The 70,734-nt window shown below is 46.7% G+C and overlaps 2 protein-coding genes and 3 long non-coding RNA genes across 5 annotated transcripts in view; 2 read left to right on the top strand and 3 right to left on the bottom strand.

Annotated features, from left to right (window-relative positions):
• Nucleotides 1-1,840, bottom strand: part of LOC116453679 — a 12,677-nt gene extending 10,837 nt beyond the window's left edge. Inside the window, exon 1 of the long non-coding RNA XR_004243898.1 lies at nt 367-1,840. This is a non-coding gene — a long non-coding RNA (uncharacterized LOC116453679). The remainder of the gene's footprint in view (nt 1-366) is intronic.
• A 14,996-nt stretch (nt 1,841-16,836) lies between these two features.
• On the top strand, nt 16,837-35,298 carry LOC116453520. The gene is made up of 3 exons (XR_004243843.1): nt 16,837-17,376; nt 23,505-23,809; nt 34,451-35,298. It is a non-coding gene; the product is annotated as an uncharacterized LOC116453520 (long non-coding RNA).
• A 2,039-nt stretch (nt 35,299-37,337) lies between these two features.
• On the bottom strand, nt 37,338-42,990 carry LOC116453521. Its single transcript, XR_004243844.1, has 3 exons — nt 42,642-42,990; nt 41,512-41,669; nt 37,338-38,789 (listed from the first exon to the last, which is right to left on the bottom strand). It is a non-coding gene; the product is annotated as an uncharacterized LOC116453521 (long non-coding RNA).
• A 153-nt stretch (nt 42,991-43,143) lies between these two features.
• TOB1 (transducer of ERBB2, 1) lies at nt 43,144-47,577 on the top strand. Its single transcript, XM_032129057.1, has 2 exons — nt 43,144-43,397; nt 45,639-47,577. Exon 2 carries the CDS (start codon nt 45,775-45,777, stop codon nt 46,750-46,752), a length of 978 nt encoding a protein of 325 aa, XP_031984948.1. The 5' UTR covers nt 43,144-43,397; nt 45,639-45,774; the 3' UTR covers nt 46,753-47,577.
• A 19,025-nt stretch (nt 47,578-66,602) lies between these two features.
• Nucleotides 66,603-70,734, bottom strand: part of WFIKKN2 (WAP, follistatin/kazal, immunoglobulin, kunitz and netrin domain containing 2) — a 6,300-nt gene continuing 2,168 nt past the window's right edge. Inside the window, exon 2 of the mRNA XM_032128825.1 lies at nt 66,603-70,113. Coding sequence (XP_031984716.1) covers nt 68,602-70,113 — 1,512 coding nt within the window. The 3' untranslated portion in view covers nt 66,603-68,601. The remainder of the gene's footprint in view (nt 70,114-70,734) is intronic.

Raw genomic sequence — 70,734 nt, forward strand, 5'->3', positions numbered from 1 at the left:
AGTATCTTGATCTAGTGCCATTCAGAGAGCCTGAATACTCAAGTTATCACCTCTAACAAGGGGCAGATGGGACAGGGTCAGCTGCAGCAAATGCAAGAGCAGGGCTCGCACAAGGTGGGGTTTGAAAGCCCTTAATTAAGGTGAAGAAAATACCTTGGTGTCAAAGCTTGTTCCATTGGCTTTTCTCAGGTAGAAGCTCTACTTAATGTAGAAGTGATTAAAGAATAAGCTAAGTCGATACAGAAGCATCATCCAACGAAAACAAAGGCAGTTTAGATAAAATTGGTCTGAAGATGCTCATTAATTAGGCTAAGGTAAATTTGCATATATGTGGGCTTGCTAACATTCTTTCCCCCCTCTTCCTACCTAAATGGGAGTAATTATTTCTCTAATTATGAGGTAATTGTGTGGCCCTGGAATCACTGATTACAGATGCACTCCTCGTCTCGCTGTTTTGCCCGAATCCAAGCAGAAGAGAGGGATGCTCCTCTGGGATGTGCTGCTATTGCTTTTGGCTGCAGCCTTGACCTTAAAAAAGAGGAACAGAAAAAAGTGAGTAAGCTGAGCTATTTATAGCTGAACTAATTATTTTGATGTGCTATGACAGCAGTGGAATCTGTTTTCTCTTCACTCAATTATGGCAATGGAAGAAGCTTTCAATACCCTTTAACAGTGTTTGTTGGCTGCAGTACAAACCTTTGCTTAATGTCTTAAGATGCAGGATTTTGAAACACAAGAACGGGGAGCACAAGGTGTGTTGTGTTTCTGGCTGACACGAGTAGCACTGAGGAGCTGAAAAGGGGGTGCTGCTGTGAAAGAAAAAATCCAGAGTTGGGAGGGAAGGTGGCAGACAGCAAATCTGTGCAAACCGCTGTGTGAAATTCTACAGGTCAAAGCTCAGGTGGCTTCTCATAAGGTGCTTGGTGGACACCACAGAGTTTGAAATACAAAACTTTACTATTCCCAGGTGGGGAAACTGAGGTAGAGTGCTTAACTTGGCAAAGGTTGCAAAGCAAGTTAATGGCCAGGGAGTGACAATCTTGGCCCATGGTCTCTGATCCATTCAGAGAAAGTGGATTCACACTGTGTTTTTTCCTGTCCCTTTCCTGCCACAGTGCTGTTCCCATGCACAAATTCTGTGAGGAGTGACCTGCTGGGCTGTAAATAAACTGGGAAAGGTGGAGAGGACAGAGGGGGATGTCTTGGCTGAATTTTTTTCTTGCCCATTACTGACAATTTCTGCAACAAAAAACTCCCCCTGAGCACTGTGATGTGTTTTCTAGGTCTCTGAGGAAGCTGTTAATAAAAGCTATTCCTGCTCTCTGTTTTTGGAGCTGGACAAGATAGACTTTTTCTTATTTTAAGTTTTTGAATTAAAAAAAATACATGGAGTGGATCATTATATTTAACCAAGACAGAATTGGAAATCCTAAGTTTTTGTGAGTTATTTCTGGTAGAAAAGCACTGTTGAAGCTCAGGTCCTCCTCCAAGGTTTATAAAATAGCTTTTCTTCCTTGTTCCTCACCACACTTGGGGTGTTGCACAGCTTGTCCCTCTCCACGACCACAAAACTCCTGCCAGAGGATTTGCTGTGTATTCCAAGGCTTGCTTTACTGTGGCAAGAGAGGAGGAAAAATATCTGCCCTCTCCTCCTTTAACAGCTTTGATTGGGTCCCTGAAATCTGTGCACTTCTCAGATTGCTTTTGGTGACCTTTCAGGCTCTCAGAAAGCAGGTGCTGTTTGTGAAGCCTTTCTGTGACTGCCGCTTTGTTCCCCTTTGATTTATCCTTTTTAAAGCCCCGGGTCAGGCAGTTGCAGGTACAGTGCAATATTCATGAGAGGCTGATTTATGCAGGCACAAGGCTGTGCAGCAGGATTACAGGGTACTGAATGTTATATGCAGCTTTAATTTCTTTTTATGACCAAAGGATACAGTCAGAGTTTCTCAAATGTGGAATTTATGAGAGCCTCATTCATACAGGGTTTAAAGGGCCCCTGTCTCTGTGCCCTGCTCAGGTGGGGCGATGGGGTGAGCAGTCTGTGCAGTCTCTGCCAGTGAACAAAACTATATAAAAACACATCCAGGGCAGTCAGTTGGACACTGAAATGGCCTCTGCACACAGAGCTCAGGCACTGCTGAAGGATCTATGCAGTCCGAGCCCCTCTCTGAGTTACAGAAAAACAAATTCCGTGAAGTATTTGAGTCAAAAATCTTCCAAGCAGGCATCTTCTGTGCAGTGCAGTGCCAGAGGTTAACTTCAGGGCTTCTGAAAGCGATGACAGTGCAAACCAAGTAACAGAGAGTATTTGTGGTAAGTCCAGACATTTGTGGTTAGTCCTCCTAACCTCCTGTCCTGTGCACCCATAGGCACAGTTCGCTCCTCTTCTGGCTTAATTTTGCACTTTGTGTCTTACCTGCAAGTCCTTTCTCCTGAGAAGGAGCCTGTCTGCTCACAGGAGGAGCAGGGTTTGTATGTGTCCAGTAGCTCACCAGGCATTATTCACCTGGAATTTGCATTGGAGATTATCAAACAGCCTGGCATAAAATTCAAGATATTAAATGCAATAACATGGCTGGGAACAGAATGTGCATGTCTGATGCGGTGAATTACCCAGCCCTCCCTTGCTTGGAGTGTTACACATCACATTACATGTACTTGCATCCCACAGGGCTATTTTGGGGAGAGAGATGGTTCTTTGGAAAGTCACTAAAGTTTTTGTAGTGGAACTGGAACTGTTGGTATATTCAGAAACCTGGCAGCGGGTTCCTGATGGGAGATGCCTCTGGCAGCCTGTGACCGTCTCCAGCTCCAGAGTCCCTGGGGGAGGAGGAAGGGGACCTGTTCCAGCCTCCATAAGCACATTTCCAAGTCTGGTGTCTCACAACAAGGCACTTTCTGTTCGCGGTGCTCCAGGATGGTCAGTGCGTGGTGCTGGCAGGGAGCCCCCGGTCCTCATCTCATGGATGCTGCAACCACCTCTGAGCCCAGCCTGGACAACTGGAAAAAGCCTTACCCGTCTTCAGCTTCTATTTCTGCAGAAGGGGAGTTTTTCTTTCCATCTTCCCTGCCTGCCATGCCATCCAGGAAAACAAAAAGGCACTGCTAACATCTGCTCTTTTCTCCCCCTACGCACAGGCTCTTTCTCGGCTCCCTATTAAACCCCTTCCCACGCAGCGGCGTAGGCAGCTCCTGCGTGTACATCTTGGAGTACAATTTTTTACCCCCCCTCCCCATCCCCTGGGAGCAGTATTTGCAAGAAATGACTGGTGAGGGTTTATTTTTGTTCTTTGCTAAGACTTCTTGGTTAGCGGGCTCCTTGTTCTCCAAGCGCGGCTCCTCCTCCGGCGCTCAGCGTGTACTCGGTGCGCGGCGGGGCAAACACGGATGCTCCTGGAGACACCCCGTGGGGGTGGCAAGGGATGCAGCAATGGATGGAGAACATTCCCATTGCTAAGCTACGCTCAGGTGCATTTACTTCTACCAGGAGGGGTTACTAAGGAAACGAGGAGACAAATCTCTGGGAAAAACACAGACACTCCTAATGAGCAACAAGCGCTATACTTGTCCTTCAGCTTGGATGTTTGGGGTCTGTTCTTTGGTCCCCTGTAATTGGAAAGTGTCTGATTTTTGAATCTGCCTGCACTCTCTTGTCCCAGGCTTGTCCCTGGGGCAGTGGCAGGGTGCTGAGCCTCCACCATGAAACACACGAGCTCTGAGTCACTCCTGCTTCTGGCAAAGGGAACGGGAAAATCCATCTGGGCTCATTCCATCCTGAAAAACTTGCCATGTTTTGCAATTTGCGCTTGTTTTTGGTTTTTTTCTCCTCCAGTGGGAGCGGGCTGGCTTCTCCTGAACCCAGCATGGCTTTTTGTTGCAACAGGTAGAAAACCCCATCAAAACAAATTTTGCTGGGAAGTTTAATCTGGGAGGTTCAAAGCTGAACAAAGGTGCTGCTGTGCAGGGAGCTCTGCAGAAGATGCCCAGCTGTTTCCCACAGCCCCGCTCAAGGCCCGTTGCCAATTATCAGGTTGTGTGTACCTTGCATTGTTCCTGAGGCTTTTATGGAGGAAAAAGTTCTGTAGGAAATTGCCTGAAGGGTACAAACGAAAGGCAGAGGCACTGGAAGAGGTTGGACTCGCTGTTCTGGTCCCCTCCTGCACAGCTCAGGGGATGTGAGGCCGGTCTTGTGGTGCTGGGGCTTGGACTGTGCAGGCAGGACCAGAGAGCAGAGACCTGCAACACCCCCAAGATTTGCCAGTCAATGGAAACGAGTGATTTACTGTAGCAGAAATAGCAATTATCCTTGGAAATGCAACAAGGTGATTAATTGCACCACGAGCTGCAATCTCAAGAGCACATACTTCATAACATCAGAACAGAAAGGGTTTTAGATATAGTGTTACTCTAGAAGAGGAAAAATACAGTTTTCAAGTCAAGTAATCAGATCCAAACACTGAAAACAATTCAGAAAGTGCTGTAAAAGGAACATGAATAGGAGCGACATCATTAAAAAGGAACCTTTCAAAAGGATTTATAATCCCCAAATGAAGCTCTCCAGTACTGAGGCAAAGAAGAATTATTTGGTTTTTAATTTTAATTGTGTTTTCTGAATAGTGTGTTTAGTTTGGGAGGATGTGACACAATTGTGTATTTTCCCACCATTCAGAAAGTATAATTCAAGTTATCACAAGAAACACTTTCTCATTAACAAAAAATAATCTAAGCTGGCAAACCTGATGGGTTTTGCAGTGCGATTAACTTGGGGGCTTCCAGAGCATTTAACTCAGACAAAGGGAAAGTTCAAAGAGAATGGTTCCATATATCTCAGCATATAATTTTTTTTTCCTGTGAACACAGAAAATTACAAGTGATAGTTTATGTGGGTTTTGATAGATTTGCAATGCCATTAGATTGCACCAAGGCCATACTGAAGACATACTTCTTTTAGGCTTTGCTATAAAGAAATTTAAAATGCCAATTAATTGGAAATTAATTCCAGAAGAAAGGAAGGGAAAAGATTGGTGTTCTTATTCTTGCTTACCCTTGTGTGCAAATGGCAGTGGGCACGGGGAGAAAGTGGAGAGGCTTGTAGCAACGTACTTATTTTGCAGCAGGGATGGGCAGTGTGGAATTTTTTTTATCTGCATGGGAGGGTCTGTATTGTAACCAGTGGCAAATATCTCTTGTCCAGCTCTGATGGTTTCTAGTGATAGAAAAGGTGTGTATGAAGCAGATCAGGTTCTTCTAGAGGGATCAGTGCTTTTCCTATGGGAAATAACGTGTTTTCCCCAGGCACTGAAGTGCTGCTCCATCCAACCAGATCCACAGGGCTGATCCAGAGCTGAAACCCATGAAAAGTCCCCAGAGCAGCTGCAGCTTTGCTTACTCTTGAGAGGAATAAACTGCTTTACACAACTGTATTACCCAAGGGGTTGTGCTACCTTAGGTGTCTGTTTCAAACAGAATTCCCAACACAGGTACCTGGGGGATGTGATGATGTTACCCCTCCTGGGAAATGCAGAGGTGCCCATGGCACATTGACACCTGAGTTGGTCCTCACTGTGGTTTTGGGACAATGCTGATACCGAAGACAAAAGGGAAAACAAAGGAATTTTTTTGATGGGAAGTTTCATAGCTTGTTTCAGTATCCTATATACTGACTTTGGAAGCATTTTTAAATTACCTGAAATTCAGTTGCACACTATTCCCACTCTGACCTGGGTTATCACTATTTTGCACTTTTTAATAATGATGCAAAATCCCTAAAGTGAGGGTTACGCTGAATAGTGACTTGGATTCAATTCTTTTTTGTCTGTTTTTTGTAATATTGTGAATATTATGGTGCTGTTTTAAAACCAGAACTGTTGAGCCAGCAAGCATGGTCACAGCTTTGAATTTAGTAGATCTTTCATTATCTGCCTGGGAAGGGGGGAAAAAGGGACAATATTGTCCTAAACACCCCTGCCTGATACCCGATCTCTGGGCAGGTATCGTCAAGCTGAGCTTGATCTTCTTTGGCACCAGCACAAACCCCTCTGGACTACCAGATCTCATGGGTTCACAGGGTGGTCAGGAAGAGCCAATGATGGAAGTATTTTTGGGATGAGCTGGGATTCCCTCTGAGATCCCAAACAGCACAGGCAGTGTCATTATTTAAAACTAATTTGACATTGCAGAGCACAAACCCATTCGCCCCCCCCAGCTGTTCCTTATCCAGCTGCAGCTCAGCGCTATCAGGATCAAGGGTTTTGTCAATTATAAGGAAATTCAGGGCCCCACAAAGAGGAGTTTGAGTTTAAAATCACTCTGGAGTTTGCCCAGATCCATTTGGTGTTCCTTGCACAGCAAAACCACAGCACAGCTTCAGCCCTACTCTGATGGAGACAAATTGCAAAATTCCCGTTTTTGAAACCTACTTCTCCAAATAAATAGTGAGTAACCCAGGCTTCATCCAAATGCTCTGGTTTCTTAAACAGACCCAGCCCTAAAATTCTGGCTGTGAGCAAACAGCCCCTGAAAAGTTTGGTGTGCTTAGAGCATTCCATTAAAAATAAAAAATTGAATTAAAAACTGGCATAAAATAAAAAAAAATGTGCATGAGGGAAGAGAATTTCTGCCCTAACTTTTAAAATTTATTTATATATTTATTTAAATTTAAAAACATCCCTGGGCATTGCCAGTGCTGAAGGAAGCATTTTAAAACCAAAGCAAAGCTGTTAAGCCTTCAAGAGCTGCTGACAGGGAGAAAATACTGGCATCTGCTCTTCCGCCAGTCTTTAGTGTGAGAGTTTAACTTCAGTCCCCCTGAAGGATGTGTGGATACCCTCCTTGCCCAGCTGGCTTCACCCCTGCTCCTGGATCAGCCCCATGCCACACACCTGATCCTGGTGTGCCTGACAGTCTGGGTCTGGAGGTACAAGCCCAAAGCTCCATCAGCTTCTCAGGCCATTTTTTGGCTATTTCACTTCTCCAGGTACTCAGAAGGTTGTTACCCAGCAGATTTTTATTTTTTATTTGGATGCTGAAGGGCTGATGGCCAATGGGTTTACCAGAGACCTGACATTTAAGCCCATGCCCTGTAGGGAAAGGGTCACTGAAGCATGGGTCTGTTATCCCAAAATAAGCAGGGTTTCTTCATCCAGCACATTTCTCAAAAGGTTTTCCATGAGGCACCACTGAGACTTCAAAACGGGGTTTTCCTGCAGTGGGAAATGTGAAAATGCGCTTGAGAATTTGCTCTGCTGCTCATAGAGACAACCAGTCCCAGCAGGGAGGGATCACCATCCCAGAGTGTTTTGGGAAGGGGCAGCACAGGGCTCCCTCTCACGTGCCTTCTACAAAACCTTGTGCTGCTGGCAGTTTTAAGGCTGACGCTGGGAATGCTGGCATCAAGCAAATCCTAAAAATTTACATTTCCCCAAGCACCTGTGCAAAAAAACCCTACAGAAAACAGATTATGCCCCTTCAGCAACAGGGCAGCAGGGCACTGTGAGCTTCAGCAATATCAGTGGTGACTCTGATGTTTTATTTTTTTTAAGCCTTTTAAATATTTATACCAAAACACTCAGGAAGGAATTCTTTCACTGCTGATAAAATTTCAAAATGAAACTTGAGGAAAGCACCTGGTTTTAGACACTTTACGGCAAGGAAAAAGCCCAGATCAGCTGTGCAAACACCTGAGGTTTATTTGGGCCACTAGAGTTAATAGGAAATGCAACTCTCCTAAAGAAATGACATTTTATTTTTGAGCCGTTGAGGAATGCTGCATGAGCCATGAATGACAAGAAGGCTGTGTGTGTTCAGGAGGGTATTTGGTTGCAGGGCTGGGTTTTGGGATGCCCTGGGTGCATATTCAGGGTGAGTTTGGTTGGAAGCTCCATGGCCAAGTTAGTAGCTTTAGGTTGGGCCCAAGGCAGGAACAGCCACGTTTCCTCCTGTTTCAGGTCACTGAGTTTATGTACCCAAGCTCCAAAGCACCCAAGTTGACTTGAAATGCTGCCAATATGGCCTAAGATTTGCAAGTCTAAGTTTAACCAGGAAATCTCCTCTTGATGAAAGTCTGGGGAGGGAGAGAGGACAGGATCTCTGTGTTATATGAGCGCCAACAATTCTATGTGCAGTGAGTTTAGCGTTCCAAAGGCACATTTAAAAAAAGGTAAAGGTTTACAAAGCACAGCTCCATTTCATTTCTACCTAAATTTCTACCTACCATTCCATTTCTATCCAAACTTTGCTGGTTTGTATTAAGACATCTGAGAATGTGCAAACCCCTTTATCAAACTTTTTCCATGAAACCCCTCCTTTTTCCGTGAAAAATCTCCTGGCAAACCACCCCAAAGGCACTGACACCAAATCCAGTTGAGCTGTGGTCATCTGGGAACAACTCTGCCATGTTGTCATTTGGGGGGTGGAGGGGGCTGGTTCCCTATGAGGGGGGACATCACCATTCCCCCGAGCTGGGATGGGGGCCCAAAACCCCCAGGGACACCTGTCTGGGACAGAGGTGTGGCTGTGGTAAGTTTGGATTTGCACAGAACTGGTTTGGCAGGGCTGAGACACAAAGGTCAGGGAGAAAGGGAATGTGGGGTTATTTATACGTGGGGTGCTCGTGGCTGGGAGCAGCAAGGTTTGATTGGGGACCTCTGGGATGGAACCCTCGGCACCCAGGGACACACTCACAGCCTGGCCCACAGTGTGTGTGTTGCCAGCAGGTTTCCTCCCACCCTGCTCCCCAAAATAACTCCCTTAGGGGCTGAGCTGAAGGGCAGTTGTGTGAGGCTGAACCTGCCTGGCCTGGTAGCAGCATTGGTGGCATGAGCTGGGGGGAAAATCCAACACAATTCAGGTCCATGTAGCTGAAGCATCTCTCATCTATGTGCAAATGCTGAACTGGCACAAGGCGAAGTTTCTTTTTTTAAAGGCCAGTGCTGGTTTGTGCAGTTTAATGATTTCCTCAGGTATCTTTTTAGTTATTTATTTCCACTCTCTAAAGGCTACTGGCTCTTTAACATTTTTTTAATGGTATTTTCTGAGCGTGTTCTCAAAATTAAATGTTGCTAAAAGCTGCCTTGCTTAAGAGGATGGGGGTTTGCAGAGCACTCAGGCCTGATTCAGCAAAAGCGCTTGATTATTTTCAGTTTAATTTTACAAAGTAGTTAAGCACATGCCTACAGCAAGGTATGTCCTTAAGTCCACCTCTGCTCAGTGAAGCGTTTAAACACGTGCTTTGATTTAACCAGAGAAAACGGAGTTTGAGCATATGCTTAAATATTCCTCAAACATGGAACCTGAGCAGCTCTGGCAGATTATTACCCTCCTGCCTTTCCAGAACTGGTGGATCTGTCACCAGTCACACTGTTAAAAACATTTTAAGAGAAAAAACACCTTATAATATGCTATTTCTGGTAAAAGCAAGAGCAGCTCCTCCCCAGTTTGGGGCTGGAGGGACTTTTGCCAGGGCAGGGAAGGGAGTGATGCTCTGGAGTGAGTGAAGCTTTGTGGCTGTGCTGTCGTCTTGCTCTATATTTGGATGTTGTTGTCCAGGCACAGTGCCGGTCACTGCCCGAAGCCTGTGGGTGTTGCTGAAATACAGATAATGAATGCCTCGTGTGATTTGACAGAAGCCACTTTGCTGAGTACATCCAAGGCCTGTTGCCTTTCCTGGATGTGCTGACTGTGATGGGGGTTCTCCAACACCCTTTCTGCTCTAAGGCTTCAAGTGTGTTGGTGTACTTAAGACTGGACCTCGCTGAAGGGAAAACTCAGCCAGGAGATGTTCAGGGTAGGGCTTGGCACTTTGTCAAAATAGTCAGCAGAGATGGTCTGATGCTGGGTTCAGCAAAATCAGGCAGGTTGGGATCAGCAGGGCTTCCCCCAGGATCACCTGTTTGGTTCCTGTGCTGAGTTTCTCTGAAACCTGGGAGATTGACAGCCCTTGGATCTCAAATCAAATTATCCTGGAAAGCAGAAAGGTGCCAAGCCTTGGCTGAGCCAGAACACAGTATTTTCTGGGACTCAGCAACTGCCTTAAATCACAGCTTCCCTCATCCAAATTTGGAAAAAGTGCCACTCAGATTTTTGATCCAGAGCTGCAGTGCCGTGCCGTCATCCCGTAGCTGCCACAGACGCGGGACCAGTGGCCAGAAGGGGTGACCTCATCCTGTGTGTTGCTGCCTGCTCCATGTGAGCAGGCACCCATCAGCTGTGGGTAAACAAAGACCTTCCTTCTGTATTTAAAATATAAAAATCTCTTTAAGAACAGTGAGCCCAACACCAATGGTCCTAAGTATTCTCTCTGCTGCTCTCTCTGGTGCCAAAGCGTCACAGTGATGAGGATCCAGGTGAGCACTGGGTGTGATGTCCCCCATCCTGCACTCGGAAACCAAAGGGATGATGAAACACAATGGTTACAGCAGCACTTTGGGTTCATTTGATGGTGATTTGAGCAAAATTTTCATTTTCCAGCTTAAGGAACATCCTTGTTCCCACTAATAAAACCAGCTGCTGATCACAAAGTTCCAGCACCAGGGGAAGGAGAGCAAATGGATAAAAAAAATTGGTGTCAATTTTCAAATGGTGATGATCCAAGTACCACAGGAAAGATCAGATCTATTCCCAGCTGTCCAGCTGAAGCTCATCCTTTGCATGGGACAAAGCAAAAGTCTGGATCCAGAGAGCTCTTGAGGTTTTTTGGATTCAGGAATCCTCCCTGGTTGAAGATGTAGCTCCCTCCTCGCCTGTCTGGTCCCCTTCTGTTTGCCTTGCAAAGCTCTACCAGTATAGACTCCCTGCTTGTTTTCACCACGGCACAGGGGACATGTAACAAATCCCTTTACTTTTTCAGAATATATTCCTTCTCTGCAAAGCTCTTGACTATTCCTATCTTCTTAAAAAGTTGTAAAAAAAAAAAAAAAAAAAGTTGTTTGTGGTGCTAACAGTATGGAATGAGCTAAAGCTTTATGCCATTTTTAGCCCTCTTGGAACAGAGAGAATTGGAGGAACTGAAAATATATGCTTAATCGCCCCCAGGAAAGACTGCCATAATATTTTGGGTTGCATAAGCAAACTAAATTGGAAATCTGGAATCTATTCAAGACCTTTTGATCAGGGAGCTTTGCAAGTGCAGAAAAGTAAAAACACAGACAGATGGGGATTAGAGTTGAGCATCAGGAGAATAATTTCCTCTTTTAATTTCAGTTCCGCCAACATATAAAAAGCATTAACAATCCAGTTACGTAACGTGCGTCAGAGCCTGGCTGGACGGGGTAGGAATTCTCGCTGCAATTAAGCCATTACCCAGCCCACGTTTGCTGCACGGAGGTGGGAGTCTCTCTGCACCAGGGAGAGACTCCCCCTTCCTTCAAAGATCTGGGCAAATGTCCTGGCCAAAATTAGAAGCAGTTATCGAGGCTAATAGGAGCTGCAGGGGGTTCAGGGAAAATTGAAGCCTGCTCTGAGATACTGCTGGGCTCACAAAATCCAATTGACAAGCACTTGCAAACCCCAATCCACCCTATTTCTTTCTATCTTTGTCACTAAATCAGCTTCAGTGGGAGAAGGGAGATCAGACTGAGGAGCAAGAGGAGATATTTTTGCTGATTGTTTGATGCTGGGAACAATAGTACATAATATATTTTGTGTTGTTCTAATAGTGGGATCTTTGAGAGAAGGCACTACAACATCCAAAGGCTGGCAAGAGTCCCGCAAATTTGAGGCTGCAAAGGCTGGCAGATGGGATTGGGTTTCTGTTCTTGCCTGTTTCGCTCTGCTCTGGGCATATTTTTGTGCACAGTGTTTGATGCAGAGCGATGCAAAAAAGCACTAAAAGGATGGTCTAAATAGGACCACTTACATTTCAGGATCAACTCACTGGACACGGCTTCTGGACAGGTTTTGAAGAGTGTCTGATACCCCAGAACATCCATATAAAGAACTACTTGCCTACTGGGATCAGCTCCCTGGACTGCTGATGTCTGCAGCCTTTAGATAAAAGCTACTCCTTCCAGGTAGCTGATTTTGGGGTTTTTTTGGAGATGTTTTTGAGAATTTCTCCATGCAGATTTAACTGCAGTTACTTTTGTTCACCTTTCACTCTTGTTACATGAACATAGATGGGAGTAGGAGTGAGATTGCATGGACTGGGTCTGCTTTTCTTCATTTCAATTAATATGGCATATAGGAAGAGATCTGTATTTTTGACATTGCTTTATGATACTCTGCATGAGCTCAGAGGAGACTCCAGGCAGTCTCTGCAGTAGGAGTAGAACTGTCCTGGGAGCTTTCCTCCCACCCTGAGAAATCCCAAACTGGCCAAGACAAATCCCTGGAGCTCTCCTTCCAAGGTCCTCACCCCAGCCCCTTGGGGAGAGGTATGGTGTGGAAATCCTGGCCTCCTGGAAAATCTGAAACAGGGTCTGAGAGCAGCCCATAACCTCTGGGTTAGAGATGCTTGAAGAGAGCTGCTGTGAGAGCAGCTGTGAGGAGGACTTAGGGTGCTGGTGGATTAGAGGCTGGGCATGACCCTAAATGTGCACTGGCAGCCCCAAAAGCCAACCACGTCTTGGGTGCCTCAAAAGAAGCTTCACCAGCAGGTCGAGGAAGGTGATTCTGTTGAATCACCCACCCAAAACACTTTGTCCCTGGGGTCCCCACTATAAGGGGGATGTGGACCTGCTGGAGCAGATCCAGAGGAGGCCACAGAGATGACCAGGGCTAGAGCCCCTCTGTTCTGGAGCCAGGCTGGGAGAGCTGGGGTGTTCAGACTGGAAAAGAGAAGGCTCTGGAGAGACCTTAGAGCCTCTTCCATGCCAGAGAGCTGGAGAGGGACAATAGGCAAGGGCCTGGAGTGGCAGGACAAGGGGGAATGACTTCAAACTGACACAGGACAGGTTTAATTAAGATATCAGCAAGACATTTGTCCCTGTGAGGGTGCTGAGGCCCTGGCACACCTTGCCCAGAGAAGCTGTGGCTGCCCCATCCCTGGAAGTGTTCCAGCCCAGGTTGGATGTGGCTCTGAGCAACCTGGTCTAGTGAAAGGTGTCCCTACCCATGGCAGAGGGGTGGAACTGGAAGGTCTTCAAGGTCCCTTCCAGTCCAAACCCTTCTGTGATTCTAGGAAGGCTTGGGTGCTGCTCTGGGGTGTGCGGATACACCATCACTTTTTACACTGAATTGCTGAGCAAGTGTGAGTCCAACCATTAGTTGAGCCTGGGGACTGTGGTTATTTCTAGACCACAAGAAGACCACAACAAGAAGAGTTAGTCATGTGTGAGCAGTACTCTGCAGGCTGATGTGCCACAATAAATAAATAAAAATAAGAGAGAAGCATTAAAAAATTAGTTGTACACATGAGTGGCACATCATTTCCATTCAAATGGGTTATACCGTAGGTGCAGATGAGATCATAGGCTGCTATTTAAGGAGGAAACCTCTACTTACATAAATGTCTGATTATGCAACTGTCATGGAAACCAGAGATGACAAAGATGTATTAGATTAGCTTGTCCATTCCCTCGGAGTGCAGGATTGTTCCTTGTGGTTTATTTTTCACTCAAGATTTTGAGAACTGATTGGTGGCTGCTGGGTGCTGAGCTTGAGAAGAAATTATTTATAGTATGAGCTGAGCTGTCACTTTTCTAAAGGTGATTTTCTTTGGAAACTCAGGAATAGAAGTGCTTAAAGTCACTGATTGCATCCAGTGACCCTCACACCAGTGTCTAGTTCATCCCTGTACTTGGGTGCTTGGAGTACCGTGGCTTTCATTCCCTAAAATACAGGCCAGAGTCTTAGAGACTTTACCATTCTGCCTGATCTTTCTTTAGTTTTCATCCCCTGACTCTGTTGTCTTTCCAAATAATACTCCATTTTCTCTGGTTTTCACTCTGCCAGTGTGTCCCTCGTGGTTGTTGCTTAGCCAAGCTATACAAATTTAGCTGCTCTTAATCTTTTCTCATAGGTCAGTCTTTTGAGCCACGCTCATTTTTGCTGCTGCACAGGGAAATCAGCACAGATTAGTATTTTAATCTTCTTTCCCTGTTTAAAGAAACCCCAGGACACACATTGAATGGTTTTCCTGCGACTTGAAATTAAAATGTTTAAAAGTTAGTGTATTTATATCTCTTTTTCTCAACTTTCACCTCTAGTTCCTCTCAGTCATTGATGTGGCTGATCTTCTGCCTTAGAAATGGTGCTTTTTTCGAACAAATTGAACTTCAGTTTGGTTCCTTATCATGAACAGAGTGACGTTGTTATGTCATGAGCTATATGGTTTAGTCTCACCCATGTTCATTCTGCAGAATTGACCTGAACTGGTTTTAAATCAAACCCTCTGGGTTGTCCAGTCCCACCAGACATGAGATTCAGGAAGATGCATAGCAAGACAAAGACAAAAACATTAATGCTAAATACCAGTGATACTTAGCCTCTTTTTTGTCAGCTGGTCCCTCCTTGTGTTTTCTGCTCGTTCACAATGTATTTGGTTGCTGTTACTTTCCTTGAAGGTGGTCTCCTTGTTCTCTCTTAATCCCAATGGTCGCCGAACTCAACTTCTGCTCCCTCATGTCCAATTCAGATAATGATAAACAATTATAATAGGTATTTCTTGTTCTTAAAACCTATTGAGGGCCATGCTGAAAGAGTTTTAAGCAGTAAATGCTTTTTATGTGTAGCTGGACTTTAGCCAGGATTGCAGGGTAAATTAAGTTCAGGCTCTGTTAGACCCCAGGAAAGAAACAGGCTGGAGAGTTGGCCTTGTCCTCTGACAGGGGGTCCCAGAGCCAACCCATGCCTGACCATTAAGGATGGATGTCAACGATGAAGCTGCTGCTGCATAACACAGGGAGAAGCCAATACCTGGTGAACATGAATCCAAAATACAAAAGGGCTTCTCTCTGAACTGTTGCATCAGGCTTGCGAGCTAATTCTGGTCTTGCTGAAGTAATTTGAAAAGCTCTCTTAGTGTGGGCACAGTTGTCACTGCCAGCCCTGCCAAGCACCTCAGCAGTGACCTACAACACCTTCCCTATCTTGCTCCAGGGCTATTTTAGCCAGGGCTGTCAGTGGAGCTGAATTGTTCCATTATGTGGTGGCTTTGCAATGTGGAAAAGTGTTCAGGAGGGACCACTCTCTAAATGAGAGTGACTCAGTCTTCAGGGCCAATTCAGTCATTATTTATTTATTATTTTGTTTTATTTTTTCCTGAGGCAGCTGATACAGGGAGCAATTACAGTGGTAATTTTTCTGTGCTGTGGATCTCAATTGACTGTGCCATGGAGGGACCTGTGCTTATTTCACATCAAACCCCACTGCACAGCAGTGCTTTCCAGGCACTACTGAACCGAGACAGATTTGACCCTAGAGATGAAAATTTGAATTGTAATGTCTCACCCTGGATATCCTTCCATCAGAGACAAGACAATGAAGCACAGTGCTTGTGGGATGATTTAGAAGACAAAAGCACTCCAACTACTAATTTTAAATCACAGCAATTGGACTACATGCAGCCAAACTGACTGGTTTCGGAGCAGGTCAGATGAGTTCCAACCTCCTCTCCAAGTATTTAAGGGAAGCCCTTAACAACAAGAACCTGCTTTGTTGCACTTCTTAAAAGAACAAGTTACTCCAAGGAGAACTTGCTGGGTCCCCTCCCTATTTCTCTGCAGCAGATGCCCAAGTTGCTGCTGTCCCCAGTTCCACAAATAGACATATTTCCGCAGGAATGATCCCTGAATTTCATCTAAGAGCCTCTGAGAGCCTTCTAAATAATTTCAGCATGAGCTATCCTTAGGAAGTTAAAATCAAAGGCACAAGGACCAGCATATTTAATAAGATGGAAATGGCAAAATGAGAACCACATTGAAGGATTTGGGAGTTTTCTCCCTGTATGGATTCCGAAAGGGGTTATGGGTTTGCAGTGCTCTGGCAAGCACAGAGATGCTGGGCATTCAGCATAGGCAGTAATTACATCTCCTCTTTCTAAATTATGTTATCAGGAAACATCTATATTGTTTGCATGGGTCTAGATTATGCTCTGAGAATAGAATGTTCCCTGCATAAAGAGCACGGCTGGAGTAAATCAATGAGGATGCACTCAGAAACATCAATTAAAGGTAATACAAGTCTTTAGTGTGGTATCAGGGAGCGAGCAGAGTTTGAAATTCTGATCTGCCCAACCCATGCCTTCCTCCCTAGGAAAGCAACAAAGCAGAACTACTCAGAAATTCATAAGGTTTAAAAATAAAATACTTGTCTCCTCTCATCCTCATCTTTACTCAGGTTTTTACTCAGTGCTGGTTCCCAGCATAGTAGATGAGTGTAATGTTTTTCTGCAGATCTCAGAGTTCTGCTGGGTTAAGGAGCTGTCTTTCTGCAAGTAACACAAGCTGAGTACCTTGGGTTTGAGGTACATGCTTTGGGACACCTGAAATCTGATTGCCTGAGGTGCCAAGAGCCCACCAGTGATCCAGTGGAAGTCAAGAAAATCAGGTTCTGGGCTCCTTCAGAGCAGCACCTAGGAATTCAGATTTTCAAAGTTGATAGTGGTGTCTGAATAAAAAATAACAGCAAATCTATGATAGAGGTTGGAACAAAATTTAGACCCTTTTACCTGTCTAGTATGCAATATCTGGAGCTCATCTGCAGAGGGGTGAGTAATCTGGCCACCTTTGGACATCATTAGTAAGGGACGTGTAAGTAAACGTCATCACCACATTGTCCACTGGTCCCAGAGATTTCCTGTTATTGAGGCAAATGAGAAATTAATGTGAATCGTCCTTCAGCCTATTAATTCTGCATCCCCTTTGCAGACATTAATTCAAATGCAAAATCTGAGCCTGGGTTTGAGCCTCCTCTGTTCTCCACACAGTTCATGCACAGGATTCCTGCTCAGGCACATTTGTTACCTACGTGACACACATCCATCATCGTGACTGTAATTGTGAGAGGTGGAAAATTTTCTCCTCGCTACTCGGAAGGAAAAAGGACCTTGCGAAGAATTTATAAGCTTCTTCAGCTGAGCTAATTATTCAGGAAAGGGTATTTTTCACTGCAAGGAACACAGGGGAGCAGATTCCATTCATAGTTCAAATGCCAAACAGCTTTAACACCTTTGGTTTTAGTGGCTTATTTTATTAATATTAAGGTGTGGGGGGGGGTGGGGTTACTGTTTTGGGTCTTTTTTTTTTTCCTTAATGCTTTTTCCCTTTGGGCAGAAAGCTGCTCCCTTTTCGTCACAGCCTGGATAATGAATTGCAGTGTACAAAGCCGGTCATACAATACGCAGCAGCGGCAGCGCGGAGCGAGAATCTTTGGGAAGAGTTTCCATAGAAACATTGACGTCCTGCTGGCGAACAGGACACCGAGTTCCTTCAATGGGAGGTATGGGGTTTTAAAGGAGCAGCGAGGTGGCGGGAAGCCAAGCCAGCAGAGCTATGACTCTGCATCTCCCAGCAGAATAGGGGGTTGGAGCTGGTGGGAGGGGAAGAAAAAAAAAATAACCCAATTACCCTCGCATTATCAAAACGTCAGATTTGATGGTTGCTGCTTGAACGGCGCTGTACAGAGCCCGGTAAATAATTAAACTGCTGACCGTAACGTGTGCGAGAGCTGGCAGCCAAAAATCATAAATACTCAGAGCTGTGAACTAGCAGCTTCTAAAAAATCTTGTCAGATTTTGCCACAGATTTCATCCCCAGAAGCCTTAAATTCAGCACAAATCGGCGTGACGCAGGCACAAACCTCCCAGGGACGAGCAAGGTTGCACCCGGCGATGAGCACTCTCCCCTTCCCTGCTTGTCTTGGAATGAGACAAGTGTTTTGCCAGTGTTCCAGCTCTGTGTTTTAAATAGCCCCGTGTCTACCCAGCTAAATAGTGGCAGAGCAGCCCTGTCTGGAAGAAGGCTGTTTCTAGAAGGAAAACAGTCAGAGGAAATGTTTTTTGCCAAAACGTTGGAAATCATACAAAACAAAAAGGCAGCATGCAAAAGAATTCACTGCTGAGCGCTCCCCAGTGTTTTTGTTCGGGTTCACAAAATGCTTTGTTTCAGAGCAATTCCCACACAAGACTAATGAAGGTGACAGAGTCCCTTCTCCGAAAACATGTGACCCACCCCAAGGCCCATCTGACGACAGGGATGTCGAGCAGATCCTCCCCCTGGCTGTGGGGGCTCTGGCTCCTGAGCGAGCACATCTCAGCCTGAGAAAGTGAGCAGCCATCTGACCCAACAGGGTCAGCCTTCATGGCTTGCTCCAGCTCTGACTCTGAGCTGGATATCTCTAGCACAATTCAGATGGTTCTCTGGGGTACCTGAATGTATTTCAGCATCTTATGTGTGTCACTCTCCCAAAGAGACTCACAAAATGGCTTGGTCTGGGAGGGACCTTAAAACTCATCCAGCTCCAACCCCCTGCCATGGGTAGAGATGCCTTATACTAGACCAGGTTGCTCCAAGCCCCATCCAACCTGACTTGGAATACTTCCAGGGATGGGGCAGCCACAGCTCCTCTGGGCAATCCATGCCAGGGCCTCACCGCCCTCACCAGGAAGAATTTCCTCTTTGTACCTAATCTAAACCTGCCCTCTGTCAGCTTTAAAAATACCCAGTACCCAAACATTGTCTTGGGGTGAGTCACATGAGATGAGGAGCACCCATTGCAGCTCTTCCTCTATTTCTCTCCAGTGCTGATATCTCAGGGATGACTCGTTGTTTATCCAGCAAACCCCTGTGGTGTGGGGTTTCCTTTGAGGAGGTGAGCTGGTGGGAAGCTGTGCTCCACTGGGACAACATGGAACAAGGAGGGAACTTTGCTCCATGCAGGAGCAGGTGCCGTGGTCTTGAACCAGCCTCGTCCTCTGTGCAAGAGAGCTTCTGTTATTCAAAAGTATCTTGCAGGTTTCCACACATCTGTTTCTTGATCAAATCCCTCCAGAGTGATTATCAGGAAGCACAAGGCATCTGCAACCTCATCACAACTGAATGGGAGCCCCGGGTGCCCTGCACCTTCCACAGTCTGCTCCAGACGGTCTTCAAAGGCAAACCACTGCAGTGTGGCTGCTGACCTTAATCCCTGTCCTTTGCAATGCTCAGAGACTGTGGCTATTTATACTGCTCTTATTGCAATGCTGAAAACTCTTTGCTGAAAGCTAAATTATTTTAAATCTATATGGGTATGATGCCACAGAAGTTCTGGTTTATAACTTTATAGTAAAGACATCCATTTATTCAGTGGGCTCCAGGCAGGACGTTTGATACAGGATATGGCATTGATCTATTTGCAGAATGTTTGCAAGAAGATCATTTTGGTTCAACCTGTTCAGCAAGATTCACTGTAGACACAGGAAAACAGAAAAGTTGGTGAGTCAGAAGATCTCAAAGAAGTGCCTTGAATTCCAGGGACTTATGTAGATTGTTTCACAGGATGATGGCAGGAATCGCTTTGAAGGGAATAAGAAGAGAGGGTAAAACGGATGTCCATCTTCCTGAGGAGTACTTAGCTTTTTTCACCAATTTGTCTCAGTGTTTACTTTACCCTGTTTTGTGGATGTCAAAGACTTAGAAATAAGGACCCATTTAGAATGAGAGATGTTTTACTTGAGCACTTTGTCCTCACTTACAACTTAGGGGAATTTGAAGGCTCATTATTCTTTCTTGATTAACATCCCTTTATAAGGTGTTCAGCTAGCATGACAATGAACTTGATTTAAATATCCAGGTAGGCTGGATTTGCATGTGCCAGGAAAAGACTGAAGGCAAACCAGACCCCACACCCACCATGACAAAACAGCTGGGTCAAGGTGGGGCTGGGGACAACTCCTGGAGCTGATCCAGAGGGGCAGGGGCTGTGCCCAGCCTCTGGCTGACAAACACACAGCACATGGGACTCACGTGCTGGTGTGGATCTACTTGTGCCTACACAGAAAGAGAGTGCTCAGTTCTACTGAATTAGGAAGAAATCCAGGTAGAGCAGGGGGATGCTCTGGTCTGACTGCAGCTGGGCCCTCTGAGCACCTCGGCATGGTACTTCTGGAAGAGTGAGCAATAAGTGAAATTATCTACTTGACTGGTATTAAACCGGTGCACTGCAGCTGGCCTGAATTTCTCTGAATCAAATCTTATCACAGCACGTCCTTTGCCGGAGGTGCTCTCTCTTCTCTTCCAGATGATCCACAGAGCTCAGTGCTGTGCTGGGGGATGATTTTAGGTGAGGCATAGGCAGTGCCCCAACTGAGCTGCTCTCGCTCCAGCTGAACAAACCCTCTTCAGAGACACTTAATGAAGTTGCACTTAAAAAACCTGGTGGCCCCTGATCACCCCTTTGGTGCAGTGCTGAACTGGGGGCAAACTCCTCATTGAAAATGAAGTAATTCCCATTAAGGGCAGATTTATGTGCTGCTGGCAGCACCATGCACCGTGCCCGAGGGGCTGCAGCGATGCCTTGGTGATTCCGTACTGGCTCATGCTTGGTGGAGAATTCCTACAAATATCTCTGCATGCTGCTAAAAACTTGCGTTTGGCTTAAAAAAGGAGACAGGCAGTTCCCTTTTCATATCTTGTAGTGAAGAGCTGTCAAAGACATGTAGATGTCTATATTCAGGCCTTTCTGTTCAGAGGAAGCATTGGTGCCCTGCTCGCTGGCTGAATGGAGAAGGTCTTCTTCTGTACCTGAGCCTATGTGGTTATTCCTTTGGGTGGATCTTCTGGAAAACTGCAGCCACGAGGAACCACAGCCAGCAAACACTTTGCAAATCCACTATCCAGACCCACTGCTGCTCCTGGACTAGAGCCCGTGCAAATAGCAAGGAAATTGTATTCCCTGTGATACATCGTTTGAGCTTTCTTTCCAGCAGATCCTTCTTCTTTTTCACATCAGCTCCTCTGCTGAATCTAGGACATGGGAGATGCTCAATCCTGCCTCCTGGGCTCTCCTTCATCAGATTTACAATGTTTTTGTGCTCCAACAGCAATCACAAGCTGCTTGCATTAAATGCCACGTTACTGGAAAGTCTTTCCGAAAGGCTCTGAGTCCTTGATCATTCCTTGTAATAGTAAAAAAAAAGTATTTCTTTCAATAATGAAAAATTAATTCCCACTTTATCTTTCAAAATGGTGGTGGATTTCTGTGCCTTAGATGTGATACAAGCCTATTGCAGTGGCCATTTTGAACACCTAAATTTCCTATAAACAGCTGAAATTTCCAAGGTGACGATCCCATCGTTTCAAACATTGCCTTGGAGAGTGAGCACGGGTGCTGAAGAATAACATAAAGGAAGAGCAGGTTTTTTTAAAGATGGGAATTTGATACCAAAAATTAAGCACAGCCATAACAATTACAGCCATCTAGTGGGCAAAATTTTTTTAAAAAGAAAAATAATATTGACATTCAATTTCAGCAGTAAAGTACTTGTAAATGAAAGATGTCTAGCATATAAACTGGGGAGCAGCTTTCACTGTTTTGTTGGTTTGGTTTTTTTACCTATTCTTCAGGAATACATAAAATCTCAATTATTTTCCTTCTTGCACTGTAGTCTACAAATATTAGGAAAATTAGATCTCATCTGGTGCTACTGTTTTAACGAGGGACTTGCCGAGAGTATCCAATGAAGTGTGTTATTGCTCACACTGCAGCTGAAGGGACACGACTGAATTTTTTAAGAGAGATTTCCTTTCTCCAACTGGTTCATTAAATTTTAAAGTTAGATATATGACAACACAAGCTTTAAGTTAAGTAGTTGGCAACAAATCAACAGGCTTCACAGAGTGATTAAGGATCTCTTTCTGCAGACGCTTTGTACGTGTTCTTTTGGCTCTTGATGTCATCCATCATTTCAGGAGCCCCTCGGGCTTCACAAGGTATTTCATGTTGATAGGATCTCTAGTGAATTTCTACTGAAAAAGCAAATTGGAAAGGAAGCATTTCATCTGAATCTTTGCATATCAAAAGGAAGAAAAAGTACATCCTTTCCTTTATCTTACTTTTATATGGAGCATATGGGCTGAAACGCTGAACTTCAGATCTGAAGTCCAAAAACTCCGAAGCATTTTGATTTAGCCCATAATAAAATCTGCACTGGGATTTCATAACAATGCTTTTTTAATCCACCTCCAAGGAGGGATAAGATTCTCTGCGAGAGGGTTTGCTCTCTTAGAAGTTTTTGGGTTTTTTCTTCAAACTTAGTCATCTGTATTCAAGATTTTAAATACATATTTACAGAACAAACAAACCTCTCAGAATAACCTCTGCAGGCTTTTGATCATATGCCTCGGAGTGGAAGAACAGGCTATAGGATCTCTTACCTCTGTGACAAGAAATAACTGGCTGTGAATTTTGGAAATCCTCTCTGGCATGTGTTCAAGCCGGTATTAACGCAAACCACCCCATGCCAATCTCCTGACTCACCGCAAATGGCAGCTCCTGACACTCATCCCATCGCTGGCCTTCCCTAGGAAGAAAACAAAGCAGCTCCTCCCTTCCTTCCTGAAACCTCACGTGCCCCAACTGCTTCTGGATGCGGGCATCTTCTGTTTTTCCAAGTGTTTAACTTGGGGAGTGAGGCCGTGCCGGTGGATCTTGAAGGGGTGTTTGCAGCAGTAAAATTGGTCTCAGCTCCCCAGTCCCTGGGCACAGAGTGTCCTTCAGCCAGTCCTGGTGGTTTCACATTCATGGCATGAAAATCTCTCTGCAGCAAGTATGTAAAATTCTCTCTGGTGCAAATCTCTTTGAAGACAGATATATGTCAATTATAGCATTACGTTGCTTCTAAATTCTATATATATTTATAGGACTTGATGGTCTTTTCCAACTCAAGATACTCTATGATTCTATGGCATTTGTGTATTTATATATAATTTACATAGTGTATAAATATCCAAGTAACCATTATCTAGATACAGGCAACATTTGCAAAGGAAAAAGCTGTTAAAATACCACAGTCCTGCAGAATCTTGTGTGTTGGAGGAAATCTCGTCCCACACTTGTTTGTGCCAGTTCCAGGAGGTTTTTTATTCCTTGTCCTGCAGGTGAGATGTGAGGAGTGAAGGGCAGAGGTTATGCTGCTCCAACCATTAATTTCTTGACCTCTGACAGTTTTGGTTTTTTTTTAATCACAGCCTTTTCTAAGAACAGACTGTGCAGTATAACTTGCCATATAAAATCCTGGATAGATATGGAGCTGGATTTGTGATGTAGTTACTGGTATTTCATTAACCTTTATCTTGACAAGTGGAAATAACACGCAGTGATTCAGGGGAAATTTTTCACTTGCAGAGAAAAATGGTGCCAAAAGAAAGCAAGTGGGCTACAAATTAATAAATACAAATCTCAATAGCAGTAATCAACTTCCAGCTGGACTTGGCCGCTTGTCTGTGTTTTGGATGCATCAGGGTTGTTGTGATGATGCTCTGTGGGGCACAACAGAGCCATGGCTCAGGAGCCCATGGGTGACCTCAGCCAGCCTAGGGCCAGGGTGGCCCCCCTCCAGGCTCCCTTCTCTGTTTTTTCCCCCCCAGGTGAAGACGTGGCCCTCAAGGATTGTCCATCCCACCATGAGCTGTGGCCTCTCCATGCTGTGTCATTCTTCAGCCATGTGGTTCCACTGGGCTTAGCTGCTAAAAGGCTTTTGCTCTGCAAAAAAGGCTGCTTATAGTCCTGGTCCTGTTGATGTGGATATGCAACCACCAATCCTCCAAAACCTCAGGGAGAACCTTTTGTAGGAGGACCTGAGCAAAATACAGCCTCCCTGTATTTTGCTCAACTCCTCAACTGCAGCCTCAATGGTGGCCAGCAGAGTCCCCCGGAGGAGACAACAGAGCTGGTGAGTAATAAGGATAACTGATGTTTTTCCAAGTGAAAACCAGCCTGACTCACCACTATTTTGTTTCTTTTATTGTTATTTGTATTGCTCTGATGCCAGACAGCAGATCTCAGTTATTGAGCCCAGGGTTTTATCACCATATAACAGGAGAAAGTGCTGCTGAAATGCCTCCAGACTAAATCAGTAGGAGGCAAAAAAGAAAAGGCAAAGCCACTTGCTCACTGCTGCCCCGTAATTCAGGGCTGAAAACCCACAATGCCCTACTCCTCACTAAGCACCTTCACTCACCCACGGTGGCGTTTTTTCCTGCTGGCCTTGCCTTGCTCTAAGCTGAGGTTTATGAATAGTCAATATCTTTTGTTTTCCAAATAAAAGTTCTGCTGGGCGCACGCGTTCCGGGACCCCTTGTGCTCCGGGGGAGCACTTGCTGCCGGCAGGGGCTGCTCAGATCCAAAGCTTTTTATCGAGATACTGATCTGAGGCATCAGGAGAGCAAAACATGCCATCAGAAAATGAGCAGGAGCAGGTAGAACACCACAGGTATGGCAGTAGTCACCCCAGGCCATTTGCTCTGGCCATGCCATCCTCCAGTGAGCAGCATAGATTTGTACAATCAGCTCCTCTGTTAGATGAAGTCAAGATCTATTCCTGGGCAGGAATGCCATGGAAAACGTCTCCTGGAACTGGTATCTGCCAGGGATAATGTCTCTCAAGCCAATGTCTAGCAGAGGATAAGTTTCCTACTGCTTGAGATACACATCAGCTTCTCAAGGCCTTTGCAACACGCTGGGTGTTGCTGATGCAGGGAGCAGTCATACCCACCACTGCACCTGCCAAGCAGAAGAGATCCCACGGAGTTCAACAAAATATCAGGGCCTGGATCCATGCATCAACAGAACCAGAATAATTCCCAGATCCAGAGAGAAAAGCACAAACAAAGAGAACCTAGACGTCAAAGAGACAAAAGCTGGCTGGGAGATGAATGCAGAAAAGCTCTGCATAAGGTCTGGGGTTTAATGAGAGCTGAGTAGGATGGGACTTGGCATAGATAGAAGCTATTAGAAACAGCAGAGAAGAACAGAATATGCAGATAGCGAGGGAGAGAACAGCTGGAAGAGGAGGTTGGGAAGAAAGCAGGTAGAGGGGTGCATATTTTGGCTTTTGTGTACCAGTAATACAGCTACAACCCTGCAAGATGTGGCCTAGCATGGGAAAAGCTAGATGGTTCCAAAGGATCCCTGCAGGAAGCAAAGTTGCTCGGCTGCTCTACGGGGACAGAAGTGGTGGTGACGCTGAGAATGGCCACTCCAAGGCTTTGTCCTGGCTCAAGAGTTGGAGGCAGTTTCTCTGGCTTTGGTTTGGGGGTTTTGGTGGGGGTTTTGTCTGTTTGTTTTGATTTTTCTTTTTATTATTGTTGTTGTTTTGAGTAGGTTTTGGTGTTTTTTGTTGTTTCTTTTTGAGGCAGATTCCAGATGGGTTTTGCAGTGGCAGCTCTAACTCCTGTCCCAAGTTCCCCAGTCTCTCCAAGCACCCCAGCATTTGCTGAGAATGACCCTGTTGTGGTTTGACACTCGCCCAGCACCAGGCACCCACAAGAGCCACTCCCTCACCCTCTCCTGCCACAGCTGGGCAGAGGAGGGAGAAGGAAAAAAAGATTAACTAATGCTTCATGAGTGAGATAAGGACCCAGAGAAACGTTTCAAGGGCAAACCAGGCTTAACTTAAAGTTACAAAGTGAATTTATTACTAACAGAATCAGAGGAGGATAATGAGAAATAAAATAACCCCTCAAAAACACCTTTTCCCCCCAGCCCCTCCCTCCTTCCCCCCGACAGCGCAGGGGGACAGGGCACAGGGGTTTGCTCAGTCCATCACCGAGATTTCCTTCGCTGCTCCGGGAGAGGAATCTTCCCCTGTGAGGCCGTGGGCTCCCTCCCACGGGAGACAGCTCTCCTGAACTTCCCCGGCGTGGGTCCGCTCTCAGGAGCAGCAGCCCCACCGCCCCTGCTGCAGCGTGAGCCCCTCCCTCGGGCACACAGCCCCCCAAAACTGCTGCGCCGGGCTCTGTCTGCCACAGGGTGCAGCGCTCCAAGGCCAGGCTGCTCCAGCCTGGGAGCAGGGCCCTCTCTGCACCGGGACTGCCCCTGGATCCCAGCGTCCTGCAGGCACCCACCCGCTCCGGCACGGGCACCTCCCGCAGGGCTGCGGGTGGATCTCTGCATCCCCCGGGGATCCCCAGGGGCTGCGGGTGGATCTCTGCATCCCCCGGGGATCCCCAGGGCTGCGGGTGGATCTCTGCATCCCCCTATGGATCCCCAGGGGCTGCGGGTGGATCTCTGCATCCCCCTATGGATCCCCAGGGGCTGCGGGTGGATCTCTGCATCCCCCTATGGATCCCCAGGGGCTGCGGGTGGATCTCTGCATCCCCCGGGGATCCCCAGGGCTGCGGGTGGATCTCTGCATCCCCCTATGGATCCCCAGGGGCTGCGGGTGGATCTCTGCATCCCCCTATGGATCCCCAGGGGCTGCGGGTGGATCTCTGCATCCCCCATGGATCCCCAGGGCTGCGGGTGGATCTCTGCATCCCCCTATGGATCCCCAGGGGCTGCGGGTGGATCTCTGCATCCCCCTATGGATCCCCAGGGGCTGCGGGTGGATCTCTGCATCCCCCTAGGGATCCCCAGGGGCTGCGGGTGGATCTCTGCATCCCCCTATGGATCCCCAGGGCTGCGGGTGGATCTCTGCATCCCCCGGGGATCCCCAAAGGCTGCGGGTGGATCTCTGCATCCCCCTATGGATCCCCAGGGGCTGCGGGTGGATCTCTGCATCCCCCTATGGATCCCCAGGGCTGCGGGTGGATCTCTGCATCCCCCGGGGATCCCCAAAGGCTGCGGGTGGATCTCTGCATCCCCCTATGGATCCCCAGGGCTGCGGGTGGATCTCTGCATCCCCCTATGGATCCCCAGGGCTGCGGGTGGATCTCTGCATCCCCCGGGGATCCCCAGGGCTGCGGGTGGATCTCTGCATCCCCCGGGGATCCCCAGGGCTGCGGGTGGATCTCTGCATCCCCCTATGGATCCCCAGGGGCTGCGGGTGGATCTCTGCATCCCCCTATGGATCCCCAGGGCTGTGGGTGGATCTCTGCATCCCCCGGGGATCCCCAGGGGCTGCGGGTGGATCTCTGCATCCCCCTATGGATCCCCAGGGGCTGCGGGTGGATCTCTGCATCCCCCGGGGATCCCCAGGGGCTGCGGGTGGATCTCTGCATCCCCCTATGGATCCCCAGGGGCTGCGGGTGGATCTCTGCATCCCCCTATGGATCCCCAGGGGCTGCAGGGGCATCTCAGCTCTGGCGCCTGGAGCACCTCCTCCCCCTCCTTCTTCACTGACCTTGGTGTCACCATGGTGTTTCCCTCACATGTTCTCACCTCCTCCTCTTCTCTGACTAGAATCCAAAATCTTGTGACTTTGTTTTGATTTTCTTCTTAAATATGTCATCACAGAGGTGTTACCAACCTCTCTCACTGGCCCAGGTTTGGCCAGCATCATGTCCATCTTCAGAGCCATCAGCTGGCTCTGCCGGACATGGTGGAATCTTGCAGCAGCTTCCTCACAAGAGCCACCTCTGTGGCCCCCCTGCTACCTAAAACCAGGCCATGCCAGACCAATACAGACCCTAAAACTGAACTAAGCCTGTGCCAAGTGCCACCTCTGTGACAGTGGCTTGAGCTCACCATGGCAGAGGTGTTGGTGAAGCTCTGCTGGTCTGACCCACCATGGTTGGGGTATCCCAGGCTGGCATCACCACCCAGGACCAGCCTTCACCACCCAATAGCAGCACAGCAGATGGGCAGAGGGTTGAGGGGTTTGTTTGAACTGATTTCAGCTCACATCTTGGCTTGGGAAGACATGCCTGGCATTCTGGTCAGCAATGACTGACTCTTGAAGTAAATCATCAGCCATTTAGGAGGGCTGTGCCTGTGCATTAGGACAATTATTGCTTTCTTCCAGCCTCGGCTGTGCAAAAATGCATTGCTTCTCTTTATGAGAATTCTCATCTCCGTCTGTCAGTCATCTTGTCTCAGTGGGGAAAAAAATCCCCAAGCCCTGTCATATCAGAAAATGAGAAAATTATCAATATCTAGAGTGTATGTGAAAAATAGGAGCTCTTTCTCCATTTGGGAGAATGAATCTTGGTTGTAATGTCTTATAAATGTTAGCAGCTTCTCAGACATTCAAAAATGTTAATGATCCTGAGGTACCAAAATAGCTTGCCTTGGAGTTCTCCATATTAAAAATACTGTCTCGCCCTCTGCAGCCATCTCCAAGTGTCTCAGAGCTGAGTGGTCCTATACATCACTTTATGCATTCAGGAAGCAGAGGCAGGATTAGTACATTCATGCAAACACAACAGGCTCTGATGATTGCTTGCATATCAGGAGTCAGGATCCAGCTCTGGTGCCTGCGATCAGCTCAATAAATACTATCAGCTTCTGCCAAGCATAGGAATAGAAGAAATCTGTCAATAGCTGTAGCTCTGAATAGGAATCCTTGAGTAAAGGAAATCTCTCTTCTTCAGATTTCCACTGGCCTCTCTCGGGAAGAGAGAAGGGAGCACAGAGGTGACAGCCCCAAGTGCCACAGCTGGGTTCGAGGGGGTCCCATCAGTCCCAGGATGATACCCCACCCCTCCCCATCACAGGGGTGTCTGAGCCAGTCTGGGGTCCTTCTTCCCCTGAAGAGCAGCCACTGACTCCACCTGCTGCCCCTCCAGGGAAAGGTGAGTGTTCAGTTGACTGAGCTCAGCCTCCTGTCCTCCTCTCCTAGAGCCACACATGAATCCTTGTGCTGCCCAGGGTCTTGTCCTGTTGTTGCCTTCAAAAGAGTTGATTTTGGAGTCAGCTCCCCATGGGAAACCTGGGAGCCGCTCCTTATCCCTCAGGCTGACTCAGACTCCAGCAGAGCCCAGCTCCTGTGGCTGCACACAGCTCTGTCCCACTGCTTTGGGCTGTCACTCATGAACATGTTCCTTCAGATGCTTCAGGGCAGCCTGAAGCAGCCAAGGCTGCCACATGGCACCACATCCCCTGGCATGCGGAAGAGTGGTTTTCAGATCTAAGCCTTATTAAGGCTACCTGAAACCACAGGTTTGAGTCCTGGCTCCGCTGAAGCTGGCTGGGGGCTCGTGGAAGAGTGTGGCAGAACTCGCTACTTCTCCAGGCACTCCTGTGGTAGGACTCACATCTGAATCTGCTCTGCTATTTTCCTTTTCGAATATCTGTCCCTTTTGCTTTTATGAGTAATCAACTGTTTTATTTCCCTACCAGATTAGATTGTTCCTCTCACTGTAGTTTTGGGCTTTTGCAGCTGAATGGGACCCAGGAGACCCAAGCATAGAGCATCGGGACCGAAGACACAGTAGAACACAAAAGGGGCAGCTGGTGCCCAGCAGACACCACAAGTCACTTCAAAGGTCTTTTGTTTCTTAGCTATTGTTTGGTTCAATGTGATACCTGCAGCTTGAACAATAGGCAGAAGCAGGGTATTGCACTGATGGGCTGTTACGGAGTGCAAGGTGAGGCCTCAGTGTGGGAGGCCAGAGGCAGCACATTTGCCTAGAAAGCCCTGGTAATGCCCTTCCAGGCAGCCCATTTGCTGAGCTCCTGATGTTTATTGCATTTCTTTGAGCCCGCACTGGGGAAGTTTATTTAAACAATTTGGTGCAGGGAAAAGTGGATGTTGGCAGGGCTTTGGGTTCCAGCCACGAGTGGATGGAGCTGTGGGAGTGCTGCTCCTGGAGAGAGGTCCAGGCCACCCACACGGGCTCTTCCTCTTCCTGCACCAAGGTGGGCTGGGCCCTGAGGAGAGGCCTTCAAACCTTCTTTGAGCCAGGTAGGTTATTTCTGGGATGCTCAAGATGGATGCAAGTGTCTGCAGATGCCCAGCTCACAGATCAAAGTCCCCATAACCTACTGGGACCTGAGTTCCACCCCATCTGGGCATTGTGTTGTGCCCCCTCTGCTCTTCAGAGGGCAGAGGACAAGAAACAGGGCACTTTCAGACACTTCAGCAACTGCTTTCTCAAAGCTTGTGATGATGCTCTAAAGGGAGTTACTCTCTGCATGCACCAGTCCAGAGCTTTTTGGATGCACCAAGTGAATGAAATGTGAATTCTTTCTCTTTTTTCCTCCATTAAGTTCCTCTGTTCTGAAGCTGAATTGAGTTTTCTGATCTAATTGTCCTTCCCTTTCCAAAGAAATGGAATGACTTTTAAAAACTGCCTGTACTTTTATACACCCAACATCTGGTTTTGGTAAAAATTCTGTAACTTTTTAAACGCTACTTGCAGTCTAGAGGAAAAGGGGGTGGTATTTAGTAGATGATCTTTGCCCTCATTTTTAAAGAAAAAGCCCCCATCCATTACTTCTGCTGCTGGCAATTGAGAAAGCAGTTGGGCTGAACTTTTAAGTGAACAAACACTTACGGATCTATTTATACCTACCCTGAAGCAGACTACCACAGGTGGAAACACTGTAATTATTTCCTCTCCCTGGTTTCCACTGTCCTATAAAGATCTCCTGGAGCAGCTTGTTAACAAGTTACTGCTGCACATGGTGAAATTAGAATCAAGACCTTATTAACAACCAAACCAAATTTACTAAAAATTACTAAAACTAGCAGTAGCAAAGGTGAGAGGAGCTGCTCTGAGTCAGCTTTTGCTGCTTAGCCCCCTCTATCTAAGAAGGCTGAGAATTACAAACGACAAATGTGGTTGGCAAGTTGAGGGGGTACAGGGACCTGAGAGGGAGTGGCGGGGAGATGCAACATCAGTTTTTCCTGTGTTCCTTTTTCCATCACTGCATGTTTCCAAATTAATTCCTCTCCCTTAAGAGTCCCTCTCCTTTGTTATGATCCCACTCTTCTCCCACCCCCTTCTCCCTTAGTTCATTTCTCAGAGCAGATGATCTCCTCCGCTCACCATCCAGGTTAACTCTAGTTTCAATATCAAAGATCATTAAGGCTGAAAATAGCTTTTACTGGGCCCATGTTACAGCCCAGGAGTGCCTGGTCACCAGATAGGATCTCCAGCTGCCCCTCAGTCGGGGTTATCCATGGGCCAGTACTCCCAGTTCCATGGCCTCAAGCCATTGTGCTTCATCACAACTCAGGAGGGTTGTGGACTCTGTTGCAGCTGATTATGAACCAACTGGGAGGAGCTGAAGAAACAGGAAAAAAAAAAATCATTAATATTCGTCCAGACAGCCTGTTCTTTAGAGATTTTTAGTTTTCATGGAGTGGTTTTTGGGTTTTTTGAAATGATATTAAATTGTTATAGCTTTATGTTAATTAGGAAATGGCCAGTGGTGATATTTGCTGTTGTCTTCTGGGGTACAGAGTCCAAATGACTCAGCTATGAAAATCAGCCTTATACTGTTCAGATGTATGAAATGTGGCCCTTCAGCTCCAAGCATGAAGTAATGATGCCTCTGGAGCAAGAGGATGGATGTGCCACAAATACCAGTGCTGTGAACTTCTGCCTCCCCTGCAGGCCAAGGGAACAGCACCCTAAGCTGTGAATGGGTAGAGGGTCTGGAATAGCCTGGATGGAGTCAGGTGTGCTCTGTGTCTTAGTGACCCCCTGAGTGCCCAAGAGCATCTTTACTTTGGGAAGATCTTTTTAAAAGCATCTTTACTTTGTGCAACCTGCTCTGGGTAAGCCAGCATTAGCACGGGGCTGGATCAGACATCTACAGAGGTCCCTTCCAACCCCAACCATTCTGTGATCCTGTGATGGTATTAGGAAAAAATTCTTCACCGAAAGGGCTGCCAATAATTGGAACAGGCTGCCCAGGGCAGTGGTGGAATCACCATCCCTGGAGATACCTAAAAGACTTGCAGATGTGGCACTTGGGGACATGGTTTAGTGGTGGGCTTGGCAGTGCAGGGTTATAGCTGGACTCGATCTTAGAGAGGTTTACCATCCTAAAGGATCCTGGGATAAGATTCTGCATCCATGGCAGACTGGTGGGGGCAGGGAACAGAGAACTGGCTGTGGGGAGGGCTACAATAAGTCCCTAAGGTGAGAGTCATAGTAGAGATTTCAAAATCCTCACTACATTAAAGGAGTAAATAGTCTGTTTTGGTAGCAGGAGATGCAAAGCAGGTACCAATTCAGTGCTGCTGTACAGCAATATCCTTTGGAAGATTTGCCAGACGGCTGGCAGCAAGACTTTTAAACTGACTTTTTTTCCCAGCCAGCCATATCATCATCATCCATCAGACAGTCACTTTGGACTGACATTGCAGAGCGTGGCTGTCTCCTTTTTGCCTTGCTCCTGTTTATTTCTAGCAGATTTATTTATATCTGGAACTGATATAAGTGGCACTATTTCTTTGTTTCATTAAAAGATTCCTTGATCTAAACTTTAAAAGATTTGTCTTTAGAGAGATCAAAGTCAACCCAATGTATGTCTGGCACCCCTACATTTTTCTGATATCCCAGTCTTCAGGTAAACCTGGAAAAGACATTTTGTGGCAGAGTAGTAAACTGTGGTGACTAGGTTAAAGTGGAGCTGGCCATGAATTCTTGGGTACTAATACATGCCTTTCACCCAGGCTTCTTAATTATTATTTTCCAAGAGGTGAAACAATGTTGACAGAGCTTGCACTGTCAGATTCAAGTAAAGGTAAAACCCAGTGCCAACAGCAAGCATGGAAAATTACATCCCACTGCCCAGCAACTCACAGTCAAGCAAGTAAAATATGATTTGCACAGCTGAGCAGAGGCATTGTCAGGGTGCTAACCTAGGAGCCAAGCACTCCTAAATCCCATCTGTCACGACCTGTTGCTTACTCCTGGGAAAACTGCATGCAGACAGCTCCCTAAAAGAGGCTATTAATTCTGGGTACGTTATTTATTAATTTTGGGGTGTGAATCTTTATGTCCCATGATTTCTAAACAAACAGTGGCATGCTCTGACTAGGACAGAGCTGTCTCGTTCCTTCCTGTTGCTGTGGAAGGCATTTTTTCCCAGCTTAGCTCAATTATTCCAGGAATCAGCAGGTCCCAGTGCACACCCAAGCCTCTCTGCCTGTTACCTGCCAGTGCCATGGAAAGGATGGGGTGTTTGCGGGTGCTTTGAAGGAGAAAAGCTGAACAGAATTGCTGAGTGTTATTGTGGAGGGTTGGAATATGTCCTGGATATGAATCATCTTGCTCTTTCTGACCTACTGTCCTAATTGAGAGTCATTTATTCCTCAGATGCTCGTCACTGCCCAGGTTGTACCTTTTCACAATGAAGCAGCAGCCTGGAGCTGCAGGTGTTTGCCCCACTCCTTCATTACATGACACATTACAGGAGATTTAGTAAACAGACTGCTGAATCATGGATCCTCCCCAAATGTGACCCCAAATCCCTGCCCCTTCGTTTTGCTGTTTTCTGCAGCAGGGTCAGGCCAGGACATGGCTTTCCTGTTGGCTATATGAATTTTACTGCTGTGCATGTTCCAGTAAAATCAAGGGCCTTAGAAAAGGGATTCTGTGGAAGCTTTTTTTGTCAGGGCCTTTACACTCATTAGTTATAGATTAGAGCACAAGCCGCAGGGCAGGACCAGCAGAGTTGCTCCTGTTTGAGAAGGTGTTGCTGCTTCTTCACGAACCTCCAGCGCTTTGTGGCTCAGGGATGACCGATGTCCCAGCCTCATTTTTCCAACACATTTAAGAAGCATGCTCTTCCCTGACCATCTTGTATCTCTGTCTGTTAAAGGGAGGACTGATTGCCTGCTCCAAGGCACCCATAGTGACGGTCTGCCCGGCCTCATCCCTTTGAAGAATTTCCATTCGAGGGTTTATCTTTGCTGCAGAATGAGCTGGGACTTTCAGCCAAGGGTGCTCTGCTTCCTTGCTCTGCCCACACTCCTCCTGGCAGGATAACAGTAAATGGCAGCTGAGTAACCCACCAGTTGCTGTAGATGAAGAGGTTAAATGTTGGAGTGGCTGCAGACATCAAATCCATCGCTCCCCTCGGCAAATCCCCTGGTGCCTCCCTTGAGTCTTTCCAGTGATGTTCTTCCTTGTCATCTAGGCACATCCCTGATTCAGCTGAATCGGGGACATTAACAATTAATTGTCCCCATTTGGATGTCACTTGGGCAGGCTGCTGTCAAACATTTAGCAAGAACAATCTGGATATGAATAATGGGCTTTCAAAGCACTCTTCTGGCAATATAAGTGAGAGAGAGCTGTCAAATGCAGCCTGGGCTGGGAGTAACAACCAACACTACCTGTCTGAGGAAGCCATGGATGTTTTTATGTACTTCATTCCTATCTTTGAAGGGTTCAGACAGCATTTTTTTAAATCTCAGAATGTGCTGCTTTCTTCACTATTAGAGATTCCTCTTTTTTTTCCCATTACATCTTTTAAATGTGCCTTTATTTTGCAAAGGTACAGCCTTTGTGCTGATCAACCAAAAAAGACCAGATCCTTAATTCCAGCTGGATTCTGACCCAGCTTTAGATCAGTTCTGAATTTTAGATTTATTCCCCCTTACTATATTTATGGTGATTTTTTAAAGTCAGTTTTATTCTTAAGGGCTTGTCTCTGGAAACACATTTCAACTAAATTTCTTTTTATTCTACAGAGGGAAGCTCTTGGAGAAAATATGATCCAACTCAGAAGAAAACTTCCAGGGAGCAGATCTCCTGGTGTGAAGGAACAATTGCATTATTATCTCCCTGAAGCTGGAGATAAATGGGATTTATCCTCTTTGGGGCAAACAATTTACCAGACAACAAAAGTTAAAATTCCTGGTAAGGAACAAGGTTGGGCTGTGCAGCTGCAAGTGCTTCTGGAGAATCTAAGCCCGACGTGTGAATAAATACTCTTTATTTTCTGAAACGAAACCAGTCCCACATATAACGGACACAAATTTCAGCCTCTTCCTTACTCAGTTTTCAACAGCTGCTCATGCAATAGTTCAGCCAGCCAGAAAGGAGATGTTCATAGATAGCTGAAAACAAAATCAATTTCTGCCACTTTCATGACCGGTTTCACTCCCAGATCCTCCAGCTCAGGGCTGGCTTCTTTTGCAAATCCTTGTAGGTGGGATGGCTGGTTAATAATTGCTGTAATTCATTTAGGTCATAGCCTTTTTTCTGCTCTTTCTTTTCACTATTTGAGGGAGAGTTGAAACAGAGATCACCCAAGGCATGAGTACTAGTTTGACTTATTGCCACAGTCAGCTAAATCTGAGCTCTCTGCCCAGTATCCATGGCTCAGTTCACCTCAGGTCTCTGGCACTGCTTCTTACAATTGCCCTTCTTCTACTTAAATTTCAAAACCTGAGAATTGTTCTGGTTTTAAGGATAATCACACAGTTACACCTAATGGGTATGAGGCTATTTTCAAGATTAAAAATATTCCTTTTAAAATACTTGGGTCTGTATTTTCTTGCTCATGTATGCGGGTACTTTTATTAAAAGTCTGCTCCGAGCAGTGTCGTGTGTATGCAGCCTCGGATTAGACTAAAATGAAATTGTGGGAATTTATGGAAAAGCTTTTTGTGAGAAAACATCCTCAGCTATGTAGCCTTAGAAACTAGAGAGTTAGTGTTGGAGCTCGGAGAGTGACTATGAATATGGAGAGCCAGGAGTTGGAATAATCACAAGGGAGGCAACTGCACCAGCCAGGATGAAAGATGAGAATTTCAGCAGAAAATTGATCAAGATAACGAAGCAGGGGGAAGATGTCTTGTGACAGCAGCTGGATTTGTAGCATCTAGCCTCAAACAGGAGCATGAAACATAAGTTTGCTTGGAGGAGGAAAAAAATCAATCAGATTTTACATAGGATTGTGAGACTATAGAAAGCTCCAAGACACCTTGGAACGCTGCAGCATTTACCCTAATCGGGGGGTGAGTCAGCACTCAATTATGCTCAGGCAATTTTATATTCAGTTTTTTATGCGTTGGCAACAAAGCAATTTAGATAATATGGTCACACAGCAGAATCACCTTCTTTGCAAATCTGAGTTCCATTAGCTACAATAAAAAGTATGTCACTCCGAGTGCTCATTTGCCAGCGTGGAAGATAATCGTCATGTGGGATCAAAAAGAAATCTCTTCTTCCCATTGCCAAACTCAATGTAATTGTGTGACATGGCTGTTTTATCCCTGCTTCTGAAGATCTTAGTTACGGCTACTCTTGAGACTGCACAGATCCACTGCTGTGTGCAGGGGCCGCCTGAAGTCTTCGCATTAATAATAGCACATGAGATAATGGCTCCTACTGGGTCGTGTGTTCTAGAGAAAACATTCTGTTCTAATGAAGTGGGTCATATATATGCAGGTACATGAGGGTGGCTCAATCTGTCCATCACAGGGTAAAGAGCTGTGACCTGTGAAACAGAAGAATCTCTGTGAAATTGTATTATTGGCAAGTCCCAAAAGCACTGTCCTGGGGGATTTCAAGGTGCAGCTCTATGCAGCATTTTGACATCAGTTTGGGAAAGCTGTTATGCTAATATGACCTTTTGCTTAATCTTTTAAGGCACTTATTATATTATTTTGGCAATTATACCTTTAGGAATCAGAAGTTGGAGAGGAAATGAGTGATTTACTATTTAAACCGAGTGATCATTTCAATGCCAGTGACAGATTGAGTCTCCTATGAACTACTCCTTACATGGACAGGATGCACAAACTGTGTAAAATCCACTTGGTATGTCTCAGGAGCAAACACAGCTTGAATCTTCATTCCCTTCCATTATTCCTGTCTCCATGACTCGATGGACTTTAATAGGATCTGAGGAAGGACCAGATCTGTAGCAGAGCAAGCTCAAAGAGAAATTCCCATTGGCTTTTTTCCCCCCCATGGATAATACCCTTAAAGATTCAGGGTCAAACCTTCAGCTGTCCTATCCTGGCATCTTTCCACTCAACTAGCTCTTCGTGTCTGTACAAGTACTAGGTTCCTGTTCAGCTGAAAAGAAACACCCTTGTTGGTTTTTTTCGGTTTGTTTTTAAATGAAGATAGTTTTCATGATCTTCTCATAGGAGGATTTTCAGATTGTATTTATCAAGACACAGACATTTGAACTCATTTACTTTGAAGTCAGCGTCACTCACACTGTCACAGCATGACAGCACAGCAGGTTAACTCAGCACTTCTCAAATCAGATTGCCTTCAGCCCCAGTATCAACACATCTAACCTGTGCCTTTCCTAAAGGTGATATTCTGTCTGTTACCTGGTAGTCACTAATTAAACTCTCCAAGTCCTGGGCTCAGAATAAAACACTATTACTGATAGGAATAGCATGCAGAAAGGCATAAGAAACCCACAGCCACATGCTCCAGAGAAAAGAGATTGCCTGAAAGCTTAAAATATGGATGGCTTCTTACTGAGCTGCACTGTTCCTGGATGTTTTAAATTTTTAGGCAAGAACCAAGGGAGATCTTCTGGGGATGTTAAAATTATATTTTGTTCTGGACTTTATTGCAAAAAATTGAGGCACCTTCCAATCTCAATAATTAACTAACAGTGCAGGGAAACATCCTTCCTCCCCTTCTCATTCAAGGTGAGTCTACATCACTTTCTTGAAGAACTAGAAAACAGTAAAGGCTTCACTGATCCTTCCTAAGTAAACAAAAAGCATTTCTGGGAGAGCCAAAGGCTGCAGATTTGGCTTAGAGGACATTGCAACTAGCCAGAAAAGGTGGTATTGGCTGGATCTTTGCCTAAATAGAGTTTCCATTTATTTCAAAAAGACACCACTGGTAATTCTTAGATGATATTTTTTTTACCCCAGCTGATGATAATCAGAATGTCAAAAAAAAAAGCAGAATTTTTGTGTTTATTGGACCATTTTGGTAAACAGTCACCCCTCCATTGCTCCTTCTTCCAGTTTAAACCAACTGAATAAAAGCTATTTCTTTGTACTGAGTTTTTTTCCCCATTTTTATCTACTTTTTCACATTCAGTATCTCTCTTGAATAAGACTGAACAGTTTTCCTGGAATTCCCTTTTCAGGAAAAAAAAGATTTACTTGCTTCTTGGAAAATCCTAAGTACACAAAATTCTTAAGTAAATTCCTAGTGAGACGTTTCCAAGCTACTTTCATCTGTTCAGAAACTGAAAGGGCAAAAGACCAGCCCTTCACCTTCAGTGTTTATTTTTGATCCCCATGAAAGTACTGATAGTTTTAAAAGCAGCTTTCTGTCTCTTTAAAACTGTTTATGAATCATTGTTTGGAATGAGTGTAGTAAAGCACTTGAAGCTGATTAACTTAGAAGTTCCATGGCTATCAGCTAGGACAGTCCTCACCTCATAATTTTATCTATTAACAGATACTACACAACTAACTGACATTAAACTGGCAGGATCCCAATGCAAAGGTGAATTCGAGGAAAAAATTATATTGGATTTTAATAAAACTTTCTTCAAAGGTCAACCTCTCTAAGGTATGAAATCAATCTTCCTCCTTCTTCAGCCCACTTATTCACAGTTATAGGAAATTCTGATGCTCATAAAATATTTCCCATTCCCTCCCCCTCTTATTACAGTGCTTATCCACCTGTGCACATTACTTTTCACAGCAGTTTTAGATTCCATACTCCTCATTTCATTCTTTTTAACAGGCCTTCTCAGAATCTGTACCCCATTCTGAATATGTGGCTTATCAGGCTCCTCTTCAAGAACAGATCCTGCCTTATACCATCTTCAGGCAAAAAAACAACCCACATTTTTACTTGACGAAGGTGGATGAAACTTTGGGAAGAACAAAGCTTTGGTGCAAAATCTTTATTTCTCCTGGTTTTATTTCTCCTTCTTACCCAGCAGCTGCTTTCTGTGTCTTGCTCAGAACTCCATCAACCTTTTCCAGGTAAGCTATTATATAGGTAGCATTCCACTTAGGAGAGTGATGTTCTTGTGAGCTCTGAGCTCTAATCTCCTGCAGATCAGTTCCTTTTACTGATGTTGGCCTGGCAAAATTATATATACAGAGAGAGAGAGAGATTTTTTTTTTTTTTATTAAGAAGAGTCACTAGTATCTAAGAAAGTACCAACTTAGAAGGTTTTTTCAATGTACTCGCTGCACAAAGCTGTAGATACCCAGATCTGGAACCTGCCTTTTAATCTGTGGCATTCAAGCTCCAGCTCTTGGTAGCCAACTTTCTAAAATCTTGGCATCACCAGAGCCGCTAACATCACACACTGTAACAGCAGAGCAAATCCTGTTGCTGGTGTTTGGATTTGCCTGCCCAGCTGAGCTGTGGGGCAGGCCAGACCCAGAGCATCCCATGGGAATTGAAAGCAAAATTTTCAGGGTTTCCAGGATGGGATGCTCAATGCTGGGCTGTTCTCAGGGTCACAGCCCATCACTACTGCACTCTCTGCCCTTCACTCTCCCCGTTTTACTGCAATATTTCCCTCCTTCCACTTCAAGGGTTGTTCCTCCCCCTCTGTCACAACTGTATCTCTGCCCAGACCAACAGACACTGCCAGGTCCTCCTGCCTCCATCCCTTTCCTGCATGTTCCCAGGGCACTACTGCCATTCCTCAGCCCCCTGAGCTGCAGAGGGCCAAGCCTGGGCACAGCCTGGGCTGTTTGCCCCGGGGGCAGGAGGTTGCACAGAGTCGTGGCACACATCCTGCCATGTGCACTTCCTTGGCAGCTTGAGCTGTGCCAGCCCCTGCCCGCCAGCTGCTCTCCATCGCTGGGAACCAACATGTGCCCCTTCACAGGATCAGAGACAAGCTTGGGGCCCTCCTAGAAGGTGACCTGGCTGTTTTGCCTGAATTCTGCTCCTGCTTGTTTTTTACTCCATCAAAACAACATCACTTACAAGGTGATTTTGTGGTTTCCCACCTCAAAAAACCTTTGTGGTCAGAGAGCTCCTGGTACTGGGCAACACCTGATAGGTCCAAACCCCCTCTCTAATCTGTATTTATGGAAAAATCACTGCTGGGAAAGTGAAATGTAAGAGAATCTACATTCCATTTCAAACTCAGTGCTAAGATATCTGCTGGAGAGCAGCCAGGCCTGGTTGCTCACACTGATAGATGGTGGGGAAAAGGAACACATGTTAAAATCAGCAAATGGATAAAACTGGGCTAGAGAGGGATGAATACAATGGGGAAAGCTTTCAATTTTTTTCCATTTTTTCATTTCAAGATCAAAGCCCAGGCTCCCACGCTAAAAGGAGAATTGTGCTCCGAAATAGGAAAATGTTAAAAAAGAGACTGCACTATATTCAGGAATGCATGATACAAAGCTTCATGTCCACCATCAGGATAAATCTTATATATTCTGTACAGCAACATTCATTTAGCAGAGAAGAGGATTCTATGAAAAGGACAGAGATGGGTGGTGGAAATTCTGAGCCTTTCTTCCTACAGCTTTAAAATTCTTGTCCTCATTGACATAATTAGTAAAAATTTTCTTGGTTGTATATAATTCCTTTGAACAACTTTTAAGATCAACAAACTGTATTTTGGATTTGGACATTGTGTTGATCAATAAATAATACTAATTTAGATTTTTAAAGAGTGCTAGTTATTATTTGAGGAACCAAATTTAGATTTCTTTAGCAGAAAAGAAGGTCCCTTTGTTGAGTGTGTGCAGTCTCTGCAAGCTTTTGTGGTAATGTAGCTGTTTTACAATGCAGAGATCTTGGATCTAGAGATTATTCTGCAGAGATCCAGACTGTGGAAGGTGTAGTTCAGTTGCTGATGGCTGTCTGCTGGCCAGCATTGCAGGATCTGGCTATGAACAGGGCATGAGATCAAACCCTTCTTGTTTAATATAGATTAAGAAAGTCTTCTTACTTCTAATCTCACTCCTGCCTCCTGCCCTGCTCTGAAATCATTGTGTTGATTTGCTCTGCTAGGGAAGACTTGTCAAGGTCTGTCAGGACAGATGAGAATATATAGTTTTTCTTTTCTTTTAAGATTAATCTTCCAGCTGAATAGAACTGGCAACATGAGTGAAATTTTTCTGCTGGAGTTATTTTGTATTGATTTTTAAAGATTTTTCTAGCAGGGAGAGGCAGACTTTTTGTTATTGCTGTGTATTAATCAAAAGGGCTGAAAAACACTGCAGGCCCTACTCTGACCCTTGTGGATCAAAAAGCCAGTCGAGATTTTAAGAATACAAATGATCCTGGATTAAACTCTGGGTTTAAGTGTTAATAATTTAATACTGCTACAGTTTGGCCACCTACCTCTGACATGCCATATGTGGACCACACTATGATCACTGCAGTTTAAAGGCTATTTTTTCAGACAAACAAGGATAAATCAAAACTTTCACTGAAACACTAGAAGTGGGGTTGATCCTCAAAGAGGTTAGTCCTGGGCCAGTGACCCATCTTTAACATTTAGAAACATAGCATCGTTTGGGGTGGGAGGGACCTAAAAGATGGTCTAGTTGCATTTAACACCGGATTTTTCTACAGCACGGACTGCATGAGAAGCTTCCTTTCCATAAGCCCCAGAAAAGCACATCCCAATTTTTACAGCTTTAAAGGATCCCATGGCTGCCTTGATTACCAACGTCTTAGCTCTGTACATTTAATTCAGTTCCTAATGCTTCTCATGTAGCACTAAAACCATTTAAAAGAAAGTCTCTGCTTTTACAACCTGGCTTTTTTTAGCAGCTCAGCAGCAGTTACTGGGTTTGTAAAGCTCCTTATGAAATCTCACTTGAAAACACTGATCTGCAGCGCTGTGCAGTTGTTCCCACTTCAAAGGGAAATCTACTGCTGCCACCCCAGAACTGAGTGCAGCGAGAGCTGAACCACCACCGGTGGCTGATGTCACCTCCCAATGTGTGTTTGTTGTTCTACAGAGACTCCTGCGCTCTAATATCAAAACAAAAACAAAACAAAACAACCCCCTCTATTTGTCTTTTCACCTTCTCTGTTTAGGGAGTTGTTTCACTTTGACTCTTTCTGATCAAAACAAATACCCAGGGCTTTCTTTCAGATTCCCAGAGATGCTACAGCAGTTCCCAGTAGTCTCCCAGTTGCCAGTGCTTGTAATGTAATAATCTTCGTATTTCATTTTCCCTTTGGGGTGCACAGAGACAAGTGACCCAGTTTTCATTGAAGGCATGTGCAACCCTCAAGATTTAAAAATGGGTGAGAAATACAGGGATAAATTGTAAATATTTTGAGTCTTAATCAAGATATTCAAGTTGTTTGCAATACTGCAATCCCCGTAGCATCAACATTGATACGTCTGAATAAAAACTATGTTTTACAGTGAATTAAGCCTTCCATCAGAAGTAAGCTGTGGATGGGAAAGCCTCTTCTTTCCCTTAATATTTCAGCTTTTGGGTACTGCCTCCCATTCTCAAATACATTCTCAGCTTCAAAGGGTTAAAGTCCCAGCATGTCCAAATCTCTCCCGGGGCCCACGTAGCGCTTATGCCAAAACGCTTTATTATTATACAAACAGAGCAAGAGGCGGAGAATTTAAAAAAAATACAAAAACAAACCCCTTCCCAACTTGTCCTCCAGAACCGGGTCCTGCTGGCGGCGTGAAACCGCCCCAGCGCCAACCCTGAACACCCGGAGGGGTGTTTAAAGAGCAAACCCGGGGATGTTTTAAGGAACGCCGGGGTGGGCCGCATCCCAAACGGACCCACTCCATCCCATCCCATGCGTCCCTGGAGCCCCCACCTCGGGCCCCGCCGGCGCTGAGGGGAAACCGCCTCCCCCCCATGGGCCGCTCCCGTTCCCCCCAAAACCCGGCCTGGCTCCGCCCCCCGGCCCCGCTGGCCAATCAGCGGCGGCCGCCGGGGCGGGCAGCCAATCGCCCGGCGTTGCTACCTGTGGGGAGTATTTTTAGCCGCCGGGCGCGGAGAAAGGGGGGCCGGTGGTGTGAGGGGCCGCGCCTCGCCTCCCTCAGGAACGGGCCCGCGCGGGCCACCCTGGAGCGCCCGCTGTGCAGGCGGCCCCTGCCAGCCCCGCCATCGCCGCTGCCGAGGCCCCCGCAGGCCACGGCGGTCATGGGAGATGTAGTTCGGTGCTTCCCCCCCCTCCCGCTCCCTTCCCCGCCGGCCTGAGGGGCGCGAGGGCAGGGTTTGACGTCGGCAGTGACGCAACGGGGCTGCGAGGCGAGCAGCGCGCTGACGTCAGAGCGGCCCCGCGCGCCGCGCCGGGGGGGAGGGGAGGCAGCGGCGGGCCCCGGGCGGGGTCGCTCGGGCGCCGTTCGGCGGGGGCGGGGCTCGGGCGGCGCGGGGCGGGGCCGTGGGGGCGCGGCCGCGGGCGGGGCAAGGGAGGGTATAAGTAGGGGCGCGGCGGGCGGCGGGGCAGAAGCAGAGGGAGTGCAGCTGCGGCGGCCTAGCGCGCCCGTTGTGGGGGTGTGAGCAGCGCTGCCCTCCCCCCCCTTCCCTCCCCCCCCTTTTTTTTTCCGACCCTTCCCCCTCCCTTTTTTTTTTTTTCTTCTCTTTCCTCTCCCCTCCCATCCTCGCCGAGGGAGCCGGCGATCGGAGATGGGGGTCGGGTGCTAAGCCGCCCCCCCACCCACCCCCCCCGCCCTCACACCCCCGCCGGGACTGTTTGCACTACCCCCGCACACCCCGGGTGAGTACCGGCCGTGAGGCGCGGGGGCAGCGCGGGCGGGGGGCTGAGGCAGCGCCGCCCGGCCCCGGCCCCTAGGCGGGGTGCGACGGGGCGGTCACGACCCCGCGGTGCCGGAGGGGGGGACGCGGTGGGTGCAGGGGCCCCTCGGGGAAGGGGCTGGGGGAGAGGGCACGGCCGGGCTGTGAGGGGTCGCTGCCCCCGGGGCCGCCCCGGCCGCGCTCGGGCGGGGAGGAGGGAGCGGCGCCGGCTGAGTAATCGGCGCTGGGCCGCTCCGGGAGCGCCGGCAGCACCCTGCGGGACCTGCCCGGCTGTGCGCCGGCAGACGGGCCCTGCAGCCCCCACCCGCCCTCCAGACATCCTCCTTCCTCTTCCTCCTTCGCTTTCTTACGGGCTCAGAAAATGCTCTTCCTCCTCCTCCTCCCGCTGCCGCCGGAGCTCCACGGCTGTGAGCAGAAATTTAATGAGACCCGACTGCCTGGTTATGTAACTCCCACTGCTTAAGGCTCCTGCCAGGGCGCTGCTGTCGGGCCACGGGTGGGCTCGGATCTCCCAGAAATACTGCCGTCTTGCCATAAATAAATAAAAAGAACAAGTTCGAAATTATCAAGCCGATCTGTTTGATCAGCTGCTTTTGTACCGTGGATCAGTCTGGCGTAGAAAAATTTACAGCGTCAGCCCGGTGCACTCTGAAAGGGAGCATTTCTTTCTTAAAGGACATGGGGGAAGGGAAACAGCACAGATGGATTAATAAATCATTTTTAAATGCCCCGTTTAACCACCCAATCAGCTTTTCTGTACTGATTGTGCCCCTTTTGTAAATATCTTCTGTTTGCCCTTGATCTTTTCCTTATCCCCACCCGGTGCTGATCCAGCAAACGTTTAAAGGTCGCCTTATCATACAGCCTTTCAAACTATTCCCATACCATGTTGGGGAGAACACGAGTGGCTTGGAAATAGGGTTCCAGACTTTAAAAGGAGATTATTTGGCACAAGAAATAAAAAAGCAGCGTAGTCACATTGTTAATATCAAAATCCTTTAACTTTGATTTCGCTAATCTTAAGTGGCAGCTATGCTAAATTTTGTTCCTAGTGATGCTCTGCAGAAAAGGCCACTGTTAAGTGAAATTTTCTTTGGGCTTTTAACTTGAGCCAAAAAAAATCCCCATATTTTGTTTCATTGGAACTTTTTGACAAAGGTGTGTGGTGTGTGTGCACATTTATACCAAGGTACTGCAGGATTTGTGTTAGCAGTATGTGTGCTAATACCTGATTCTTGTCCCTTCTCTAACTTTAGACAGCTAATTTCTCTTCTGTCCTTTGTGAAGGAGTGGCAACCATATCTTGCATTACATATAAAATGGAGTCGTGGAGAAGGAGAAAGGCAATCGGGTTTGAGGCTGTCAAAAGCCCTGTTAGCCCTGGAACTTTTTGAAATCTGAGCTACAGACAGTACGATACAGTAATTGAGTATATAATTGCATCTTGCATCTGAAAATAGCGAGTAATTTGTAGAAAGAGAAGAATTTGTGAATTAATTTATCGGTCCTGGCCACCCTTCTGGCAGAACATACGTGCAGCTATTCTGTATGTGCTGACTGCATTTCAGTGTGAACTGTTGGATATGCACAGCGGACATTTTCTCCTCAGTTTGCATCATTTCACCCATGCAAAGTTTAGGGAGAAGATTTGCTTGTACTTAAATGTTGCATCATTTTAGCTATTCATGTGAAACCTTCTAAAGCAATTGTTAACATTTTTCTAATTCTGCAGTCTGCAGTTTTAGTCAATATGCTTCCAAACTTTAAAGTGATAAATGGCCCTTGGACTAAGACCTTTCAGGTTAAACTAATGGTCTGGTACTAGATTTTTCAGCTGGGTACTATAAATCATCCAACTATGGGTTGGTAATTGAAACCTTGACAGGCTTGGCAGTTCTGTGATGTCTTAAAAATTATCCTTGCTGCTTTGTGAATAACTAAGTACCCAGATCATGTGATTTGGAAGTGCCCCATGTTGTATATGTAAACACAAGCCCATCCTCTGCAGTGTTGTTAGTAAGTCACGCTGAACAGAGCTGACATCCTCACCTTCCGCAGGCAGGGACAGAAATAGTTTGATGTACATTTTTTCACTTAAAAAGTAACCTATTTTCTGCAGAAAGTGAAGCTAAAAGAATAGACCTCGGAGCTTGATCTTACACTGTTCTTATTTGGATGTATTTGCTTTTGTTTTTTCTTAAAGGAACAAGAGCACTCAAGCTGAAGGATAATAATAACTCGAATCACCACTTTGAATGAAATTCTGTTTCCCTGTGGCATCTTGAACACTTTCTTCTTCGGGTTTTGAAACAGACTTATAACTCTGTGGCACAGCAGCTATGCAGCTTGAAATCCAAGTAGCACTCAATTTTATTATTTCTTATTTGTACAATAAGCTTCCCAGACGACGTGTCAACATTTTTGGTGAAGAGCTTGAAAGACTTCTGAAAAAGAAGTATGAAGGGCACTGGTATCCAGAAAAGCCATACAAAGGATCAGGGTTTAGATGTATTCATATAGGGGAGAAAGTGGACCCAGTCATAGAACAAGCATCCAAAGAGAGTGGTTTGGACATTGACGATGTTCGTGGCAACTTGCCTCAGGATCTTAGTGTTTGGATTGACCCGTTTGAGGTTTCATACCAAATCGGTGAAAAGGGACCAGTGAAAGTGCTTTATGTGGATGATAATGAAAATGGATGTGAGTTGGATAAGGAAATCAAGAACAGCTTTAACCCAGAGGCCCAGGTGTTCATGCCAATTAGTGACCCAGCATCTTCAGTGTCTAGTTCTCCTTCTCCTCCCTTTGGTCACTCAGCTGCTGTGAGCCCGACCTTCATGCCCCGCTCCACTCAGCCTTTAACCTTCACCACTGCCACATTTGCTGCCACCAAGTTTGGCTCAACCAAAATGAAGAATAGCGGCCGTGGCAACAAGGTCGCCCGCACCTCTCCCACCAACCTTGGCTTGAATGTCAATGACCTGTTGAAGCAGAAATCCCTCTCCTCCTCCATGCACTCTCTCTACGGGCTTGGCCTAGGCAGTCAGCAGCAGCAACAGCAACAGCAGAAGACTTCTGCCCTGTCTCCTAATGCAAAGGAGTTCATTTTCCCCAACATGCAGGGTCAAGGTAGTACCAGTAGCATCTTTCCTGGTGACAGCCCCCTTAACCTCAGTCCTCTCCAGTACAGTAATGCCTTTGATATGTTTGCAGCCTATGGAGGTCTAAATGAGAAGTCTTTTGTGGATGGCTTGAATTTTAGTTTAAACAACATGCAGTATTCTAACCAGCAATTCCAGCCAGTTATGGCTAACTAAAAATAAACCGAAAGTGAAATCCAAGTAAATACTATTGTACAAGTTAAAATGCACGTACCCAAGGGTGTATATTTTTTTCCACCTCTTGAGATTTTTTTTAAGGCTTGTAGTATGAATACATTCAGGCTTGGTTAGATAAATACAACATGCATCATTTTTTCATTTGCCAACCAAGCACAAAATTATTTTATACTGACTGTACATTACAAAAATATACTCTCAAAAATATGGCCTCTTACAGTATTTAAGATATAGCAAGGAAGTGGCTAATTTTTTCATGTGTATATATATATATATGTACTCAGACATATATGTATATATATTAAAAAATTGGCACTAATAGGTGGGTTTATTGGTCTTTTTCTAATTGTATAATTTAATTTAGTACAAAGTTTGTAAAATATCAGAGTATATATATTGTTTCTACAACATGGTATTGCATTTATATCTTTTTACTACAGTGATCTGTGACAGCTGCAGCAGCTTCATGTTGTATTTTTTTTACTGAAATTGTAAGATATCCATCTTAAAGACATCAATTCTAAAAAAAGTAAAAAAGTTGTGTACAGAATATTCCTTAGTGGTGGAATTAAAATGTACGAAATATTTGCTTTTTTCAAAAGAAACACAAATTGTATTTTCTGTTAAAAGTTTAAAGATTTTTGCTATATATTATGGAAGAAAATGTAATCGTAAATATTAATTTTGTACCTACATTGTGCAATACTTGAAAAAAGGTATAAAAGTATTTTGAGTCAGTGTCTTACATGTTAAGAGGGACTGAAATAGTTTATATTAAGTTTGTATTAAAATTCTTTAAAATTACCCGGCTGTGGTGGTGTGTGTGTTCTTCGTGTCCCGCTGACAATCCGAGTGCCGTGTTCCTTGTGCTGGCACTGCCAGGGATGCCCCAGAGTCTGACTCAGGAGTAAAGGGAAGGGTGGCTCTGTGGCTGCACCTCGTGGGGGGTTGCTTCCCCAAAATACTCCTGACAAAGCACAGAACCCCATTAGGGACTTGCCTGTAATTATTTCAGCAAATTCCACTTGTTTTTTGTAACCGCAGCTCACTGAAGCCAAAAGGGAATTCTATTTTTTTTTTTCCTTGATAATTAAGACTCTTAAGCTCTGTGAACGTTGAGTTATGGGGCGATGGGATGTGTCTGGCAGGGACTCAGGTGATTCAGTAACGTTTCCTTTCCATGTCATCGGGATTATTGGAACTATTCTCTCGGGAGGTCCTAGACCAGCAAATCAGCGTTCTGCCTCTGTATTAGGGATTAATAGCTCAGAACCAAAACTGAATAAAAGTGCTGATTTACAGCTTACTAAAACCGTTGTAAACTCGCATTTTATATGCTCTATTAAAAAGAGAAATGTCATGCAACTATACTGTGACATTCTCAGGTATTTATTTTAGCAGATTTTACCAATTTTAACTGAATAGATTCTCAAAAATCAAATGGGAGTGGGAGGGGAAAGAATTCAGAGGCTGACAGAACAACTCAGTTTTTCCAGGGCTATTTTGAAGTTGCATCCCTTACTCTTTTCCATCTGCTCAGCAAACAGTGTTCCTTGCTAAAGTTCGTTGTCAAAGGGAAGAGAAACTGCTTTAATGTGTAAATCTGACAAAGGTCAGCTTATGTTCCATGGCAGCTCCAGCCGTACAGAGACCCAGCGCTAAGTGGATAGTCCTTGGCTCTTGGCAGTGAGTTGTGAGCTACAGACAGAGCACAGGATTAAAATGAGCTGAACTTCAGTGTTCTGACACTGGAATTTGAGACCCAAGGTCAGTCTTTTCCTGTTGGATGCACTTGATGTGACAAAAGGTGCGACTTCCACGCAGACCCCCCCTCTTTGGTGGGAGTGGAGCTGTGGTGGCAGCAGCCTGTGCTTTTCACACCAGGGTGAGCTCCCCGCTTTGGGCAGAGGCTGGGAAGAGCTGGCCGGGCAGAGGTGGGAGGCTGGCAGTGGTATCCATTTCCAGTGCCATGACAACCAGTTCAAAAGCAATAATGGAGAGAAGGGTTTTTTTTGGCGTTCATCTGTCTCTGTTTAACTGGCTCCCTTTTACTGAGTTTGCCATCTGGTTTATCTTTCCACTCACGGCACAGCCGCGGACAGCACCGGCCTTAAAAGCGCATCATTTGGTACCTCATTTTAAGTGGATGATTTTACTTTTAAGAGGAGTTAGAAAAATGCTGGATCAATTGTTGGAAAACAGAGAATGCCAGCTCTGTGTATTTCCTATTTGAATGCCTAGACTTTAGGATTTACTACTGTTTTACTATTTACAGCACGATACTAATACCTAAACTGCCCAAGAGGTTGAGCAACTCTGACAGTGGAGACTCTTCATGTGTTCTGTAATATTTCTATTCCTGTGATTTAAACTGATATCATTTGTTTTAAAGATCAGTGAGCTTATCCTCTTCCCAGGCTGATTTGTTCCCTTCCACTGTAACGAGCTCTGGGTCTGAAGGGCCATGCAAGGAAAAATCTTTTGGAGCACAAATTTTTTGCAGCACCTTTCGATATAAAGATTTGACAAGCAGGGTTTGGTTCTGGTGCTTTGCAAGGAGACAAGTCAGAAAAAGAGCTTCAAGTTCTCTCAATGCAAGTGTGGAGATTTTTAATGTTTTAATGATTTTCAACGTTTAAGCGTGAATGATTTTTTAATCTTAGAGGAATGAGAGATGCCTGCTTTGTGTTCAGTCTGCTTCACCCAGTTATTTATCTTCTGCTGAAGTTTGGTGCTGAATTTCTAAGATCAAACATTTACATTGCAACATTCTGCTCTCACCGAGTGCCAGGTCAATCGCTGGTGTCACTTGTGCACACCCAGTATTCAGCTGTCAGGTAAATGCACTTGCTTGGATAGAAAGGACATAAAAAGGAGGAAAAGGAAGTGTTTGCTTGGTGCAAGTTCTCTTGTATTTTCTCATGTGAACATGTAATTTGCTTCCTTAGAACTACCAGTGTGAGTTAAACCTTGGAAGGTGACTTTAATTTACAGTGAAGGAAAGGGTAGAAATATGTGACCACCTCAATGCTGCTTAGTGCCTCCTATCACCTCACCCCAGGTCCCCACTCAAGCACAGGTTCGAGGCACTTTGGTCTGTAGGGCTCACTTAATTCAGCACAAGTCAATAACTTCTCAAAGTTGCAGTCTAAGATCCCTGAAGCTGCTCAGAGGCTGCAGCGTGGCTGCACAGAGGGTTCAGGGGACAGCTACAGTCTGTGCTGTGTTCATTCTGTGGGTAGGGAGCAGACCTCCCTCTTGATCAGGAGTCTGGTAATGGCCACCAAAATTGAACTGGTTTAGTTATTTCTGCTGCAGGAAGCTGGATCACGGGTGGAGTTCACAGAGTAGTGCTCCTTTGCTGTGTCCTGTTCTCCAGGGTCCCTGGAGCTGAGTCCAGGGCCTGGCACTGCAGCTGTGTGCGTACAAGTTCTGCAGTTCTCAGCTTCAGCTCAGCTAATTCATACACTTTGAGGATGGGGCTCTGAGGCACCTGATTTAATTGAAGCTGTCTCTGCTCATTGCAGGGAGTTGGACTAGGTGAGCTATCACGGTCCCTTCCAACCCAAACAATTCTATGGTTCTATAAGCCACGGAAAGATCATCCTTCCTTGATGAAAAATTAGAAAGCTGCTGAACATTGTTTGTACAATCTCCTGGTGCACATCCAGGGCAGATGATCCCCCACATCCCACAGCAGCACCCTCTGCTCCCACCACATCCCAACCTGCAAAAGCCTGGTGGGAGCAAAAAGCCCAGCTGCATTCTGAACTATCAAGTAACCAAACAACGAGTTGTTAAATCAGCTCTTTGGACCGACATGGGATCAAAGCAGAGTTCATGTACTGATCTGATGCCCCAGACTGTTCTATTAACGTTTCAGGAATAAATACCTCAGGGTTTGTGTTGGTAGTTTCGGAGCAGATGAAGCAAACCGGTGGTTCAGCACTCTTTTTTATATCATCAGCAAGTTGATTTAAATTGAGTGTTCAGAGTTGGCTGCATTCCCCTCATGAGTTGCATAAAAAGTTTGCTAAATTGAACTGCCAGAGCTGTAAAATCCTGCTGAAGGGACTGTTTCCAAAGATCAGCGAGAGGAACGGTTAAACTGTTACCGTGGAAGTGCCTGTGTGACTTTTGTCCTCTTGGCTTTATTTTAGTGACAGTAGTAAGGAGTTTTGCCTTACAGAAGGGAAAAAGCATTAAGACTTGGGAACATAAACTGCATTCCCTTTGGTACTAAGAGTTCTCTACCTCATAGACAAAATATGATCAGTGTGTGGAACAAATGGCAGGTGTAAAATATTTTTAGAAAAACCTTGGCGTGCAGTGCAGACATCTCTCAACCCCCATCCTTTATTCTGTCAGCTTCGGTTTGTTAAAAACAACCTGTAGTATCGATGGCTGCAGTTTTGGTGGAACTTGCTGTAGTTTTCATTTGGTGATTTAGCACTTCAGAGGCCTGGAATCAGAGCTCCTCTGCGTTGAGTTTTGGGACACTTACATTTACTCAGTCTGTCAGCCATGGAGCTCATTGTGCTGCATTCCCTTGTCCCCTTGGCTTCAGGATTACCAAGAGCATAAAACAAAAGAGGACTCTGGGAATGTAGAGCCTTAATTATTGTTTAGTGCCCCTGCAAGCTTCTCTGAGAATTTTTTATCAACTGGCTAATGCCTTTAAAACCAGGCCTGGAAATCCACCTTCTTTCCTTGGCAGAACGTGTTCATGCCCTGCTACACCCATAACCATGGCTTTTCTGCCTCCCACAGCACCCTCAGTAGGACTGAGTTCTGTGTTGCTCCCTTTGTTCACCACCTCTTGCTACTTGCTGTGCTGCTCCAGGCTTTCACGCTGCTCCTCTCTTCACCCAGACTCCACTTTTCAGAGTTCAGACCTCGGCTCTGAGGCTGAGGCTGCAGTGCCAGGGGAGACTCCGCATGCGAGGCTCCAGCCGGAGAGGTGCCCTCTCCCAGTGCCTCCTGGGCTCAGGCTTTGCTTGGCTTCACTTCAAAGACGCAGTGTAAAGAGCTCGGGAATGTCAGAACACAGGGAAGAGTTGCAGGAGGTGCTCTCAGTCCCAGGGAACAGGGTGAATTTGCTGCTTGGGCAGCCTCAGTGATGCAACAGCCCAGGAGTTTTCAGCCCCGCTGATGGCAGCCAGAGGTGGCAGGTTAGAGAGGAGCACGGTGTCATAGGTGACAGCTCAGGCACCCCAGTCCAGAGCTGACTCTGGGCAAGCCACTGCCCCTTTCTGTGTTGTTTCCACCTCTGTCTCCATTGAAATCCGCTGTTAGCAAGTGACAGACTTTCCGTGGCTGTTTGCTATAAGGAACTTCATCCAGTTTCTCTGTGCCACAGGAACATCCTCTGAGGTTCACCTACCATTCCCTCCTTTTATTGCCTTTAGTCTCTGTGGCCTTGGAGCGTCTCCGTTGTACAGTTCTCTTAACCTGGCTTAGGTGACCTTTGTGTTTTGAAACAAGGCATGCCTATAAAAGTGAGGCACTGGGTTCTCACTGTCCATGGTATGTGGAGTCTGATTCATCCCCCTGTCGGAGCAGAAGGCCTCTGGAGCAGTGAAATCTCACATACTGACTGTTGTGACTCTCTAAAAGAATGTCTGAGGATGTTTCTATAGATATGAAAGTATATATTCCTCCAGTACAAATCACGTGAAAATTTTGCAGCAGCCTACCCACTGAAGTTGCTGCTGGTCAAAATTAGATTTGCAGACAGATTTTATAAACTAAAACAAATTCCCCTTTGATTTTCATTAGACCCTGATGTTAAACTCCCACGTGCCAGCAGAGAGACAGGGCTGCTGGGCTCTGCCACAGCCATGCTATGAACTATGAATCTTCCACAGATCAACTGAGCAAGAATAGATTTGGTGATTTTAAGCCCGTGTTTGAGCCTTTAACTCCCTGTTGAGTCTCAGATGTTGTAGGTAACTGCAATGTGTTTTTGAAGCCCAGGGGTCTGTGTCTTTCAGGATTAACCAGGTACACACAGCACCTCTGCAAATGAGTGGAGGAGTGCAAAATTCCAATTACTGTTGAAAATATTAACACCCGGGCCAATTGCCTACTTTGCAGGTATATGAATACTACATATTGAATCTCATGTTGTATTTATTAACTGCTTTGAGACATAGCTCATATTTTACTTGAGAAAATTGCTATTTCATTTTTGAGTAACGGGTACGGGTGTTCTGCTCTTGTGCCTTTAGACTGTTACAGTGCTGTCCTTAAAGATTCATTTCAGCATTGCTAAACCAAATCACTTGAGAAATTGTGATTCAGTCTTCCAAGAATATTTTAGAAATGGTGAGGTAATCATTAATAATAATCCATCTCACACCATATTAATTTATCTTCTGGGTGTAGAGATAAATAGATTTCAGAGTTTTTGAGCTTCTCTGCACAAGTCCACTAAGAACTTACATTTATGTGAAAATGTAGGTCCTTAAGAAATCACAGTTTCCCTGGAACTGTCACTGCACAGGAAACAGTATGGAAGGGATAGTGATGAGCTCAGAAGTGCTGGCAATTAACCCCAGCTGTTTAATGGAATCAGATTTCTAAATGACACAGGAGGACTGAGACCTGCTACCACCCTCCTGCCCATGTGCTTTGCATGACAGATTTCGCAGGCTGGTGGCAACAACTGCAGGTAACCATTTCAAATTAACTTGTACAAACTGATAAGGGACAGGAACAGTCAGTAAGAGATCAACCACTGCATCTCCAGCCTCTCACTCCAGACCTGCAAGGAAGGTCTCCAGAACTGCTTCAAAAGACAATGCAAGTACTAAAATTCCTGACTCCAGGGTAGAAAATCACATAGATATTGATTGCATATTACATTATGGTTTTTGCTACCACCAGACATCCCTAGGCAATAATTGTTCCTATCTCTCTTACTCTCTCTTTGTGCCATAAATGACATCATCAGCTGTCCTCTGGCTAGCATCCTCCCTTTGATCAACAGGAACCAATCACCCTTTCTCTCAAATTGCCTAATTCATTAATATAATGAAGTTTAATACGGAACAATTATTCTCAACCTGTATTTAGCTCTAAGGTTATTGCTTCTATTTCAGATCTGAAGCAGCCTGATGTGCCTGCAATCACGTGTAGTTTTTCTGAGTGTGCCCGCTGACCTAATAAACGTCCCTGCCCTTGCCTCACTTCCATCTCGCCCTGTCCTCACTCCAATGCCTCTGCTGCACCTCCGGGCTTGTTCCTGCTGGGCTGAGCCTGCCAAGGAAGGCACAGCCTCAAGGAGCTGCTATGGGAGGTGCTCTACTGGCCCAGTTCAAGGGGGAAGCACAGGCATCGTGTGCTGAAGCTGCTCTGTCTGCACCGCCCATCCCACCTCGTCTCCCAGTGCTGCCTGGCAGGGGCTGGTGGCAGGTAAGAGAAGCTGCTGGTGACACTGGAGAGGTGAGAGCAAGGCTGGCTGGCTCATCTCATTCGACAGCACTCATTTGGGGGCAGTTAACTTTCGGATGTCAGTAAAGTTGTCTTTCATTTTTGTTTGGTATCTCTATGGTTTTAAGGATTCAGTGTTTGGAGTCTCTGACCTGCCCAAAGTGAGATACCAGAAGATCTGATTAAATTCAGCATCTGGATCTCATCTTTATACATCAGTCCTTTTTTCAGTGTTCTGCTGTACAATCTCTCTCCTACCTTGTTTATTCCTTGAAATTCTCCCGCTCCTGATGTTCCTTTCTGTTTTCCTTCCAGGTCTCCCTTAAAACTTGGTTTTCTTAATTTCCTTCCCAAACCAAGCTGTTCTCCCCTCCTGCTTGTCTGAGGTCTGTGCCTCACCATGTATAATTTGCAGTGTATTATCTGATGGAGACTGTAATCTCTCCAGGGCAGGGCTGTGTCCTGCCCTGGACTCACAGTTGCCCGTTTTACTCTGTGAGGCTGAATAAGAAGGACAGAAATAGAAGAGTACACAGACACTCCCAAATAAACTGTTTTGTGATCTGTGTTCCAGAAACAAACCCAGGAACAATTGTTATTAGTAACGTGGTTTATGCTGTACCACTGAGGCTTGGGAAGAAGTAGATCCTTTAGGCAAAGAAACCTCCTTTACAAAACATTTGTGGAATGTATTTATCTAAAAATACAAGGGCTTATGTTAGAGAGCAATGTTCCTCTGCTGATTTACAGTTAACTGTCAATGACAACACAGGACTAAAACCTTTTAACCAGCCCTGCTGTAGCAATATCTTAACTTTATCCCTTTCCTTCTCTGCAGCATCCCTTTCAAGGCTGATTTTCTTGGCCTCTGCTGCTGCTGTTGGGAGAGTCCCACTCACTTGGCTCTCCCACTGTACAAGGACCAGAAAAGGAGGATGGATGAGGAGCAGGATGACCCTGCTCACAGAGGTAAAGGTTGGGGGTGAAACCTCAACCATGCAGGACAGACTTCTTCCTTTAGAAAACTGAAACTTCCACTGAAACTTCCCTCTGTGCATGTGCTAGGGGTAATGCATGGCTAATAATGCACCTTAAAATGCATTTTGGCCTGGGATCTTAGGTGACTTTGGCTTTTTGCTGCCTGCACAAATGGGCTCCGCACACAAACATCTCCCTAGTGGAATTAGAGAACTAGCGCCGTGTAAGCTGAGATGAGGATCAGCTGCGAGCCCAGCTTGGAGGTGCCTCCCTCCAAAAGCCAGAGTGGTTACAGAGATTGGATTTTGACTTTGCCTCTTTTCCAGAGAGATCTGGGGCTGTCTAGCCCAACCCTGCTGCCGGGGGCATTGCTGCGGGGTGGCAACTGGCCCGTTCCCTTTCCTGACATTTGCATTTGCTGGAACAAAAGGCTCATTCTGGCTGTGGCCGGGCTCTCGAGCTGACCGGCTCCCAGTTGCTTTTTGGAAAGAGCAGTGCTGGAGTGCCCGGTTTGAGCCCTCCTGTGGGGCACTGTCATCTTGGATATTTTGGTCTTTTGTCCTGTATAATAAGATATCTGTGTTATTTGCAAGCAGTTAGTCATCTGCTAGTCAGAATGGGTTTGTTTCCCTTGAGGACGTTTAGGATCACATAACTCTTACAGGCAGACAGGAAAATGTCTGAAGATGTTGGGATTAGTCATATAACTGCTGCAGTTATCTTCATCCAGAACCTTTTCTTTCACTCCCTGTTAGAGCTCCTGAACTTGAGGGCTGTATCCAACCTCCAGCCTTTCCCAGAACGACATTTATCCGGACAGGCTGGAAGACAAAGAGGAGCCCAGGCTATACAACCTCTATCCAGTTATTTCTTTCTTTACTTGTTTTTCCTTTTTTTTTTTTTCATAACCACTTGATTAATCGTGCCGTGGAGAGTTGGGAATGGGAACATATAACCTGTTCTCCTACTCCTGCCTTCCAGGAGCAGTTCTGATTTCTCTGGGCTCCCATTCCTGGTCAGAACAAGGTATAACCCCATTTCTGTGTCTTGCAGAGGAGCTCTGAAGTTTCCTTCTTGCCTGAGAGCTCTGGCTGACCTGGGCCTATGATACCACTGCTGTTGTAAAGCACCTCCTAATCACCCACAGGCTTTTATCCTCAGAAAATCCCACTGTGGCATCACTTTCCCCGGCATTGAGGTGGGGATGGAGCAGAGCCAGACATCCCCTGCTGAGGTGAACCCCGGACTTCTTTTCTCCTGTGAATGATCCCTCCCACAGCAGGGGAAAGGGAAATTATGATTTGCTTTCCATCCATTCAATGTCCTGTGCTTGGTCGGGATGTGCTTAAACTGGGGACAGCTGATTATGGGGTGTTTTCAAGGGAGCTGATCTTGAGTGGGACTAAACAGCAGTGACTGGCACTGCAGGCAGGGGCACAAATCCTCTCTGATCACTCGGGCTGTGCCCACAGCAAGGATGTTAATGGGTGTTGTTCAAGGCTCAGTGACATCCCAGCAGTACAGGGACAAGCCAATGGAGACAAAAATGAAGGAAAATTGGAAATTGGTCACTGTTATTTGTAACTCTTTGAGGTCCTTTTAGAAACAGACCCCAAAGGGCCACCAAACCCCAGTGGATTTACCCCGATGGTCCCTCTGTGGTGCTGTCAGGCTGGGGTGAGGGGTCTGTATGGCACTTAGCTGCTTTAAGTGTTGTTTGCATTCACAGAGGTCAGGTGCTGGAAGGCCACTTGCAGAGCAAGTGCTTTTGCTGTGCACCTTGTCCTCGTGAACTGGAAGAACCTGAAGGACGGGTGAAATGGGGACCTGCAGCCAGCTCCTGCCAGGATTCACTTGGGGATTGTTCTTTCCTCAGTCCTTCCAGAAATGAAGTAACATTTGCTGGGAGGTGCCTTCCACCGTGGCAATTGGCCCACGAGGTTGTGCTGAGGCACGGCTGGGACTAGGATGCACTAAAAATATAAGTGACAAGTGTAAACATTCCCTTTTGCCAGGGTGGGAGGGTGTCTGCAGAGAGCTGCCAGGGACGGCCAGAGCAGAGAGGGGCACATGCTCTCTTCCTCTGGGTTCTTTTGGGCTTTTTTAAAAAGCACTTACTTAAAATTCTAACAGCTCCACACGTTAAAATCGCAGTTTTCCCTCATCGTGCCGCGGTAGCCACGTTTCAACAGGTCGGGGAAGAGACTGCAAGGGGGAAAACGAGGAAATGAAGAAACAGGAAAAACCTACGGAAGGAGAAATGCCTCCACCTCCTCCCTGCCCTGCCGGGCTCTCCGGTTCGTTTTCTTTCGGAGCCCTAAAAGCGAATACAAGGACGAGGAAGGAGGTGGCCCCCGCCCCCTGCGGAAGGCACAGGGACAGGACAAGGTGACACGGGGCGCCACGTCAGCTCCTGCCCGTGGCTGCCAGCGAAGGTGGCCCCTGAGAGCCCCCGTGTGCCAGCGCTGGCGACTGCCGGGGCTCCGGCTCGGCGCAGGCAGCGGAAGGGCCACGCGAGCATCTCCTCTTTGTCCTCCTCCTCCTCCTCCTCCTCCTCCTCCTCCTCCTCTCCCGCACAGGCTCTCTGCGTGTCTGGGGAGCCGCCGGCTCTGGGGTCGTGTCGGAAATGGGCCCCCCCAGGTGAACGAGCAGCACCCACCCAAGCACCTTCAAAGCGAACAACAACGTGCTTTCCCCCACCTCACTGGGGTTTTTAAGGGAAAGCAGCTTTTTATTTCTGACTCCGGCCATCCCCCATGTGCAGGTCCAGCAGGATGGGATAAAATGATTGTGTTTCAAGGCACTTCTGCTCCAGAGTGAAAAGTTACTCAGCATTTACAGATCCAGGTCTTTAGAGATATTTTTATTCTGTGCTTACTCTGTTGTGCCGGAGAGTGATGTGTTGTGGATGCTTCCAGTTAACAGTGCCTGAATGTAAACAATGCTTTACTCCTGTTTACAAATGAAAAGAGATTTCTTTTTTATTAGTTATGTTTGCAAAAACATATTCATGTTCTGATTTTCTTTATGCAGAAATGAAAGTACCTGAACTCCAGGGCAGGGAGGGTTTGGTGAGCAGAAGGTGTAGGAGCCTGGCTGTGCTGTGTTGTATAAACAAAGTGGTGGTTTTGAAAGCAGACCTAGAGGAGTTTGAAATGCATTTATTCAGGCAAGGAACCCACCTGCTCCTACCAGTAATGGATTCACAGAGCAATTGTGTGTTTGCTCAGCTCACAGGCCAGCAGGTTTTACATGTGTTACATTACTTGCACCAATCAATACAGAATGTGGACACGTGCTCACATCTGGAACATATGAGCCATGAAGGCAGGGATTGAATAGTGACCTTGTTAGCACCTGGCACTATCTGGATTTCAGGGTAAAATATATTTTTTGTTGTTTATTTTTAATGAGCTGTTAGATTTCTGAGGCACACAGTGGCAGTGCCCATTTCACTGCTCGACTACTGCAGGATGCAGCTCTACCACAGGCTGGGAGCTGCCTCCCTCACGTGGCTGGCCAAGAAGGAAAACTCCAAATTCCATGTGAATGTAGCACAGGACAAGGATCACAACACTGGATCAAGGATCTGCCCCTGCTCACAGCACTGCCAAGGACATGGCAATACATTTTAATTCCAGCTGTGGAAGTGGAAAAGAAAGCTTTATCCACAAAGAAAAAAACCTAGTTCTTTATATGGGAAATATGGAATGGAAGCAAACCCCAAGGCTGTACCTAGAAACACCTTTCTGAGCCCTTCAGGCTGCCCATAGCCCCTGTTTCTGGTTACCTATTCATCTCTCACAGCTCCCAGAGGCTCCAGAAACCCCCCATCTTTCCAGACACAGTTCTGGAAGCAGCAATTTTTCCATGGTGCTGGAGAGCCCTTGCAGAGTTCCATCTCCGAGGGCCGGGCCGGAGCATTTGCCCCAGAGCCTGGTTTAAAGCCCTGTGCTCACCCAGCAAAACCCAGGGGCTGATTTGGCAATACTCTCCCTTGAGCAGACTGGTAAGAAAAGTGGAGGCCAGGAACTTCAGCTGTATGACCTTGTAATGCCCAGAGGCTCCAACCCATGACAAAAATCTTGCTGGTCAAGGCAATTACTAAAAAAAAAAAAGGGAAAGGAAAAACAACCCAACCAACCAAGCCTGTTGTCTGTCCAGATTGCCAACTAAATAACCTGTAAACTGCAATAATTCTGCAAAAGATGCTCTCTGGAGTGTTTTTTATTGTGAAAGTGGTCATAAATAAGAATAAAGAAATGCATCTGTGTGTACTTTACAAAGCAAGGGAAAAATTTCTTCCTCTTCAAGCCCGTGGTCTGTGAATAATTTGTGAACAAGAGGAGTAGCTCCATCTATCTTACACAGCGTTTGTTACAAATCATTTGCTCATGTGTAAATCTTCCTGTCAGGGCGGGAGCAGCAAATCCTCCTCCGTTTTTTGTCTGCCGAAAAACTTCTCTAGATAAACATGAAAAATTGGATTGATAAGTGACAGGTGTAGGGCTGCACCTTGGGGATAAATGTGCTCCTGGAGTCTGCGGTGGAGAGGCTGTGACAGCCTTTACGAGGCAGCTGGTGGAGGATTTCTGGCACTATGTGCTGAGCCACAAAGGCTAATACTTTTGTAGGAAAACAAAAGCCAAGCTAAAAAGACCATCTCCAAAAGCTGCTTTCCTCCCCGGACACCTACAGCGAGCAGGCAAACAGCCACGACCCGACGGAAACGCGTCAGAGCATCCCACCTCGAAGAAAACTCCTTTAGAGCTCTCAGGAGTCCCTAGGTGGCAACACTGCTCCTCCAGACCCTCCTGGGAGCCTTGTCCTGGCTGAGGGAGCACCGAAAGCTCCAGCTTTAGAAGTTCTGTGGCCGAGGGGACCTTAAACTTTCATTCACAAAGAAAACTGAGGAAGGGAGTATTTGTTTAATGCTGGTGGTGGCAAAGTGTAAACCTGTGATTGCTGGAAGGCTCTGCCATCTGAAGGCAAACTATAAGAATGACCAAAAAACTCCAACAATTTATTTATTTATTTAAAAGAAATAACGGGATTTTAAAGCCAATTTTGTGACGGAGGGAGATGTGACTCATGATTCCTAAATGCTTTGGGTTGCCACACCTGGTATTTCAGGGGAAAAGCACCATCAGAGACCCAACAGATAAAGAGATTTTGGAGTAAATCCTGCTGATAACACCTGTTAGATTAGTAGATCTGAGAAAGCCATTAACTTTTTCCTTTTAATCTATTTTCTGCTGACTCTCTGTGCCCACTGGCTGCTCTCTCACCAAAATCCAAACCTCCCAATAAAAGTAGCAATTCCATTATGTCAGAGATCAGATACTTTCACCCACCTCTTGATGAGGTGACCTTTGGAGCTGGCTAGCACAGTTAAAATTGAGGATTGCAGATATTATAACCAAATACACAATTTGAATTTCATCCCGGGTTAATTACCTGAGTCGTTCACATCTGTTAGTGACAATAAACTACAGCAGAAATGGAGAATTTGGTTGCAATGCTACTGCAATACTCACTTTTTGGATGATCTGCTGGTCAAGTATTATTCACTGAAGAGATTAATGAATAATTTTGAGTAACTGAACCAATATCTTTAGAAACTGTGCAATTTGCAAACAGGGAGAGAGAAAGTCTCAAATAAATTACACATTGTGGCTTTTCCCTGCAGCTCTGGAAATGGATTTAATTGCCTTATCACACTCCCTACCAGATAATTTTTTCCCCTGATAAACCTAAAATCTCTCATCCTCTTTTGATAACAAGACAAGGATGAAATCAGTGAAGCAGGACCCAGCTGCCCAGCTTGGCAGGGTGGTGTTGCTTCCCACTTAGAGAAATTAACGATTTTATTAATGAATAATACAAATTACGCGGCCAGGTGTCTGTGAAGCAGTTGAGTGAAGCAGGCCGAGGCCAGCCCAGCCTCAGCGGGAGGATGCTCCTCGGGCAGCCGCAGGTGAGGAGGCTGCGAGCGGGTCCCCACGCGGTGCCCCCGCCCATGTCGCCGCCGATGTCGCCGCCGATGTCGCCGCCGATGTCGCGATGCCCGGCGCCACCTCGTGTCGGGCGCCGGGAGCGGCTGGAGCCTCCCGTCCCCATTTCCAGCCACCGCACGTCGTGGCAGTGCTGAGGGATACGGGCTTTTTCTAAAATTTGCCCTTCAATATTGCCAAAATAGGAAGCTGAGACCGTGTGAGGAAGACCTCGGGTCACGCCGGGGCCGTGGTGGGTGCCGTGACCGTGTCACACTGTTGGGTGCTGGGGCTGGCTGTGGCTCTGTCATTAAATTGTGCTTCGGGCAGTGCTGGATGGAGAACCTGCCCCTGCCTGTGCAGTGAGGGTGGAGAGGCCCTGGCACAGCCTGCCCAGGGACGTGGTGGATGCTCCAACCCTGGAAACATTCAAGATCAGGTTGGATGGGGCTTGGAGCAACCTGGGCTGATGAAAGGTGTCCCTGTGCATGGCAGGGCATGGAAAGAGAAGCTCTTTAAAGGTCCCTTCCAACCCAAACCCTTTGATGATTGTACAGTTCTAGGATATGGTGAGTCCTGCTGAGGCTGGTGAGACCCCCTCTGCCCCACAGCTCCCCTGGAATATCCTGGTTGCACCTTGCTCTCTGTTCAGGGATGGAGAGATTCGGCCAAGGCCAGCCTTGGAGGCATTTCCAGAAGGAGCTTTGTGATTTCCAGCATCTTTTCCAAGCACCAGAGATGCAGGAATTGTGGGGATCTTCTGAACAGACTCAGGGCTCCAGAGCTGGGTTTGGGTCCATGCCTGTTGTCCATCCTGCAGCACAGGCTGCTTGTGGGGGCAGATGCTGGTGAGGTCCCTGTTTTAGCAAGATCTGATATTATGGGGCTGGGATGTGGCTGAGATTTATCTGGTGATCTCAGGAGCACGTTCCTAATAGCAAGGAGCATTCTCTTAGCAGGGCAGCAACCTGTCCAGCCTGAGCACGTGCCAGTGCTGCTGGGATTTTGAGAAGTCCACAGGCTTTTGTGCCTGTTAATGGGAATGTTGCAGGTCATCAAGCTGCTGGTGCTGTTTTGAGAGGTGTAATGTGGAGGATCTGCTCAGGGGGCTGCCTGCACACCAGAGCCAGGCTGGACTCCCCCGTCAGATCCATGTGTGGATCACCCAGGTCTGGAATGGGAGCAGCTTGCTTGAAGTTGTCATAGGAATGCGCAGCCAGGACTCACTTTCCCCCCATGTATATTAATCAATATCACATTTCATCTGCTATTTTATCATCCTGTCACTCGGCATTACCGCAGCTCCTCACAGTCAGCTCGTGGTTTTGCAGCTCTGAATAATTTGATCTCAGTAACAACCTTCATATTCCACCTCTCCCATCCATCTCCCCGACCATCTCCACAGGTTCCCTGGGGCACTGCCGATGACTTTTCCTCACACTGAACACTGACCTTTTGGTCTCACCCTTTCCTTCTGATGTTGCAAACAGTTGTTGGCTCAGGAGGCTGTCACACCTCTCCCAGACACAGGACAGCTAAATGACTTTAAAAGCCTTGGGTGAGGAAGCTGGAGCTCTAAGGCCTTGACCCAAGTCAACTCCCTCAGCTGGACATCCCTGTCCTTATGATTGCTTCAAAGTGTCACAGAGCATCACTTCCCTCTGTTGAAGTACACACACTCTTTCTTCTCACATCCTATTTACCACTCAGCTGTGAGTTTTAGCCTCTCTTACAGTTTATACCAGACTTGCTGAGTTTTCATACCCAGCCCTTGGGAACCCTCCTCTAAAATTAGCCCCATGTTTGCCACCTTCTGTGCTCTGGTCCTGCCATGGACTGACGCAAAGGTTATCTGCTGCAGTTAATGGTTAAGCAATGTTTTATGTAAGTACTTTTACCCTTGGGTGAAAACCATCTGATCCTGGAGATTTATCACTGTTGTTTTCCTGTTTATTTCAAACAGTAGAGGAAGCAATGTCCTTTACACGTGTTACAGTCCCCCCTTGGCTCAGGGGTGTGAGGAGCAGAGCAAAGGAGAAAGAGAAGGCACAAAGCCCTTTATGGGTAGTTCTTTTTATGCCAGGTAATCCAGTCCAACTGGATTGTTGTAAGAACAGTTTAAGGTGAAAAAAATGCCTACCCACCTCTCCCCCCAACCCCCCCCCCCAGAGGAATCTTTCCCTCTTTCTCTTGTCTCCAGCCTTTTCCTTCCCTCCTGCATGTCTGGGACACATGAGAGGGGTTAGGAATTGCCAGGTGGGACAAGCCCAGTGGCCCTTTCCAGCCTATGAGCACCAGTCTCCTGCCCCAGGGCACAGTACCAGGGGTCTGGGGGAGGCTTGACCCCATCCCGAAGTGTCCCTAATTCTGAAACATGGACATTCAGCTCTCATTGCCTTTGTCAGAGCAGGTCTGTGTCCACCAATGAGCCAGAGGTTTGGAGGAGACCCCCAACACCTTTTGGCAGGGACAGCTGGCTGGGAAGAAAGGTGGATGTAGGGATGGGTACAGAGAAAAACACCAGAGTTGGAGAGTTTCCTCACTGAAACCTGACCCACCTATCAGCCCTTGGAAGACTTTCCATTTGCTTTCTAAACTCTGAGACCTAAATGTCATATCATTTGCCCAGCCATAAATAGCTGAGAATTAAACAGACTGTGCTGCTTTTTTGGCTAATAGATATGTCCTCTAGTGCTGCAACCTTATCTTCAAATCCCACTGCTGTTTGTGCTGGAGATCAAGACCCCAAGCTGACTTTTTTTTTCCAAGATTGAAAGTGCTGGCAGAACATTCACTCAGTTGTGCAACCTCCATTCAGAGCTTCTCAGGTCCTGGGCATGGGGCTCATTTTTTGCCCTTTGACAGCTGCTGTAAATCAATACAGCAGCTGGAGGTCACTTGTAGTCAATCAGTAAACAGTGCTGGAGGAGGGGAAAACACTAAATATTTGGTATTAAAACAGGCTTTAAACTGGGTGTTCTTGCTCAGGCTGACATTTTCACAGCCATGCCTTTAAAATCTGGCTCCATCCAGCCTCAGTAGAGGTACCAGCCTGGCCATGATCTTTTCCTGGTAATTATCCACAGGGAGAATTTCCCAGCACATGCACATGCTCATGCACATGCACGAATTACAGCCAACTGGGGCACAAGGTGCTTCAGGTGGAGGAAGTGGGTCCTGTGGTGCAAGGTGCTCATTTGGTGCCAGCTCAATTAATCCTTCTTTTTGCAGGAAATCATTAGGTGTTGGCTAAAGCTGTGCATGACCTTCATCACAACCACCTCCCTCAGAAACTGAGACCCATAGCCAGAGGGGATTTCTTGCAGGGGTCCCTAATTTATTTTAAAACAAGTGGAAACTAAGCTCTTAAATACCTTTGCTGTCTGAATCATATTCCAGTAGCGTCATCACCGCTGTTTGCTCCTTCTTCTGGAGCTGGTTGCCCATTAAATCTTCTGCCTGACCTCATCTAGAGTCTCTGCAATGAGAACATGCTCAATTGCCTCTTTCCTTTGAGCTCAGCAGCTCTGGGCGCCGTGGCTGATGCAGGATCTGTCTCTGAGTAATCACCCAGCCAGCTCTCCGTGCGTGCAGCTCCCTGTACCCTCATGCCCTGCCAGCTGTGTGGCACCAGCCCTGTGTGGCACCAGCCCCACGTGCAATCTGTGTGCAGCAGCCACATGCCATCACTTGGCTGCTGCTGCTGCTGTTTGTCCCCTGTTAGCAGAGCAAGACACAACCACCTGTGACTCCTGTTAGGATCCAGGAGCTGGATGGTGTCCGTCCAGCTGCAGAGTTTGCAGATTCGGGGGTTGCACCTCTCATCCTCACTCCAGGTTGAGAGATGGGCACCTCACACTGGTTCAGGGCTGTCAAGTGTCCACCAGATCCATCCCTGAGCCCTGGAGAATTCCTGCAGGTCTCAGACCCAGCTGATGTGCGTCTGTTCCCAGCTTCTCGGTTGGACTCAATGATCTTAGGAGGTATTTTCCAACCTTAATGATTCTATGATTCTGTGTTGCTTCCTGGGCCAGTGTCTGTGGGAAATGCTGTTTCCCTCCTGTCTGCATGTGGAGGAAATCTTTGACATCAGCCACTGGCCACAGCCATGTGGCTTTGGAGGTGGCATCAATCCCCCAGCTCTTCCCTGGAGCCTCCCACAGGCACTGGTGCTCAAAGACTCAAGGAGGCTTTTCCCTTTCTCTCTCTCCTCTCATACATTTTATACAAACTTTAAATACTGGCATTTCCTTCCAGCTTTCTGACAGCCTGAGAGAAGGACCCCACAGAGCAGGATGGAACCTGAGCTCATGAGCAACACAAAAGGGATTTCCTGGTCAGGAGCCACATGCCTGTGCCCATTAGTCCTGAAAGGTGGAGCAACATCCTCCAGCACTGGCCCCATGCAGCAGCATCCCCGGGCTGCTGGACTGGTCAGGCTTGAATTTTAGGCTTCTTAAGGGTTTAATAAGAGGCTGAACTAAAATACTAGCTTTGAGTGGAGAGCTGAATTCTTCAAGGTCAGAAGGTGGAGAGGCTTGGGTTTGGGGTCAGTCCAGTGCCACGGGGAGGTGTGGTGCTCCCAGCACTGCCAGGAATGTTTTTTTTCCTGGTGAGCAGGCGAGGGATGCCTGTGGCACTGCTCCTTCTGCCTCAGGGTACCTGTGATGGTTCTGTGCAGTGGGACACAGCCAGGGGCACCCCAAGGGGCTCAACAGGATCTGGTCATGTCTGCAGGTTTGGGCAGGAGCTACACAAGAGTGGCTGTGTTGCGTCAGGGAGCTGAGCTGGTCTGTTCAGTGTCCATCTCACCCCACCACACTGGAAAACTGACCCAGAATGTCCTCCGGGATCCCCTCGCAGGAAAACACTCACACACCAGGCCTGTGTGCCTGAAGGGGGCTGGCAGACACACCTTGCACAGCCCTGGCTCTCAGTGCCTCAGAGCACTTGCACACTGAATGTTTTAAGTGCCTGCTGCCTTCCCAGGGGATTCACCAGGAGGGAAAGCCAAGAAAGCACTTTAGACCCCAGGATTCAGCACTGCACTGTGCTGGCTGGAGCAGCAATGAATCCTCTGCTTTCTGCTCCCAGCTACGTTTGCATCCCAGCTCTTCTGGAACAACCAGCTCCATGTCTCTCGAGTCATTCCAACACTCCCGAGACACTTCAACATTCCCACACTTGCTAAATCCCTTAACTTTAGGGGAAAAGGAGCCATACAAATCCTGTCTTTATTAAACCTTCATCCTCCAAAACCTTCGTGTTAGTATGGCAAGAACATGCCACTTCCTACAGCTTGCTCAAAAAACGGCAGATGAGCCATGGGACAGTGGTGGCTGCCACAGCCGGGGATGATCCGGTGGAGATGCCGGCAGCAGGGTCAGCACCTCCCATCTGCAGAAAATGATCTCCACAAGAACATACACAAACATTATGGGCCTTTAATTGGAGTTTTTTCACATACACTTAGGAAAGGTACAACAAAAACCCAGCAGGTATTTTCTTGGTCAGCAAAACCTGGTCCAGACTCCTCTCTCTCCCTCCCACGCAGCTTCTTCTGAAGTTATCCAAATAACTGGAGATTTAGATCTGTTCCTGTTGCAGGAATATTTCAGAAATAACCCAAGCCCAAACCACTGGGAGAGGAGCCTAGTTCTCCATCCTGCAGTGGTCTCTACCCATGGCTTGGCTGCTGGTGCAGAGCATGGAATCAGGGGAGCCAGAGCTGGACTCACATCCAACTCTGTTTCCCTCGCTGTGAGTTTTCCTCCCCGCAACAACCAAACACCCAACATGCACAGGCTTTGGGGGGTGCAGATGTCCAACATCTGCCTGTTTAATCTCCTTCCCCAGCCCTTGCTGTACCCAGCCCCAACACAGGCCTGCAGCAGCACACGTGTGCCCACTGCCAGCCTCGGCCGCCCCACAGCGAGCCCATGAGATGGCACCATGGGGCAGCACTGCCTGCACCTTCCTGCCTCCCTTCCTCCCTTCCTTCTTCTCACCCGGACGTGTCTTGACACTGCTCCAGCCCTGAGCTGGCCCTTTATGCAGGGCAGCAAGCTCTGAGCTCTGCCACAGTCACTTGGCTGAGCCCACAGAATGAGGGGCACGGACAAGGCTCACTATGCCATGCTTGCCCCTCCTCCCTGCAATCACAGTCATCAGCAAGGCAGGATGTTTCCAGGATCAGCCTTTTCTTTATTTAAGGATTTTGTATAGGCAAATGTTATGCTTTTTGGACACACAAATGTTAAAATGATTGATCCTATGTGTACTCACCTGCTCCCACCCACAGCCCGTGCTGGCTGTCTTAGGGAATTCCTTCATACACCCATATACAGTGGCCTGGTGGAAAGTGTATTCTGAGTTTGAAAGACTCTAAAAAGGCTCTAAAAGGGTGACACTGATAAAAGTGTCCACTTTGTCTGCTTGTGTTTGTGCAGTTCAGATTCAGGAGCTTTGTGTCTGCCTAATGCAGTTTGCAGACTCTGTATTACAGTTTCCTAGGTTGAATTTCGTTCTGACTCCTCTTACTTTGCTCTCTCATCTATAAAAGCAGGATTGCTACTGAAAATAAGTAATAAATTGCTGTGTATGCTCAGGTGTAAAGGCTTTTCAAAAGCAAGAAGCTGGCAGCACACTGCTGTCCTTCTGGCTTGGAATTTTTGTGATATAAAATATATTGATTGAAACTCAACTCGGGAATGAGGGTGTTTGCTGACCTTGTTCTGGTGACAGAAAGGTCATTTCAGGGTAAGACTGTGCCTTGAGCTTTTACAGGGACCTGTTGTCCTGGGTATAGGATCAAGGGAGTTTCTCCTCCAGTAAGGACTGCAACACAGGTAGTAATTGCCATTTAAAAATGAGGCTTTTAAAAGGAAAAAAAAAGGAAAATTGCAATTAAAAGAAGCAAACTCATAATGCATAAGTTGGTTAAATGAGCACAACTGTAAATATAGACAATAATTTACAGGCTTTTGTCTTGAAATATTAGTGCTGCTATAAGGAGCCAAGCATGTGACTTAAAATGATGAACCAGACTGAAAATGAGACAGATTAAATTGACATTATATATTTCTTAGCTGTGTACCAACTAGCCAAACAAATGCTATGAATTCCATCCTTTATGATGGAAGCTACATAAAAATTGTATAATTACTGCAGTGAGTCACCTAGTTAAATGGCACTCCTATATGGACAAATTGATTTCAATGCAAGATTAATGGCCTTTTACTGCTGGTTTACGTGCCTGCCAAAGACCAAACTACGTTGTTGCTAAGCATCATTAATGGATTACAATAGGGGTTCTGCATAATTCCTACAGTGTATCTTCAAACAGCGTGTTTAGTTTGGCACTAGCCTAGCACTTGTTAGCCCTACTAACACAGATCGGGGCGCCTCACACGCGTGAGGGAGGTTAATGCAATCCTAGGAACTCTTTCAAAAGCTCACAGGTTTTCTTGTGGATGACTTCGCGGAGCTTGCGCACGCGCCGGAGGCTGGAGGTGCCCACAAAGCTGTCTGGTTGTAGGACGGCCATGCCGTTGTGGACGTCCCCCATGATGATGAGCTGGCCATCCACTGTGGTCATGTTGGGACATGGGCAGCTCCAGTCCATGTTCAAAAGCGTGATTTCTAGTGGCTCCTTCCCCAGGAATTTTAATCCCATTTTTTCATCCTTGAGAATCTCCTCCACTGTCACCAGGGCGTGTCCTGAGTCTTGGTCTTCGGTCAGCTCCGTGATGCGCCCCAGGATGACGAAGTCGCTTTTGCAGAAGCTGGTCACCAGCTTTTGGCGGGGTTTGCAGGCCTTGCAGTGCATGTTCTTCGGGAAGGGGCACATCTCCTCGCAGGCCTCCCGGCTCTCAAAGTTGTTCTCGTTGCCTCCACACCCGCCATAGATGAAGGACTGGCACTGCTTTGTCAAGCTATTGTAGGCCCACCTGGGCTCATAGGCCTTGCAATGGCCTTGGAGGGCTGGCAGGTTGCAGATGTTAATGGGGCCGTTCATGCACGTTAGCATGCAGCTCTCGTAGGTCTCAAAGTGGTTGAGGTTGCTGTTGCAGTTCCCATAGATGAAAGTAAAGCAGTTGTTTTTCTTGGCATCATAGTACCACCTGGTCTGCTCTTCCCCGCAGTCTTCACTGTCCGGCTGCTTCAGGCACTCATCGGTTGGAAAATGTGTTTTGTTCTGGGAAGCTTCCTTGGATGTGGGCTCTCCTCTGATGACTGACAGAGGGAAATCCGCCCGGAGGAGGCCACCACTGTTCTGGGCGGTGCAGGTGTAGATTCCCGCGTCCTGCAGCTGCGTGTTGTAGATGACCAGCTGGGCGATGTTGGTGACCACGACATTCCCTCTGACATGGTTTGGCTTCATGATAACTTTGTCCTTGCCATCAACCTGCTTCTCCCATGTGATTTCTGGCTTGGGTCTGCCTGTGACATCGCAGAGGAAGCTGACGGTCTCTCCCACGTAGACAGACTGATGGACGGGGTTGTTCACCAAGGCGGGCGGCAGGATATCAACGACCGTTGTCTCGGAGTAGGCGGTGGTAGGGCGAGCTGTTGTTTCTGGGGGGATAGGGCTGGTGTTTGGCCAGGTGAGATGGTACCTACAGGTGACCACGTTCAGTGTGATGCCTTTGATGCAGGCCTCTGCATCCATGTAGCACTTGTTGTAGTAGGTGAGCCCGTCGGAGGCACAGGTGAAGCTCGGCTCCTTCTCACACCTGTCCTTGCACTTGCAGACAGGCTGCCCATCCCAGATGTCGCACTCTGAGCCTTGCTGGATGCACATGAAGCGGTCACAGGTGGCCTCTTTGGGCATCCCCACAGGCCCCTTTTTCCCCTTGATGTCCATGTACCGAGCGGCCACACAGCTCTTGGTTCCACAGACATTGGGACAGCACTTCTCAAAGGTCTCGCACTCCTGTGGGGAAGGAAAATAACCTGATCATTACTGGGAACTGAGTAAAGGTCTTTTTGGAGACTCAGCAAGCAGAGAGCCCAGCAACTCAGCTCTGCCACAGAAAGTCATGGTCTGAAACTCAGTGTCCCCACTGTCAGTGAGTAGAAACATTCCCTCAGCATCTCCCGGGGGGTTCTGAAGTGCTTCAGGAGAAGACTCTTGGGAAGGAAAATGTAATTCTATTTCTTAAACACAAACCTCATCACAAGTCTTTACCCCAGAGTCACATGGACTGCTTGACTACGAACCAACCACCCCCCTTCCACGCTCTCTGAAATGCCTGAGGACAAGCCCTGAGAAACAAGAGCAGATGGAAAGTCTTATCATATGGCTGTAGGCAGTAATCCTTCTTATTTTCCACAGAAGTATGTAAAGTATTATTTGAATTCCCTGAGACTAACAGCCTGCTCTTGGAGGTGAAACTGCCAAGGATTTGTAATTGTTCACATTGTAGAGGAAATAATAGAATATCTCAAAAGTAAGGTAATTTTTGCTCCAAAAATAATTTTTCTATGGTATTTAGAAAAACAAACCCCAAACAGCTCATTATGGCTTCTCTGTCCTATTTTAGTCTTATTTTCA

This window comes from Corvus moneduloides, chromosome 19 (assembly GCF_009650955.1).
Source record: "Corvus moneduloides isolate bCorMon1 chromosome 19, bCorMon1.pri, whole genome shotgun sequence".
Lineage (NCBI taxonomy): Eukaryota > Metazoa > Chordata > Aves > Passeriformes > Corvidae > Corvus > Corvus moneduloides.

Bases quoted from the DNA above. Each gene is read 5' to 3' on its own strand.
- TOB1 (XM_032129057.1), top strand. From the start codon at position 45,775: ATGCAGCTTGAAATCCAAGTAGCACTCAATTTTATTATTTCTTATTTG.